Source organism: Oryctolagus cuniculus, chromosome 18 (assembly GCF_051225735.1).
Source record: "Oryctolagus cuniculus isolate XC-2025 breed Fujian yellow rabbit chromosome 18, ASM5122573v1, whole genome shotgun sequence".
NCBI lineage: Eukaryota > Metazoa > Chordata > Mammalia > Lagomorpha > Leporidae > Oryctolagus > Oryctolagus cuniculus.
The window spans coordinates 35,978,975-36,051,063 of NC_142884.1; positions in this window are offsets into that span (position 1 = coordinate 35,978,975).

Consider the following 72,089-nt stretch of genomic DNA (forward strand, 5'->3'; position numbering starts at 1 on the left):
AAATCCTGTAAGCTGCTTCTCTTTTACTCAGACTACTGAAAACCCACAGAGTGTGAAAGACTACTCCCAAGCTACAGAACTCCCGTAAAGTGTTTCCTACACTCAGGATGCAGAACTCCTGTAAACTGACTCTCACTACTTCCAATGTATAGAAATCCTGTAAGCTGCTTCTCTTTTACTCAGACTACTGATAACCCGCATAGTGCGTAAGACTACTCCCATGCCACAGAACTCCCGTAAAGTGTTTCCTACACTCAGGATGCAGAACTCCTGTAAACTGCCTCTCACTACTTCCAATGTACAGAAATCCTGTAAGCTGCTTCTCTTTTACTCAGAGTACTGAAAACCCGCATAGTGCTTAAGACTACTCCATGCTACAGAACTCCCGTAAAGTGTTTGCTACACTCAGGATGCAGGACTCCTGTAAACTGCTTCTCACTACTACCAATGTACAGAAATCCTGTAAACTGCTTCTCTTTTACTCAGAATACTGAAAACCCGCATAGTGTGAAAGACAACTCCCAAGCTACAGAACTCCTGTAAAGTGTTTCCTACACACAGGATGAAGAACTCCTGTAAACTGTCCCTCTCTACTTCCAATGTACAGAAATCCTGTAGCTGCTTCTCTTTTACTCAGACTACTGAAAACCCGCATAGTGCGTAAGACTACTCCCATGCTACAGAACTGCGGTAATGTATTTCCTACACTCAAGATGCAGAACTCCTGTAAACTGCCTCTCACTACTTCCAATGTACAGAAATCCTGTAAGCTGCTTCTCTTTTACTCAGAATACTGAAAACCTGCATAGTGTGTAAGACTACTCCCATGCTACAGAACTGCGGTAAAGTGTTTCCTACACTCAGGATGCAGAACTCCTGTAAACTGTCCCTCTCTACTTCCAATGTACAGAAATCCTGTAAGCTGCTTCTCTTTTACTCAGACTACTGAAAACACGCAGAGTAGTTAAGACATCTCCCATGCCACAGAACTCCCGTGTAGTGTTTCCTACACTCAGGATGCAGAACTCCTGTAAACTGCCTCTCACTACTTCCAATGTACAGAAATCCTGTAAGCTGCTTCTCTTTTACTCAGACTACTGAAAACCCGCATAGTGCGTAAGACTACTCCCATGCTACAGAACTCCCGTAAAGTATTTCCTATACTCAGGATGCAGAACTCCTGTAAACTGTCCCGCTCTATTTCAAATGTCCCGAAATCCTGTAGCTGCTTCTCTTTTACTCAGACTACTGAAAACACGCAGAGTAGTTAAGACATCTCCCATGCTACGGTACTCCCGTGTAGTGTTTTCTAGACTCAGGATGCAGAACTCCTGTAAACTGCCTCTCACTACTTCCAATGTACAGAAATCCTGTAAGCTGCTTCTCTTTTACTTAGTCTACTGAAAACCTGCATAGTTGCGTAAGACTAATCCCATGCTACAGAACTCCCGTAAAGTGTTTCCTACACTCAGGATGCAGAATTCCTGTAAACTGCCTCTCACTACTTCCAATGTACAGAAATCCTGTAAGCTGCTTCTCTTTTACTCAGACTACTGAAAACCCGCATAGTGTGAAAGACTACTCCCAAGCTACAGAACTCCCATAAAGTGTTTCCTACACTGAGGCTGCAGAACTCCAGTAAACTGCTTCGCTCTACATCCAGCTTACAGAAATCCTGTAAGCTGCATCACCTACACACAGGCTAAAGAAAGACTGCATACTATGTATGGCTAGAGCCATGTTCCAGAACTCCGATACACTGTCTGCTACACTAAGGATGCAGAACTCCTGTAAACTGCCTCTCACTACTTCCAATGTACAGAAATCCTGTAAGCTGCTTCTCTTTTACTCAGACTACTGAAAACCCGCATAGTGCGTAAGACTACTCCCATGCTACAGAACTCCCGTAAAGTGTTTCCTACACTCAGGATGCAGAATTCCTGTAAACTGCCTCTCACTACTTCCAATGTACAGAAATCCTGTAAGCTGCTTCTCTTTTACTCAGACTACTGAAAACCCGCATAGTGCGTAAGACTACTCCCAAGCTACAGAACTGCGGTAAAGTGTTTCCTACACTCAGGATGCAGAACTCCTGTAAACTGCCTCTCACTACTTCCAATGTACAGAAATCCTGTAAGCTGCTTCTCTTTTACTCAGACTACTGAAAACCCACATAGTGCGAAAGAGTACTCCCCAGCTACAGAACTCCCATAAAGTGTTTCATACACTCAGGCTGCAGAACTCCTGTAAACTGCCTCTCACTACTTCCAGTGTACAGAAATCCTGTGAGCTGCTTCTCTTTTACTCAGACTACTGAAAACCCTCATAGTGCGTAAGACTACTCCCACGCTACAGAACTGCGGTAAAGTGTTTCCTACACTCAGGCTGCAGAACTCCAGTAAACTGCTTCGCTCTCCTTCCAGCTTACAGAAATCCAGTAAGCTGCATCTCCTACACACAGGCTAAAGAAAGACTGCATACTGTGTATGGCTAGAGCCATGTTCCAGAACTCCCATACACTGTCTCCTACACTAAGGATGCAGAATTCCAGTAAACTGCCTCTCACTACTTCCAATGTACAGAAATCCTGTAAGCTGCTTCTCTTTTACTCAGAATACTGAAAACACGCAGAGTAGTTAAGACATCTCCCATGCTACAGAACTCCCGTGTAGTGTTTGCTACACTCAGGATGCAGAACTCCTGTAAACTGCCTCTCACTACTTCCAATGTACAGAAATCCTCTAAACTGCTTCTGTTTTACTCAGAATACTGAAAACCCGCATAGTGTGAAAGACAACTCCCAAGCTACAGAACTCCTGTAAAGTGTTTCCTACACTCAGGATGCAGAACTCCTGTAAACTGTCCCTCTCTACTTCCAATGTACAGAAATCCTGAATATGCTTCTCTTTTACTCAGACTACTGAAAATACGCAGAGTAGTTAAGACATCTCACATGCTACAGTACTCCCGTGTAGTGTTTCCTACATTCAGGATGCAGAACTCTTGTAAACTGCCTCTCACTACTTCCAATGTACAGAAATCCTGTAAGCTGCTTCTCTTTTACTCAGACTACTGAAAACCCGCATAGTGCGTAAGACTACTCCATGATACAGAACTCCCGTAAAGTGTTTCCTACACTCAGGATGCAGAACTCCTGTAAACTGCCTCTCATTACTTCCAATTTACAGAAATCCTGTAAGCTGCTTCTCTTTTACTCAGACTACTGAAAACCCGCATAGTGCGTAAGACTACTCCCATGCCACAGAACTCCCGTAAAGTGTTTCCTACACTCAGGATGCTAAACTCCTGTAAACTGCCTCTCACTACTTCCAATGTACAGAAATCCTGTAAGCTGCTTCTCTTTTACTCAGAGTACTGAAAACCCGCATAGTGCTTAAGACTACTCCATGCTACAGAACTCCCATGTAGTGTTTGCTACACTCAGGATGCAGGACTCCTGTAAACTGCTTCTCACTACTACCAATGTACAGAAATCCTGTAAACTGCTTCTCTTTTACTCAGAATACTGAAAACCCGCATAGTGTGAAAGACAACTCCCAAGCTACAGAACTCCTGTAAAGTGTTTCCTACACTCAGGATGAAGAACTCCTGTAAACTGTCCCTCTCTACTTCCAATGTACAGAAATCCTGTAGCTGCTTCTCTTTTACTCAGACTACTGAAAACCCGCATAGTGCGTAAGACTACTCCCATGCTACAGAACTGCGGTAAAGTATTTCCTACACTCAAGATGCAGAACTCCTGTAAACTGCCTCTCACTACTTCCAATGTACAGAAATCCTGTAAGCTGCTTCTCTTTTACTCAGAATACTGAAAACCTGCATAGTGCGTAAGACTACTCCCATGCTACAGAACTGCGGTAAAGTGTTTCCTACACTCAGGATGCAGAACTCCTGTAAACTGTCCCTCTCTACTTCCAATGTACAGAAATCCTGTAAGCTGCTTCTCTTTTACTCAGACTACTGAAAACACGCAGAGTAGTTAAGACATCTCCCATGCCACAGAACTCCCGTGTAGTGTTTCCTACACTCAGGATGCAGAACTCCTGTAAACTGCCTCTCACTACTTCCAATGTACAGAAATCCTGTAAGCTGCTTCTCTTTTACTCAGACTACTGAAAACCCGCATAGTGCGTAAGACTACTCCCATGCTACAGAACTCCCGTAAAGTATTTCCTATACTCAGGATGCAGAACTCCTGTAAACTGTCCTGCTCTATTTCAAATGTACCGAAATCCTGTAGCTGCTTCTCTTTTACTCAGACTACTGAAAACACGCAGAGTAGTTAAGACATCTCCCATGCTACGGTACTCCCGTGTAGTGTTTTCTAGACTCAGGATGCAGAACTCCTGTAAACTGCCTCTCACTACTTCCAATGTACAGAAATCCTGTAAGCTGCTTCTCTTTTACTTAGTCTACTGAAAACCCGCATAGTTGCGTAAGACTAATCCCATGCTACAGAACTCCCGTAAAGTGTTTCCTACACTCAGGATGCAGAACTCCTGTAAACTGCCTCTCACTACTTCCAATGTACAGAAATCCTGTAAGCTGCTTCTCTTTTACTCAGACTACTGAAAACCCGCATAGTGTGAAAGACTACTCCCAAGCTACAGAACTCCCATAAAGTGTTTCCTACACTGAGGCTGCAGAACTCCAGTAAACTGCTTCGCTCTACATCCAGCTTACAGAAATCCTGTAAGCTGCATCTCCTACACACAGGCTAAAGAAAGACTGCATACTATGTATGGCTAGAGCCATGTTCCAGAACTCCGATACACTGTCTGCTACACTAAGGATGCAGAACTCCTGTAAACTGCCTCTCACTACTTCCAATGTACAGAAATCCTGTAAGCTGCTTCTCTTTTACTCAGACTACTGAAAACCCGCATAGTGCGTAAGACTACTCCCATGCTACAGAACTCCCGTAAAGTGATTCCTACACTCAGGATGCAGAACTCCTGTAAACTGCCTCTCACTACTTCCAATGTACAGAAATCCTGTAAGCTGCTTCTCTTTTACTCAGACTACTGAAAACCCGCATAGTGCGTAAGACTACTCCCAAGCTACAGAACTGTGGTAAAGTGTTTCCTACACTCAGGATGCAGAACTCCTGTAAACTGCCTCTCACTACTTCCAATGTACAGAAATCCTGTAAGCTGCTTCTCTTTTACTCAGACTACTGAAAACCCGCATAGTGCGAAAGACTACTCCCCAGCTACAGAACTCCCATAAAGTGTTTCATACACTCAGGCTGCAGAACTCCTGTAAACTGCCTCTCACTACTTCCAGTGTACAGAAATCCTGTGAGCTGCTTCTCTTTTACTCAGACTACTGAAAACCCTCATAGTGCGTAAGACTACTCCCACGCTACAGAACTGCGGTAAAGTGTTTCCTACACTCAGGCTGCAGAACTCCAGTAAACTGCTTCGCTCTCCTTCCAGCTTACAGAAATCCAGTAAGCTGCATCTCCTACACACAGGCTAAAGAAAGACTGCATACTGTGTATGGCTAGAGCCATGTTCCAGAACTCCCATACACTGTCTCCTACACTAAGGATGCAGAATTCCAGTAAACTGCCTCTCACTACTTCCAATGTACAGAAATCCTGTAAGCTGCTTCTCTTTTACTCAGAATACTGAAAACACTCAGAGTAGTTAAGACATCTCCCATGCTACAGAACTCCCGTGTAGTGTTTGCTACACTCAGGATGCAGAACTCCTGTAAACTGCCTCTCACTACTTCCAATGTACAGAAATCCTCTAAACTGCTTCTGTTTTACTCAGAATACTGAAAACCCGCATAGTGTGAAAGACAACTCCCAAGCTACAGAACTCCTGTAAAGTGTTTCCTACACTCAGGATGCAGAACTCCTGTAAACTGTCCCTCTCTACTTCCAATGTACAGAAATCCTGAATATGCTTCTCTTTTACTCAGACTACTGAAAATACGCAGAGTAGTTAAGACATCTCACATGCTACAGTACTCCCGTGTAGTGTTTCCTACATTCAGGATGCAGAACTCTTGTAAACTGCCTCTCACTACTTCCAATGTACAGAAATCCTGTAAGCTGCTTCTCTTTTACTCAGACTACTGAAAACCCGCATAGTGCGTAAGACTACTCCATGATACAGAACTCCCGTAAAGTGTTTCCTACACTCAGGATGCAGAACTCCTGTAAACTGCCTCTCATTACTTCCAATTTACAGAAATCCTGTAAGCTGCTTCTCTTTTACTCAGACTACTGAAAACCCGCATAGTGCGTAAGACTACTCCCATGCCACAGAACTCCCGTAAAGTGTTTCCTACACTCAGGATGCTAAACTCCTGTAAACTGCCTCTCACTACTTCCAATGTACAGAAATCCTGTAAGCTGCTTCTCTTTTACTCAGAGTACTGAAAACCCGCATAGTGCTTAAGACTACTCCATGCTACAGAACTCCCATGTAGTGTTTGCTACACTCAGGATGCAGGACTCCTGTAAACTGCTTCTCACTACTACCAATGTACAGAAATCCTGTAAACTGCTTCTCTTTTACTCAGAATACTGAAAACCCGCATAGTGTGAAAGACAACTCCCAAGCTACAGAACTCCTGTAAAGTGTTTCCTACACTCAGGATGAAGAACTCCTGTAAACTGTCCCTCTCTACTTCCAATGTACAGAAATCCTGTAGCTGCTTCTCTTTTACTCAGACTACTGAAAACCCGCATAGTGCGTAAGACTACTCCCATGCTACAGAACTGCGGTAAAGTATTTCCTACACTCAAGATGCAGAACTCCTGTAAACTGCCTCTCACTACTTCCAATGTACAGAAATCCTGTAAGCTGCTTCTCTTTTACTCAGAATACTGAAAACCTGCATAGTGCGTAAGACTACTCCCATGCTACAGAACTGCGGTAAAGTGTTTCCTACACTCAGGATGCAGAACTCCTGTAAACTGTCCCTCTCTACTTCCAATGTACAGAAATCCTGTAAGCTGCTTCTCTTTTACTCAGACTACTGAAAACACGCAGAGTAGTTAAGACATCTCCCATGCCACAGAACTCCCGTGTAGTGTTTCCTACACTCAGGATGCAGAACTCCTGTAAACTGCCTCTCACTACTTCCAATGTACAGAAATCCTGTAAGCTGCTTCTCTTTTACTCAGACTACTGAAAACCCGCATAGTGCGTAAGACTACTCCCATGCTACAGAACTCCCGTAAAGTATTTCCTATACTCAGGATGCAGAACTCCTGTAAACTGTCCTGCTCTATTTCAAATGTACCGAAATCCTGTAGCTGCTTCTCTTTTACTCAGACTACTGAAAACACGCAGAGTAGTTAAGACATCTCCCATGCTACGGTACTCCCGTGTAGTGTTTTCTAGACTCAGGATGCAGAACTCCTGTAAACTGCCTCTCACTACTTCCAATGTACAGAAATCCTGTAAGCTGCTTCTCTTTTACTTAGTCTACTGAAAACCCGCATAGTTGCGTAAGACTAATCCCATGCTACAGAACTCCCGTAAAGTGTTTCCTACACTCAGGATGCAGAACTCCTGTAAACTGCCTCTCACTACTTCCAATGTACAGAAATCCTGTAAGCTGCTTCTCTTTTACTCAGACTACTGAAAACCCGCATAGTGTGAAAGACTACTCCCAAGCTACAGAACTCCCATAAAGTGTTTCCTACACTGAGGCTGCAGAACTCCAGTAAACTGCTTCGCTCTACATCCAGCTTACAGAAATCCTGTAAGCTGCATCTCCTACACACAGGCTAAAGAAAGACTGCATACTATGTATGGCTAGAGCCATGTTCCAGAACTCCGATACACTGTCTGCTACACTAAGGATGCAGAACTCCTGTAAACTGCCTCTCACTACTTCCAATGTACAGAAATCCTGTAAGCTGCTTCTCTTTTACTCAGACTACTGAAAACCCGCATAGTGCGTAAGACTACTCCCATGCTACAGAACTCCCGTAAAGTGATTCCTACACTCAGGATGCAGAACTCCTGTAAACTGCCTCTCACTACTTCCAATGTACAGAAATCCTGTAAGCTGCTTCTCTTTTACTCAGACTACTGAAAACCCGCATAGTGCGTAAGACTACTCCCAAGCTACAGAACTGTGGTAAAGTGTTTCCTACACTCAGGATGCAGAACTCCTGTAAACTGCCTCTCACTACTTCCAATGTACAGAAATCCTGTAAGCTGCTTCTCTTTTACTCAGACTACTGAAAACCCGCATAGTGCGAAAGACTACTCCCCAGCTACAGAACTCCCATAAAGTGTTTCATACACTCAGGCTGCAGAACTCCTGTAAACTGCCTCTCACTACTTCCAGTGTACAGAAATCCTGTGAGCTGCTTCTCTTTTACTCAGACTACTGAAAACCCTCATAGTGCGTAAGACTACTCCCACGCTACAGAACTGCGGTAAAGTGTTTCCTACACTCAGGCTGCAGAACTCCAGTAAACTGCTTCGCTCTCCTTCCAGCTTACAGAAATCCAGTAAGCTGCATCTCCTACACACAGGCTAAAGAAAGACTGCATACTGTGTATGGCTAGAGCCATGTTCCAGAACTCCCATACACTGTCTCCTACACTAAGGATGCAGAATTCCAGTAAACTGCCTCTCACTACTTCCAATGTACAGAAATCCTGTAAGCTGCTTCTCTTTTACTCAGACTACTGAAAACCCGCATAGTGCGAAAGACTACTCCCAAGCTACAGAACTCCCGTAAAGTGTTTCCTACACTCAGGATGCAGAACTCCTGTAAACTGACTCTCACTACTTCCAATGTATAGAAATCCTGTAAGCTGCTTCTCTTTTACTCAGAATACTGAAAACCCGCATAGTGCGTAAGACTACTCCCATGCTACAGAACTGCGGTAATGTGTTTCCTACACTCAGGATGCAGAACTCCTGTAAACTGTCCCTCTCTACTTCCAATGTACAGAAATCCTGTAAGCTGCTTCTCTTTTACTCAGACTACTGAAAATACGCAGAGTTGTTAAGACATCTCCCATGCCACAGAACTCCCGTGTAGTGTTTCCTACACTCAGGATGCAGAACTCCTGTAAACTGCCTCTCACTACTTCCAATGTACAGAAATCCTGTAAGCTGCTTCTCTTTTACTCAGACTACTGAAAACCCGCATAGTGCGTAAGACTACTCCATGATACAGAACTCCCGTAAAGTGTTTCCTACACTCAGGATGCAGAACTCCTGTAAACTGCCACTCATTACTTCCAATTTACAGAAATCCTGTAAGCTGCTTCTCTTTTACTCAGACTACTGAAAACCCGCATAGTGCGTAAGACTACTCCCATGCCACAGAACTCCCGTAAAGTGTTTCCTACACTCAGGATGCAGAACTCCTGTAAACTGCCTCTCACTACTTCCAATGTACAGAAATCCTGTAAGCTGCTTCTCTTTTACTCAGAGTACTGAAAACCCGCATAGTGCTTAAGACTACTCCATGCTACAGAACTCCCATGTAGTGTTTGCTACACTCAGGATGCAGGACTCCTGTAAACTGCTTCTCACTACTACCAATGTACAGAAATCCTGTAAACTGCTTCTCTTTTACTCAGAATACTGAAAACCCGCATAGTGTGAAAGACAACTCCCAAGCTACAGAACTCCTGTAAAGTGTTTCCTACACTCAGGATGAAGAACTCCTGTAAACTGTCCCTCTCTACTTCCAATGTACAGAAATCCTGTAGCTGCTTCTCTTTTACTCAGACTACTGAAAACCCGCATAGTGCGTAAGACTACTCCCATGCTACAGAACTGCGGTAAAGTATTTCCTACACTCAAGATGCAGAACTCCTGTAAACTGCCTCTCACTACTTCCAATGTACAGAAATCCTGTAAGCTGCTTCTCTTTTACTCAGAATACTGAAAACCTGCATAGTGCGTAAGACTACTCCCATGCTACAGAACTGCGGTAAAGTGTTTCCTACACTCAGGATGCAGAACTCCTGTAAACTGTCCCTCTCTACTTCCAATGTACAGAAATCCTGTAAGCTGCTTCTCTTTTACTCAGACTACTGAAAACACGCAGAGTAGTTAAGACATCTCCCATGCCACAGAACTCCCGTGTAGTGTTTCCTACACTCAGGATGCAGAACTCCTGTAAACTGCCTCTCACTACTTCCAATGTACAGAAATCCTGTAAGCTGCTTCTCTTTTACTCAGACTACTGAAAACCCGCATAGTGCGTAAGACTACTCCCATGCTACAGAACTCCCGTAAAGTATTTCCTATACTCAGGATGCAGAACTCCTGTAAACTGTCCCGCTCTATTTCAAATGTACCGAAATCCTGTAGCTGCTTCTCTTTTACTCAGACTACTGAAAACACGCAGAGTAGTTAAGACATCTCCCATGCTATGGTACTCCCGTGTAGTGTTTTCTAGACTCAGGATGCAGAACTCCTGTAAACTGCCTCTCACTACTTCCAATGTACAGAAATCCTGTAAGCTGCTTCTCTTTTACTTAGTGTACTGAAAACCCGCATAGTTGCGTAAGACTAATCCCATGCTACAGAACTCCCGTAAAGTGTTTCCTACACTCAGGATGCAGAACTCCTGTAAACTGCCTCTCACTACTTCCAATGTACAGAAATCCTGTAAGCTGCTTCTCTTTTACTCAGACTACTGAAAACCCGCATAGTGTGAAAGACTACTCCCAAGCTACAGAACTCCCATAAAGTGTTTCCTACACTCAGGCTGCAGAACTCCAGTAAACTGCTTCGCTCTACATCCAGCTTACAGAAATCCTGTAAGCTGCATCTCCTACACACAGGCTAAAGAAAGACTGCATACTATGTATGGCTAGAGCCATGTTCCAGAACTCCGATACACTGTCTGCTACACTAAGGATGCAGAACTCCTGTAAACTGCCTCTCACTACTTCCAATGTACAGAAATCCTGTAAGCTGCTTCTCTTTTACTCAGACTACTGAAAACCCGCATAGTGCGTAAGACTACTCCCATGCTACAGAACTCCCGTAAAGTGATTCCTACACTCAGGATGCAGAACTCCTGTAAACTGCCTCTCACTACTTCCAATGTACAGAAATCCTGTAAGCTGCTTCTCTTTTACTCAGACTACTGAAAACCCGCATAGTGCGTAAGACTACTCCCAAGCTACAGAACTGTGGTAAAGTGTTTCCTACACTCAGGATGCAGAACTCCTGTAAACTGCCTCTCACTACTTCCAATGTACAGAAATCCTGTAAGCTGCTTCTCTTTTACTCAGACTACTGAAAACCCGCATAGTTCGAAAGACTACTCCCCAGCTACAGAACTCCCATAAAGTGTTTCATACACTCAGGCTGCAGAACTCCTGTAAACTGCCTCTCACTACTTCCAGTGTACAGAAATCCTGTGAGCTGCTTCTCTTTTACTCAGACTACTGAAAACCCTCATAGTGCGTAAGACTACTCCCATGCTACAGAACTGCGGTAAAGTGTTTCCTACACTCAGGCTGCAGAACTCCAGTAAACTGCTTCGCTCTCCTTCCAGCTTACAGAAATCCAGTAAGCTGCATCTCCTACACACAGGCTAAAGAAAGACTGCATACTGTGTATGGCTAGAGCCATGTTCCAGAACTCCCATACACTGTCTCCTACAATAAGGATGCAGAATTCCAGTAAACTGCCTCTCACTACTTCCAATGTACAGAAATCCTGTAAGCTGCTTCTCTTTTACTCAGACTACTGAAAACCCGCATAGTGCGAAAGACTACTCCCAAGCTACAGAACTCCCGTAAAGTGTTTCCTACACTCAGGATGCAGAACTCCTGTAAACTGACTCTCACTACTTCCAATGTATAGAAATCCTGTAAGCTGCTTCGCTTTTACTCAGAATACTGAAAACCCGCATAGTGCGTAAGACTACTCCCATGCTACAGAACTGCGGTAATGTGTTTCCTACACTCAGGATGCAGAACTCCTGTAAACTGTCCCTCTCTACTTCCAATGTACAGAAATCCTGTAAGCTGCTTCTCTTTTACTCAGACTACTGAAAATACGCAGAGTTGTTAAGACATCTCCCATGCCACAGAACTCCCGTGTAGTGTTTCCTACACTCAGGATGCAGAACTCCTGTAAACTGCCTCTCACTACTTCCAATGTACAGAAATCCTGTAAGCTGCTTCTCTTTTACTCAGACTACTGAAAACACGCGTAGTGCGTAAGACTACTCCCATGCTACAGAACGCCCGTAAAGTGTTTCCTACACTCAGGATGCAGAACTCCTGTAAACTGCCTCTCACTACTTCCAATGTACAGAAATCCTGTAAGCTGCTTCTCTTTTACTCAGAATACTGAAAACCCGCAGAGTGCGAAAGACAACTCCCAAGCTACAGAACTCCCGAAAAATGTTTCCTACACTCAGGATGCAGAACTCCTGTAAACTGTCCCTATCTACTTCCAAATTACAGAAATCCTGTTGCTGCTTCTCTTTGACGCAGACTACTGAAAACCCGCATAGTGCGAAAGACAACTCCCAAGCTACAGAATTCTCGTAAAGTGTTTCGTACACTCAGGATGCTGAACTCCTGTAAACTGCCTCTCACTACTTCCAATGTACAGAAATCCTGTAAGCTGCTTCTCTTTTACTCAGACTACTGAAAACCCGCAGAGTAGTTAAGAAATCTCCCATGCTACAGAACTCCCGTATAGTGTTTGCTACACTCAGGATGCAGAACTCCTGTAAACTGCCTCTCACTACTTCCAATGTACAGAAATCCTGTAAGCTGCTTCTCTTTTACTCAGTCTACTGAAAACCCGCATATTGCGTAAGACTACTCCATGCTACAGAACTGCGGTAAAGTGTTTCCTACACTCAGGATGTAGAACTCCTGTAAACTGCCTCTCACTACTTCCAATGTACACAAATCCTGTAAGCTGCTTCTCTTTTACTCAGACTACTGACAACACGCATAGTGCGAAAGACAAATCCCAAGCTACAGAACTCCCGTAAAGTGTTTCCTACACTCTGGATGCAGAACTCCTGTAAACTGTCCCTATCTACTTCCAATGTACAGAAATCCTGTAGCTGCTTCTCTTTTACTCAGACTACTGAAAACCCGCATAGTGCCTAAGACTACTCCCATGCTACAGAACTGCGGTAAAGTGTTTCCTACACTCAGGATGCAGAACTCCTGTAAACTGCCTCTCACTACTTCCAATGTACACAAATCCTGTAAGCTGCTTCTCTTTTACTCAGACTACTGAAAACCAGCATAGTGCGTAAGACTACTCCCATGCTACAGAACTCCCGTAAAGTGTTTCCTACACTCAGGATGCAGAACTCCTGTAAACTGCCTCTCACTACTTCCAATGTACAGAAATCCTGTAAGCTGCTTCTCTATGACGCAGACTACTGAAAACGCGCATAGTGTGTAAGACTACTCGCATGCTACAGAACTCCAGTAAAGTATTTCCTACACTCAGGATGCAGAACTCCTGTAAACTGTCCCTCTCTACTTCCAATGTACAGAAATCCTGTAGCTGCTTCTCTTTTACTCAGACTACTGAAAACCCGCATAGTGCGTAAGACTACTCCCATGCTACAGAACTCCCGCAAAATGTTTCCTACACTCAGGATGCAGAACTCCTGTAAACTGCCTCTCACTACTTCCAATGTACACAAATCCTGTAAGCTGCTTCTCTTTTACTCAGACTACTGAAAACCCGCATAGTGCGAAAGACTACTCCCCAGCTACAGAACTCCCATAAAGTGTTTCATACACTCAGGCTGCAGAACTCCTGTAAACTGCCTCTCACTACTTCCAGTGTACAGAAATCCTGTGAGCTGCTTCTCTTTTACTCAGACTACTGAAAACCCTCATAGTGCGTAAGACTACTCCCACGCTACAGAACTGCGGTAAAGTGTTTCCTACACTCAGGCTGCAGAACTCCAGTAAACTGCTTCGCTCTCCTTCCAGCTTACAGAAATCCAGTAAGCTGCATCTCCTACACACAGGCTAAAGAAAGACTGCATACTGTGTATGGCTAGAGCCATGTTCCAGAACTCCCATACACTGTCTCCTACACTAAGGATGCAGAATTCCAGTAAACTGCCTCTCACTACTTCCAATGTACAGAAATCCTGTAAGCTGCTTCTCTTTTACTCAGACTACTGAAAACCCGCATAGTGCGAAAGACTACTCCCAAGCTACAGAACTCCCGTAAAGTGTTTCCTACACTCAGGATGCAGAACTCCTGTAAACTGACTCTCACTACTTCCAATGTATAGAAATCCTGTAAGCTGCTTCTCTTTTACTCAGAATACTGAAAACCCGCATAGTGCGTAAGACTACTCCCATGCTACAGAACTGCGGTAATGTGTTTCCTACACTCAGGATGCAGAACTCCTGTAAACTGTCCCTCTCTACTTCCAATGTACAGAAATCCTGTAAGCTGCTTCTCTTTTACTCAGACTACTGAAAATACGCAGAGTTGTTAAGACATCTCCCATGCCACAGAACTCCCGTGTACTGTTTCCTACACTCAGGATGCAGAACTCCTGTAAACTGCCTCTCACTACTTCCAATGTACAGAAATCCTGTAAGCTGCTTCTCTTTTACTCAGACTACTGAAAACCCGCATAGTGCGTAAGACTACTCCATGATACAGAACTCCCGTAAAGTGTTTCCTACACTCAGGATGCAGAACTCCTGTAAACTGCCTCTCATTACTTCCAATTTACAGAAATCCTGTAAGCTGCTTCTCTTTTACTCAGACTACTGAAAACCCGCATAGTGCGTAAGACTACTCCCATGCCACAGAACTCCCGTAAAGTGTTTCCTACACTCAGGATGCAGAACTCCTGTAAACTGCCTCTCACTACTTCCAATGTACAGAAATCCTGTAAGCTGCTTCTCTTTTACTCAGAGTACTGAAAACCCGCATAGTGCTTAAGACTACTCCATGCTACAGAACTCCCATGTAGTGTTTGCTACACTCAGGATGCAGGACTCCTGTAAACTGCTTCTCACTACTACCAATGTACAGAAATCCTGTAAACTGCTTCTCTTTTACTCAGAATACTGAAAACCCGCATAGTGTGAAAGACAACTCCCAAGCTACAGAACTCCTGTAAAGTGTTTCCTACACTCAGGATGAAGAACTCCTGTAAACTGTCCCTCTCTACTTCCAATGTACAGAAATCCTGTAGCTGCTTCTCTTTTACTCAGACTACTGAAAACCCGCATAGTGCGTAAGACTACTCCCATGCTACAGAACTGCGGTAAAGTATTTCCTACACTCAAGATGCAGAACTCCTGTAAACTGCCTCTCACTACTTCCAATGTACAGAAATCCTGTAAGCTGCTTCTCTTTTACTCAGAATACTGAAAACCTGCATAGTGCGTAAGACTACTCCCATGCTACAGAACTGCGGTAAAGTGTTTCCTACACTCAGGATGCAGAACTCCTGTAAACTGTCCCTCTCTACTTCCAATGTACAGAAATCCTGTAAGCTGCTTCTCTTTTACTCAGACTACTGAAAACACGCAGAGTAGTTAAGACATCTCCCATGCCACAGAACTCCCGTGTAGTGTTTCCTACACTCAGGATGCAGAACTCCTGTAAACTGCCTCTCACTACTTCCAATGTACAGAAATCCTGTAAGCTGCTTCTCTTTTACTCAGACTACTGAAAACCCGCATAGTGCGTAAGACTACTCCCATGCTACAGAACTCCCGTAAAGTATTTCCTATACTCAGGATGCAGAACTCCTGTAAACTGTCCCGCTCTATTTCAAATGTACCGAAATCCTGTAGCTGCTTCTCTTTTACTCAGACTACTGAAAACACGCAGAGTAGTTAAGACATCTCCCATGCTATGGTACTCCCGTGTAGTGTTTTCTAGACTCAGGATGCAGAACTCCTGTAAACTGCCTCTCACTACTTCCAATGTACAGAAATCCTGTAAGCTGCTTCTCTTTTACTTAGTGTACTGAAAACCCGCATAGTTGCGTAAGACTAATCCCATGCTACAGAACTCCCGTAAAGTGTTTCCTACACTCAGGATGCAGAACTCCTGTAAACTGCCTCTCACTACTTCCAATGTACAGAAATCCTGTAAGCTGCTTCTCTTTTACTCAGACTACTGAAAACCCGCATAGTGTGAAAGACTACTCCCAAGCTACAGAACTCCCATAAAGTGTTTCCTACACTCAGGCTGCAGAACTCCAGTAAACTGCTTCGCTCTACATCCAGCTTACAGAAATCCTGTAAGCTGCATCTCCTACACACAGGCTAAAGAAAGACTGCATACTATGTATGGCTAGAGCCATGTTCCAGAACTCCGATACACTGTCTGCTACACTAAGGATGCAGAACTCCTGTAAACTGCCTCTCACTACTTCCAATGTACAGAAATCCTGTAAGCTGCTTCTCTTTTACTCAGACTACTGAAAACCCGCATAGTGCGTAAGACTACTCCCATGCTACAGAACTCCCGTAAAGTGATTCCTACACTCAGGATGCAGAACTCCTGTAAACTGCCTCTCACTACTTCCAATGTACAGAAATCCTGTAAGCTGCTTCTCTTTTACTCAGACTACTGAAAACCCGCATAGTGCGTAAGACTACTCCCAAGCTACAGAACTGTGGTAAAGTGTTTCCTACACTCAGGATGCAGAACTCCTGTAAACTGCCTCTCACTACTTCCAATGTACAGAAATCCTGTAAGCTGCTTCTCTTTTACTCAGACTACTGAAAACCCGCATAGTTCGAAAGACTACTCCCCAGCTACAGAACTCCCATAAAGTGTTTCATACACTCAGGCTGCAGAACTCCTGTAAACTGCCTCTCACTACTTCCAGTGTACAGAAATCCTGTGAGCTGCTTCTCTTTTACTCAGACTACTGAAAACCCTCATAGTGCGTAAGACTACTCCCATGCTACAGAACTGCGGTAAAGTGTTTCCTACACTCAGGCTGCAGAACTCCAGTAAACTGCTTCGCTCTCCTTCCAGCTTACAGAAATCCAGTAAGCTGCATCTCCTACACACAGGCTAAAGAAAGACTGCATACTGTGTATGGCTAGAGCCATGTTCCAGAACTCCCATACACTGTCTCCTACAATAAGGATGCAGAATTCCAGTAAACTGCCTCTCACTACTTCCAATGTACAGAAATCCTGTAAGCTGCTTCTCTTTTACTCAGAATACTGAAAACACGCGTAGTGCGTAAGACTACTCCCATGCTACAGAACTGCGGTAATGTGTTTCCTACACTCAGGATGCAGAACTCCTGTAAACTGTCCCTCTCTACTTCCAATGTACAGAAATCCTGTAAGCTGCTTCTCTTTTACTCAGACTACTGAAAATACGCAGAGTTGTTAAGACATCTCCCATGCCACAGAACTCCCGTGTAGTGTTTCCTACACTCAGGATGCAGAACTCCTGTAAACTGCCTCTCACTACTTCCAATGTACAGAAATCCTGTAAGCTGCTTCTCTTTTACTCAGACTACTGAAAACACGCGTAGTGCGTAAGACTACTCCCATGCTACAGAACGCCCGTAAAGTGTTTCCTACACTCAGGATGCAGAACTCCTGTAAACTGCCTCTCACTACTTCCAATGTACAGAAATCCTGTAAGCTGCTTCTCTTTTACTCAGAATACTGAAAACCCGCAGAGTGCGAAAGACAACTCCCAAGCTACAGAACTCCCGAAAAATGTTTCCTACACTCAGGATGCAGAACTCCTGTAAACTGTCCCTATCTACTTCCAAATTACAGAAATCCTGTTGCTGCTTCTCTTTGACGCAGACTACTGAAAACCCGCATAGTGCGAAAGACAACTCCCAAGCTACAGAATTCTCGTAAAGTGTTTCGTACACTCAGGATGCTGAACTCCTGTAAACTGCCTCTCACTACTTCCAATGTACAGAAATCCTGTAAGCTGCTTCTCTTTTACTCAGACTACTGAAAACCCGCAGAGTAGTTAAGAAATCTCCCATGCTACAGAACTCCCGTATAGTGTTTGCTACACTCAGGATGCAGAACTCCTGTAAACTGCCTCTCACTACTTCCAATGTACAGAAATCCTGTAAGCTGCTTCTCTTTTACTCAGTCTACTGAAAACCCGCATATTGCGTAAGACTACTCCATGCTACAGAACTGCGGTAAAGTGTTTCCTACACTCAGGATGTAGAACTCCTGTAAACTGCCTCTCACTACTTCCAATGTACACAAATCCTGTAAGCTGCTTCTCTTTTACTCAGACTACTGACAACACGCATAGTGCGAAAGACAAATCCCAAGCTACAGAACTCCCGTAAAGTGTTTCCTACACTCTGGATGCAGAACTCCTGTAAACTGTCCCTATCTACTTCCAATGTACAGAAATCCTGTAGCTGCTTCTCTTTTACGCAGACTACTGAAAACCCGCATAGTGCCTAAGACTACTCCCATGCTACAGAACTGCGGTAAAGTGTTTCCTACACTCAGGATGCAGAACTCCTGTAAACTGCCTCTCACTACTTCCAATGTACACAAATCCTGTAAGCTGCTTCTCTTTTACTCAGACTACTGAAAACCAGCATAGTGCGTAAGACTACTCCCATGCTACAGAACTCCCGTAAAGTGTTTCCTACACTCAGGATGCAGAACTCCTGTAAACTGCCTCTCACTACTTCCAATGTACAGAAATCCTGTAAGCTGCTTCTCTATGACGCAGACTACTGAAAACGCGCATAGTGTGTAAGGCTACTTCCATGCTACAGAACTCCAGTAAAGTATTTCCTACACTCAGGATGCAGAACTCCTGTAAACTGTCCCTCTCTACTTCCAATGTACAGAAATCCTGTAGCTGCTTCTCTTTTACTCAGACTACTGAAAACCCGCATAGTGCGTAAGACTACTCCCATGCTACAGAACTCCCGCAAAATGTTTCCTACACTCAGGATGCAGAACTCCTGTAAACTGCCTCTCACTACTTCCAATGTACACAAATCCTGTAAGCTGCTTCTCTTTTACTCAGACTACTGAAAACCCGCATAGTGCGTAAAACTACTCCCATGCTACAGAACTCCCGTAAAGTGTTTCCTACACTCAGGATGCAGAACTCCTGTAAACTGCCTCTCACTACTTCCAATGTACAGAAATCCTGTAGCTGCTTCTCTTTGACGCAGACTACTGAAAACCCGCATAGTGCGTAAGACTACTAGCATGCTACAGAACTCCCGTGAAGTATTTCCTACACTCAGGATGCAGAACTCCTGTAAACTGTCCCTCTCTACTTCCAATGTACAGAAATCCTGTAGCTGCTTCTCTTTTACTCAGACTACTGAAAACCCGCATAGTGCGAAAGACAAATCCCAAGCTACAGAACTCCCGTAAAGTGTTTCCTACAGTCAGGATGCAGAACTCCTGTAAACTGCCTCTCACTACTTCCAACGTACAGAAATCCTGTAGCTGCTTCTCTTTTACTCAGACTACTGAAAACCCGCATAGTGCGTAAGGCTACTTCCATGCTACAGAACTCCCGTGTAGTGTTTCCTACACTCAGGATGCAGAATTCCTGTAAACTGCCTCTCACTACTTCCAATGTACAGAAATCCTGTAAGCTGCTTCTCTTTTACTCAGACTACTGAAAACACGCAGAGTAGTTAAGACATCTCACATGCTACAGAACTCCCGTGTAGTGTTTGCTACACTCAGGATGCAGAACTCCTGTAAACTGCCTCTCACTACTTCCAATGTACAGAAATCCTGTAGCTGCTTCTCTTTTACTCAGTCTACTGAAAACCCGCATAGTTACGTAAGACTACTCCATGCTACAGAACTCCCATAAAGTGTTTCCTACATTCAGGATGCAGAACTCCTGTAAACTGCCTCTCAATACTTCCAATGTACAGAAATCCTGTAAGCTGCTTCTCTTTTACTCAGACTACTGAAAACCCGCATAGTGCGTAAGACTACTCCCATGCTACAGAACTGCGGTAAAGTGCTTCCTACACTCAGGCTGCAGAACTCCAGTAAACTGCTTTGCTCTACTTCCAGCTTACACAAATCCAGCAAGCTGCATCTCCTACACACAGGCTAAAGAAAGACTGCATACTGTGTATGGCTAGAGCCATGTTCCAGAACTCCCATACACTGTCTCCTACACTAAGGATGCAGAATTCCAGTAAACTGCCTCTCACTACTTCCAATGTACAGAAATCCTGTAAGCTGCTTCTCTTTTACTCAGACTACTGAAAACCCACATAGTGCGAAAGACTACTCCCAAGCTACAGAACTCCCGTAAAGTGTTTCCTACACTCAGGATGCAGAACTCCTGTAAACTGACTCTCACTACTTCCAATGTATAGAAATCCTGTAAGCTGCTTCTCTTTTACTCAGAATACTGAAAACCCGCATAGTGCGTAAGACTACTCCCATGCTACAGAACTGCGGTAATGTGTTTCCTACACTCAGGATGCAGAACTCCTGTAAACTGTCCCTCTCTACTTCCAATGTACAGAAATCCTGTAGCTGCTTCTCTTTTACTCATACTACTGAAAATACGCAGAGTTGTTAAGACATCTCCCATGCCACAGAACTCCCGTGTAGTGTTTCCTACACTCAGGATGCAGAACTCCTGTAAACTGCCTCTCACTACTTCCAATGTACAGAAATCCTGTAAGCTGCTTCTCTTTTACTCAGACTACTGAAAACACGCATAGTGCGTAAGACTACTCCCATGCTACAGAACTCCCGTAAAGTGTTTCCTACACTCAGGATGCAGAACTCCTGTAAACTGCCTCTCACTACTTCCAATGTACAGAAATCCTGTAAGCTGCTTCTCTTTTACTCAGAATACTGAAAACCCGCATAGTGCGTAAGACTACTCCCATGCTACAGAACTCCCGAAAAATGTTTCCTACACTCAGGATGCAGAACTCCTGTAATCTGCCTCTCACTACTTCCAAAGTACACAAATCCTGTAAGCTGCTTCTCTTTGACGCAGACTACTGAAAACCCGCATAGTGCGTAAGACTACTCCATGCTACAGAACTCCCGTAAAGTGTTTCCTACACTCAGGATGCAGAACTCCTGTAAACTGCCTCTCACTACTTCCATTGTACAGAAATCCTGTAGCTGCTTCTCTTTGACGCAGACTACTGAAAACCCGCATAGTGCGAAAGACAACTCCCAAGCTACAGAATTCTCGTAAAGTGTTTCGTACACTCAGGATGCAGAACTCATGTAAACTGTCCCTATCTACTTCCAATGTACAGAAATCCTGTAAGCTGCTTCTCTTTTACTCAGACTACTGAAAACCCGCATAGTGCGTAAGAATACTTCCATGCTACAGAACTCCCGTGTAGTGTTTCCTACACTCAGGATGCAGAACTCCTGTAAACTGCCTCTCACTACTTCCAATGTACAGAAATCCTGTAAGCTGCTTCTCTTTTACTCAGACTACTGAAAACACGCAGAGTAGTTAAGAAATCTCCCATGCTACAGAACTCCCGTGTAGTGTTTGCTACACTCAGGATGCAGACCTCCTGTAAACTGCCTCTCACTACTTCCAATGTGCAGAAATCCTGTAAGCTGCTTCTCTTTTACTCAGTCTACTGAAAACCCGCATATTGCGTAAGACTACTCCATGCTACAGAACTGCAGTAAAGTGTTTCCTACACTCAGGATGTAGAACTCCTGTAAACTGCCTCTCACTACTTCCAATGTACAGAAATCCTGTAAGCTGCTTCTCTTTTACTCAGACTACTGACAACACGCATAGTGCGAAAGACAAATCCCAAGCTACAGAACTCCAGTAAAGTGTTTCCTACACTCAGGATGCAGAACTCCTGTAAACTGCCTCTCACTACTTCCAATGTACAGAAATCCTGTAGCTGCTTCTCTTTTACTCAGACTACTTAAAACCCGCATAGTGCCTAAGACTACTCCCATGCTACAGAACTGCGGTAAAGTGTTTCCTACACTCAGGATGCAGAACTCCTGTAAACTGCCTCTCACTACTTCCAATGTACAGAAATCCTGTAAGCTGCTTCTCTTTTACTCAGACTACTGAAAACCCGCATAGTGCGTAAGACTACTCCCATGCTACAGAACTCCCGTAAAGTGTTTCCTACACTCAGGATGCAGAACTCCTGTAAACTGCCTCTCACTACTTCCAATGTACAGAAATCCTGTAAGCTGCTTCTCTTTGACGCAGACTACTGAAAACCCGCATAGTGCGTAAGACTACTCGCATGCTACAGAACTCCAGTAAAGTATTTCCTACACTCAGGATGCAGAACTCCTGTAAACTGTCCCTCTCTACTTCCAATGTACAGAAATCCTGTAGCTGCTTCTCTTTTACTCAGACTACTGAAAACCCGCATAGTGCGAAAGACTACTCCCATGCTACAGAACTCCCGCAAAATGTTTCCTACACTCAGGATGCAGAACTCCTGTAAACTGCCTCTCACTACTTCCAATGTACACAAATCCTGTAAGCTGCTTCTCTTTTACTCAGACTACTGAAAACCCGCATAGTGCGTAAAACTACTCCCATGCTACAGAACTCCCGTAAAGTGTTTCCTACACTCAGGATGCAGAACTCCTGTAAACTGCCTCTCACTACTTCCAATGTACAGAAATCCTGTAAGCTGCTTCTCTTTTACTCAGACTACTGAAAACACGCAGAGTAGTTAAGAAATCTCCCATGCTACAGAACTCCCGTGTAGTGTTTGCTACACTCAGGATGCAGACCTCCTGTAAACTGCCTCTCACTACTTCCAATGTGCAGAAATCCTGTAAGCTGCTTCTCTTTTACTCAGTCTACTGAAAACCCGCATATTGCGTAAGACTACTCCATGCTACAGAACTGCAGTAAAGTGTTTCCTACACTCAGGATGTAGAACTCCTGTAAACTGCCTCTCACTACTTCCAATGTACACAAATCCTGTAAGCTGCTTCTCTTTTACTCAGACTACTGACAACACGCATAGTGCGAAAGACAAATCCCAAGCTACAGAACTCCAGTAAAGTGTTTCCTACACTCAGGATGCAGAACTCCTGTAAACTGCCTCTCACTACTTCCAATGTACAGAAATCCTGTAGCTGCTTCTCTTTTACTCAGACTACTTAAAACCCGCATAGTGCCTAAGACTACTCCCATGCTACAGAACTGCGGTAAAGTGTTTCCTACACTCAGGATGCAGAACTCCTGTAAACTGCCTCTCACTACTTCCAATGTACAGAAATCCTGTAAGCTGCTTCTCTTTTACTCAGACTACTGAAAACCCGCATAGTGCGTAAGACTACTCCCATGCTACAGAACTCCCGTAAAGTGTTTCCTACACTCAGGATGCAGAACTCCTGTAAACTGCCTCTCACTACTTCCAATGTACAGAAATCCTGTAAGCTGCTTCTCTTTGACGCAGACTACTGAAAACGCGCATAGTGCGTAAGACTACTCGCATGCTACAGAACTCCAGTAAAGTATTTCCTACACTCAGGATGCAGAACTCCTGTAAACTGTCCCTCTCTACTTCCAATGTACAGAAATCCTGTAGCTGCTTCTCTTTTACTCAGACTACTGAAAACCCGCATAGTGCGAAAGACTACTCCCATGCTACAGAACTCCCGCAAAATGTTTCCTACACTCAGGATGCAGAACTCCTGTAAACTGCCTCTCACTACTTCCAATGTACACAAATCCTGTAAGCTGCTTCTCTTTTACTCAGACTACTGAAAACCCGCATAGTGCGTAAAACTACTCCCATGCTACAGAACTCCCGTAAAGTGTTTCCTACACTCAGGATGCAGAACTCCTGTAAACTGCCTCTCACTACTTCCAATGTACAGAAATACTGTAGCTGCTTCTCTTTTACTCAGACTACTGAAAACCCGCATAGTGCGTAAGACTACTTCCATGCTACAGAACTCCCGTGTAGTGTTTCCTACACTCAGGATGCAGAACTCCTGTAAACTGCCTCTCACTACTTCCAATGTACAGAAATCCTGTAAGCTGCTTCTCTTTTACTCAGACTACTGAAAACACGCAGAGTAGTTAAGACATCTCCCATGCTACAGAACTCCCGTGTAGTGTTTGCTACACTCAGGATGCAGAACTCCTGTAAACTGCCTCTCACTACTTCCAATGTACAGAAATCCTGTAAGCTGCTTCTCTTTTACTCAGTCTACTTAAAACCCGCATAGTTATGTAAGACTACTCCATGCTACAGAACTCCCATAAAGTGTTTCCTACACTCAGGATGCAGAACTCCTGTAAACTGTCCCGCTCTATTTCCAATGTACCGAAATCCTGTAGCTGCTTCTCTTTACTCAGACTACTGAAAACCCGCATAGTGCGTAAGACTACTCCCATACTACAGAACTGCGGTAAAGTGTTTCCTACACTCAGGATGCAGAACTCCTGTAAACTGCCTCTCACTACTTCCAATGTACAGAAATCCTGTAAGCTGCTTCTGTTTACTCAGACTACTGAAAACCCGCATAGTGCGAAAGACTACTCCCAAGCTACATAACTCCCGTAAAGTGTTTCCTACACTCAGGATGCAGAACTCCTGTAAACTGTCCCTCTCTACTTCCAATGTACAGAAATCCTGTAAATCCTGTAAGCTGCTTCTCTTTTACTCAGAATACTGAAAACACGCAGAGTAGTTAAGACATCTCCCATGCTACAGAACTCCCGTGTAGTGTTTGCTACACTCAGGATGCAGAACTCCTGTAAACTGCCTCTCACTACTTCCAATGTATAGAAATCCTGTAAGCTGCTTCTCTTTGACGCAGACTACTGAAAACCCGCATAGTGCGTAAGACTACTCCCATGCTACAGAACTGCGGTAAAGTGTTTCCTACACTCAGGCTGCAGAACTCCAGTAAACTGCTTCGCTCTACTTCCAGCTTACACAAATCCAGCAAGCTGCATCTCCTACACACAGGCTAAAGAAAGACTGCATACTGTGTATGGCTAGAGCCATGTTCCAGAACTCCCATACACTGTCTCCTAAACTAAGGATGCAGAATTCCAGTAAACTGCCTCTCACTACTTCCAATGTACAGAAATCCTGTAAGCTGCTTCTCTTTTACTCAGACTACTGAAAACACGCAGAGTAGTTAAGACATCTCCCATGCTACAGAACTCCCGTGTAATGTTTCCTACACTCAGGATGCAGAACTCCTGTAAACTGCCTCTCACTACTTCCAATGTACAGAAATCCTGTAAGCTGCTTCTCTTTGACGCAGACTACGGAAAACCCGCATAGTGCGTAAGACTACTCGCATGCTACAGAACTGCGGTAAAGTGTTTCCTACACTCAGGATGCAGAACTCCTGTAAACTGTCCCGCTGTACTTCCAATGTACAGAAATCCTGTAGCTGCTTCTCTTTTACTCAGACTACTGAAAACACGCAGAGTAGTTAAGACATCTCCCATGCTACAGTACTCCCGTGTAGTGTTTCCTACACTCAGGATGCAGAACTCCTGTAAACTGCCTCTCAATACTTCCAATGTACAGAAATCCTGTAAGCTGCTTCTCTTTTACTCAGACTACTGAAAACCCGCATAGTTGCGTAAGACTACTCCCATGCTACAGAACTCCCGTGTAGTGTTTCCTACACTCAGGATGCAGAACTCCTGTAAACTGCCTCTCACTACTTCCAATGTACAGAAATCCTGTAAGCTGCTTCTCTTTTACTCAGACTACTGAAAACCCGCATAGTGCGAAAGACTACTCCCAAGGTACAGAACTCCCGTAAAGTGTTTCCTACACTCAGGCTGCAGAACTCCTGTAAACTGCCTCTCACTACTTCCAATGTACAGAAATCCTGTAAGCTGCTTCTCTTTTACTCAGACTACTGAAAACCCGCATAGTGCGTAAGACTACTCCCATGCTACAGAATTGCGGTAAAGTGTTTCCTACACTCAGGCTGCAGAACTAAAGTAAACTGCTTCGCTGTACTTCCAGCTTACAGAAATCCAGTAAGCTGCATCTCCTACACACAGGCTAAAGAAGGACTGCATACTGTGTATGGCTAGAGCCATGTTCCAGAACACCCATACACTGTCTCCTACACTAAGGATGCAGAATTCCAGTAAACTGCCTCTCACTACTTCCAATGTACAGAAATCCTGTAAGCTGCTTCTCTTTTACTCAGACTACTGAAAACCCGCATAGTGCGTAAGACTACTCCATGCTAAAGAACTCCCATAAAGTGTTTCCTACACTCAGGATGCAGAACTCCTGTAAACTGCCTCTCACTACTTCCAATGTACAGAAATCCTGTAAGCTGCTTCTTTTTTACTCAGAATACTCTAAACCCGCATAGTGCAAAAGACAACTCCCAAGCTACAGAACTCCCGTAAAGTGTTTCCTACACTCAGGATGCAGAACTCCTGTAAACTGTCCCGCTCTACTTCCAATGTACCGAAATCCTGTAGCTGCTTCTCTTTTACTCAGACTACTGAAAACACGCAGAGTAGTTAAGACATCTCCCATGCTACAGTACTCCCGGGTAGTGTTTTCTACACTCAGGATGCAGAACTCCTATAAACTGCCTCTCACTACTTCCAATGTACAGAAATCCTGCAAGCTGCTTCTCTTTTACTCAGACTACTGAAAACCCGCATAGTGCCTAAGACTACTCCCAAGCTACAGAACTCCCGTAAAGTGTTTCCTACACTCAGGATGCAGAACTCCTTTAAACTGCCTCTCACTACTTCCAATGTACAGAAATCCTGTAAGCTGCTTCTCTTTGACGCAGACTACTGAAAACGCGCATAGTGCGTAAGACTACTCGCATGCTACAGAACTCCAGTAAAATATTTCCTACACTCAGGATGCAGAACTACTGTAAACTGTCCCTCTCTACTTCCAATGTACAGAAATCCTGTAGCTGCTTCTCTTTTACTCAGACTACTGAAAACCCGCATAGTGCGTAAGACTACTCCCATGCTACAGAACTCTCGCAAAATGTTTACTACACTCAGGATGCAGAACTCCTGTAATCTGCCTCTCACTACTTCCAAAGTACACAAATCCTGTAAGCTGCTTCTCTTTTACTCAGACTACTGAAAACCCGCAAAGTGCGAAAGACTACTCCCATGCTACAGAACTCCCGTAAAGTGTTTCCTACACTCAGGATGCAGAACTCCTGTAAACTGCCTCTCACTACTTCCAATGTACAGAAATCCTGAGAGCTGCTTCTCTTTTACGCAGACTACTGAAAACCCGCATAGTGCGTAAGACTACTTCCATGCTACAGAACTCCCGTGTAGTGTTTGCTACACTCAGGATGCAGAACTCCTGTAAACTGCCTCTCACTACTTCCAATGTACAGAAATCCTGTAGCTGCTTCTCTTTTACTCAGACTACTGAAAACCCACAGAGTGTGAAAGACTACTCGCAAGCTACAGAACTCCCGTAAAGTGTTTCCTACACTCAGGATTAAGAACTCCTGTAAACTGCCTCTCACTACTTCCAATGTACAGAAATCCTGTAAGCTGCTTCTCTTTTACTCAGAATACTGAAAACCCTTATAGTGCGTAAGACTACTCCCATGCTACAGAACTGCGGTAAAGTGTTTCCTACACTCAGGATGCAGAATTCCTGTAAACTGTCCCTCTCTACTTCCAATGTACAGAAATCCTGTAAGCTGCTTCTCTTTTACTCAGACTAATGAAAACACGCAGAGTAGTTAAGACATCTCCCATGCTACAGAACTCCCGTGTAGTTTTTCCTACACTCAGGATGCAGAACTGCTGTAAACTGCCTCTCACTACTTCCAATGTACAGAAATCCTGTAAGCTGCTTCTCTTTGACGCAGACTACTGAAAACACGCATAGTGCGTAAGACTACTCGCATGCTACAGAACTCCAGTAAAATATTTCCTACACTCAGGATGCAGAACTCCTGTAAACTGTCCCTCTCTACTTCCAATATACAGAAATCCTGTAGCTGCTTCACTTTTACTCAGACGACTGAAAACCCGCATAGTGTGTAAGACTACTCCCATGCTACAGAACTCCCGCAAAATGTTTGCTACACTCAGGATGCAGAATTCCTGTAAACTGCCTCTCACTACTTCCAATGTACAGAAATCCTGTAGCTGCTTCTCTTTTCCTCAGACTACTGAAAACCCGCATAGTGCGAAAGAGAACTCCCAAGCTACAGAACTCCCGTAAAGTGTTTCCTACACTCAGGATGCAGAACTCCTCTAAACTGTCCCGCTCTACTTCCAATGTACAGAAATCCTGTAGCTGCTTCTCTTTTACTCAGACTACTGAAAACACGCAGAGTAGTTAAGACATCTCCCATGCTACAGTACTCCCGTGTAGTGTTTCCTACACTCAGGATGCAGAACTCCTGTAAACTGCCTCTCACTACTTCCAATGTACAGAAATCCTGTAAGCTGCTTCTCTTTTACTTAGTCTACTGAAAACCCGCATAGTTGCGCAAGACTACTCCCATGCTACAGAACTCCCGTGTATTGTTTCCCGCACTCAGGATGCAGAACTCCTGTAAACTGCCTCTCACTACTTCCAATGTACACAAATCCTGTAAGCTGCTTCTCTTTTACTCAGACTACTGAAAATCCGCATAGTGCGTAAGACTACTCCCAAGCTACAGAACTCCCATAAAGTGTTTCCTACCCTCAGAATGAAGAACTCCTTCAAACTGCCTCTCACTACTTCCAGTGTACAGAAATCCTGTGAGCTGCTTCTCTTTTACTCAGACTACTGAAAACCCGCATAGTTGCGTAAGACTACTCCCATGCTACAGAACTGCGGTAAAGTGTTTCCTACACTCAGGATGCAGAACTCCTGGAAACTGCCTCTCACTACTTCCAATGTACAGAAATCCTGTAAGCTGCTTCTCTTTTACTCAGACTACTGAAAACCCGCATAGTGCGAAAGACTACTCCCAAACTACAGAACACCCATAAAGTGTTTCCTACACTCAGGCTGCAGAACTCCAGTAAACTGCTTCGCTCTGCATCCAGCTTACAGAAATCCTGTAAGCTGAATCTCCCACACACAGGCTAAAGAAAGACTGCATACTGTGTATGGCTAGAGCCATGTTCCAGAATACCCATACACTGTCTCCTACACTAAGAATGCAGAATTCCAGTAAACTGCCTCTCACTACTTCCAATGTACAGAAATCTGTAAACTGCTTCTCTTTACTCAGACTACTTAAAACCCGCATAGTGCGTAAGACTACTCCCATGCTACAGAACTCCCGTAAAGTGTTTCCTACACTCAGGATGCAGAACTCCTGTAAACTGCCTCTCACTACTTCCAATGTACAGAAATCCTGTAAGCTGCTTCACTTTTACTCAGACTACTGAAAATCCGCATAGTGCGTAAGACTACTCCCATGATACAGAACTGCGGTAAAGTGTTTCCTACACTCAGGATGCAGAACTCCTGTAAACTGCCTCTCACTACTTCCAATGTACAGAAATCCTGTAAGCTGCTTCTCTTTTACTCAGACTACTGAAAACCCGCATAGTGCGTAAGACTACTCCCATGCTACAGAACTGCGGTAAAGTGTTTCCTACACTCAGGATGCAGAACTCCTGTAAACTGCCTCTCACTACTTCCAATGTACAGAAATCCTGTAAGCTGCTTCTCTTTGACCCAGACTACTGAAAACGCGCATAGTGCGTAAGACTACTCGCATGCTACAGAACTGCGGTAAAGTATTTCCTACACTCAGGATGCAGAACTCCTGTAAATTGTCCCTCTCTACTTCCAATGTACAGAAATCCTGTAGCAGCTGCTCCTTTACTCAGACTACTGAAAACCCGCATAGTGCGTAAGACTACTCCCATGCTACAGAACTCCCGCAAAATGTTTCCTACACTCAGGATGCAGAACTCCTGGAAACTGCCTCTCACTACTTCCAATGTACAGAAATCCTGTAAGCTGCTTCTCTTTTACTCAGACTACTGAAAACCCGCATAGTGCGTAAGACTACTCCCATGCTGCAGAACTCCCGTAAAGTGTTTCCTACACTCAGGATGCAGAACTCCTGTAAACTGCCTCTCACTACTTCCAATGTACAGAAATCATGTAGCTGCTTCTCTTTGTCGCAGACTACTGAAAACCCGCATAGTGCGTAAGACTACTCGCATGCTACAGAACTCCCGTAAAGTATTTCCTACACTCATGCTGCAGAACTCCTCTAAACTGTCCCTCTCTACTTCCAATGTAGAAATCCTGTAGCTGCTTCTCTTTTACTCAGACTACTGAAAACCCGCATAGTGCGTAAGACTACTCCCATGCTACAGAACTGCGGTAATGTTTTTCCTACACTCAGGGTGCAGAACTCCAGTAAACTGCTTCGCTCTGCTTCCAGCTTACAGAAATCAAGTAAGCTGCATCTCCTACACACAGGCTAAAGAATGATTGCATACTGTGTATAACTAGAGCCATGTTCCAGAACTCCCATACACTGTCTCCTACACTAAAGATGCAGAATTCCAGTAAACTGCCTCACACTACTTCCAATGTACACAAATCCTGTAAGCTGCATCTCCTACACACAGGCTAAAGAATGACTGCATACTGTGTATGGCTAGAGCCATGTTCCAGAACTCCCATACACTGTCTCCTACACTCAGGATGCAGAACTCCTGTAAACTGCCTCTCACTACTTCCAATGTACAGAAATCCTGTAAGCTGCTTCTCTTTTACTCAGAATACTGAAAACCCGCATAGTGCGTAAGACTACTCCCATGCTACAGAACTCCCGTAAAGTGTTTCCTACCCTGAGGATGAAGAACTCCTGTAAACTGCCTCTCACTACTTCCAATGTACAGAAATCCTGTAGCTGCTTCTCTTTTACTCAGAATACTGTAAACCCGCATTGTGCGTAAGACTACTCCCATGCTACAGAACTCCCGTAAAGTGTTTCCTACACTCAGGATGCAGAACTCCTGTAAACTGCCACTCACTACTTCCAATGTACAGAAATCCTGTAAGCTGCTTCTCTTTTACTCAGACTACTGAAAACAGGCAGAGTAGTTAAGACATCTCCCATGCTACAGAACTCCCGTGTACTGTTTCCTACACTCAGGATGCAGAACTCCTGTAAACTCTCCATCTCTACTTCCAATGTACAGAAATCCTGTAAGCTGCTTCTCTTTGACGCAGACTACTGAAAACCCGCATAGTGCATAAGACTACTCCCATGCTACAGAACTCCCGTAAAGTATTTCCTACACTCAGGATGCAGAACTCCTCTAAACTGTCCCGCTATACTTCCAATGTACAGAAATCCTGTAGCTGCTTCTCTTTTACTCAGACTACTGAAAACACGCAGAGTAGTTAAGACATCTCCCATGCTACAGTACTCCCGTGTAGTGTTTCCTACACTCAGGATGCAGAACTCCTGTAAACTGCCTCTCACTACTTCCAATGTACAGAAATCCTGTAAGCTGCTTCTCTTTCACTCAGACTACTGAAAACCCGCATAGTGCGTAAGACTACTCCCATGCTACAGAACTGCGGTAATGTTTTTCCTACACTCAGGATGCAGAACTCCAGTAAACTGCTTCGCTCTACTTCCAGCTTACAGAAATCCAGTAAGCTGCATCTCCTACACACAGGCTAAAGAATGATTGCATACTGTGTATAACTAGAGCCATGTTCCAGAACTCCCATACACTGTCTCCTACACTAAGGATGCAGAATTCCAGTAAACTGCCTCACACTACTTCCAATGTACACAAATCCTGTAAGCTGCATCTCCTACACACAGGCTAAAGAATGACTGCATACTGTGTATGGCTAGAGCCATGTTCCAGAACTCCCATACACTGTCTCCTACACTCAGGATGCAGAACTCCTGTAAACTGCCTCTCACTACTTCCAATGTACAGAAATCCTGTAAGCTGCTTCTCTTTTACTCAGAATACTGAAAACCCGCATAGTGCGAAAGACAACTCCCAAGCTACAGAACTCCCGTAAAGTGTTTCCTTCACTCAGGATGTAGAACTCCTGTAAACTGTCCCTATCTACTTCTAATGTACAGAAATCCTGTAGCTGCTTCTCTTTTACTCAGACTACTGAAAACTCGCATAGTGCGTAAGACTACTTCCATGCTACAGAACTCCCGTGTAGTGTTTCCTACACTCAGGATGCTGAACTCCTGTAAACTGCCTCTCACTACTTCCAATGTACAGAAATCCTGTAAGCTGCTTCTCTTTTATGCAGGCTACTGAAAACCCGCATAGTGCCTAAGACTACTCCCATGCTACCGAACTGCGGTAAAGTGTTTCCTACACTCAGGCTGCAGAACTCCTGTAAACTGCTTTGCTAAACATCCAGCTTACAGAAATCCTGTAAGCTGCATCTCCTACACAAAGGCTAAAGAAATACTGCATACTGTGTATGCCTAGAGCCATGTTCCAGAACTCCCATACACTGTGTCCTACACTCAGGATGCAGAATTCAAGTAAGCTACCTCTCCCTATTTCCAATGTACAGAAATCCTGTAAGCTGCTTCTATTTTACTCAGACTACTGAAAACACGCATAGTGCGTAAGACTACTCCCATGCTAGAGAACTCCCGTAAGGTCCTACACTCAGGATGCAGAACTCCTGTAAACTGCCTCTCACTACTTCCAATGTACAGAAATCCTGTAAGCTGCTTCTCTTTTACTCAGACTACTGAAAACCCGCATAGTGCGTAAGACTACTCCCATGCTACCGAACTGCGGTAAAGTATTTCCTACACTCAGGATGGAGAACTCCTGTAAACTGCCTCTCACTACTTCCAATGTACAGAAATCCTGTAAGCTGCTTCTCTTTTATGCAGGCTACTGAAAACCCGCATAGTGCGTAAGACTACTCCCATGCTACAGAACTCCCGTAAAGAGTTTCCTACACTCAGGATGGAGAACTCCTGTAAACTTCCTCTCACTACTTCCAATGTACAGAAATCCTGTAAGCTGCTTCTCTTTTACTCAGACTACTGAAAACCCGCATAGTGCGTAAGACTACTCCCATGCTACAGAACTGTGGTAAAGTGTTTCCTACACTCAGGATGCAGAACTCCTGTAAACTGCCTCTCACTACTTCCAATGTACAGAAATCCTGTAAGCTGCTTCTCTTTTATGCAGGCTACTGAAAACCTGCATAGTGCGTAAGACTACTCCCATGCTACAGAACTGCGGTAAAGTGTTTCCTACACTCAGGATGCAGAACTCCTGTAAACTGCCTCTCACTACTTCAATGTACAGAAATCCTGTAAACCGCTTCTCTTTTACTCAGACTGCTGAAAACACGCAGAGTAGTTAAGACATCTCCCATGCTACAGAACTCCTGTGTAGTGTTTCCTACACTCAGGATGCAGAACTCCTGTAAACTGCCTCTCACTACTTCCAATGTACAGAAATCCTGTAAGCTGCTTCTCTTTTACTCAGACTACTGAATACCCGCATAGTGTGTAAGACTATCCCATGCTACAGAACTCCCGCAAAATGTTTCCTACACTCAGGATGCAGAACTCCTGTAAACTGCCTCCCACTACTTCCAATGTACACAAAGTCTGTAAGCTGCTTCTCTTTTACTCAGACTACTGAAAACACGCAGAGTAGTTAAGACATCTCCCATGCTTCAGTACTCGCGGGTAGTGTTTTCTACACTCAGGATGCAGAACTCCTGTAAACTACCTCTCACTACTTCCAATGTACACAAATCCTGTAGCTGCTTCTCTTTTACTCAGACTACTGAAAACCCGCATAGTGCGTAAGACTACTCCCAAGCTACAGAACTGCGGTAAAGTGTTTCCTACACGCAGGATGCAGAACTCCTGTAAACTGCCTCTCACTACTTCCAATGTACACAAATCCTGTAAGCTGCTTCTCTTTTACTCAGACTCCTGAAAACCCGCATAGTGCGTAAGACTACTCCCATGCTACAGAACTCCCGTAAAGTGTTTCCTACACTCAGGATGCAGAACTCCTGTAAACTGCCTCTCACTACTTCCAATGTACAGAAATCCTGTAAGCTGCTTCTCTTTGACGCAGACTACTGAAAACCCGCATAGTGCGTAAGACTAATCGCATGCTGCAGAACTCCCGTAAAGTATTTCCTACACTGAGGATGCAGAACTCCTGTAAACTGTCCCTCTCTAATTCCAATGTACAGAAATCCTGTAGCTGCTTCTCTTTTACTCAGACTACTGAAAAGCCGCATAGTGCGAAAGACAACTCCCAAGCTACAGAACTCCCGTAAAGTGTTTCCTTCACTCAGTATGCAGAACTCCTGTAAACTGTCCCTATCTACTTTCAATGTACAGAAATCCTGTAGTTGCTTCTCTTTTACTCAGACTACTGAAAACCCGCATAGTGCGTAAGACTCCTTCCATGCTACAGAACTCCCGTGTATTGTTTCCTACACTCAGGATGCAGAACTCCTGTAAACTGCCTCTCACTACTTCCAATGTACAGAAATCCTGTAAGCTGCTTCTCTTTTATGCAGACTACTGAAAACCCGCATAGTGCGTAAGACTACTCCCATGCTACAGAACTGCGGTAAAGTGTTTCCTACACTCAGGATGCAGAACTCCTGTAAACTGCGTCTCACTACTTCCAATGTACAGAAATCCTGTAGCTGGTTCTCTTTTACTCAGACTACTGAAAACCCGCATAGTGCGAAAGACTACTCCGAAGCTACAGAACTCCCGTAAAGTGTTTTCTACACTCAGGATGCAGAACTCCTGTAAACTGCCTCTCACTACTTCCAATGTACAGAAATCCTGAAGGTGCTTCTTTTTTACTCAGACTACTGAAAACCCGCATAGTGCGTAAGACTACTCCCATGCTAGAGAACTCGTGTAAAGTATTTCCTACACTCAGGATGCAGAACTCCTGTATACTGCCTCTCACTACTTCCAATGTACAGAAATCCTGTAAGCTGCTTCTCTTTTACGCAGACTACTGAAAACCCGCATAGTGTGTAAGACTACTCCCATGCTATAGAACTCTTGTAAAGTGTTTCCTACCCTCAGGATGCAGGACTCCTTTAAACTGCCTCTCACTACTTCCAATGTACAGAAATCCTGTAAGCTGCTTCACTTTTACTCAGACTACTGAAAACCTGCATAGTGCGTAAGAATACTCCCATGCTGAAGAACTCCCATAAAAGGTTTCCTACACTCAGGATGCAGAACTCCTGCAAACTGCCTTTCACTACTTCCAATGTACAGAAATCATGTAAGCTGCTTCTCTTTTACTCAGACTACTGAAAACCCGCATAGTGCGTAAGACTACTCCCATGCTACAGAACTGCGGTAAAGTGTTTCCTACACTCAGGATGCAGAACTCCTGTAAACTGCCTCTCACTACTTCCAATGTACAGAAATCCTGTAAGCTGCTTCTCTTTTACTCAGACTACTGAAAACCCGCATAGTGCGAAAGACTACTCCGAAGCTACAGAACTCCAGTAATGTGTTTCCTACACTCAGGCTGCAGAACTCCAGTAAACTGCTTTGCTAAACATGCAGCTTACAGAAATCCTGTAAGCTGCATCTCCTACACAAAGGCTAAAGAAATACGGCATACTGTGTATGCCTATAGACATGTTCCAGAACTCCCATACACTGTCTCCTACACTCAGGATGCAGAATTCAAGTAAACTACCTCGCACTATTTCCAATGTACAGAAATCCTGTAAGCTGCTTCTCTTTTACTCAGAATACTGAAAACCCGCATAGTGCCTAAGACTACTCCCATGCTACAGAACTCCCGTAAAGTGTTTCCTACACTCAGGATGGAGAACTCCTGTAAACTGCCTCTCACTACTTCCAATGTACAGAAATCCTGTAAGCTGCTTCTCTTTTACTCAGACTGCTGAAAACCCGCATAGTGCCTAAGACTACTCCCATGCTACCGAACTGCGGTAAAGTGTTTCCTACACTCTGGATGCAGAACTCCTGTAAACTGCTTCTCACTACTTCCAATGTACAGAAATCCTGTAAGCTGCTTCTCTTTTACTCAGACTACTGAAAACCCGCATAGTGCCTAAGACTACTCCCATGCTACAGAACTCCGTAATGTATTTCCTACACTCTGGGTGCAGAACTCCTGTAAACTGTCCCTATCTACTTCCAAAGTACAGAAATCATGTAAGCTGCTTCTCTTTTACGCAGACTACTGAAAACCCGCATAGTGCGTAAGACTACTCCCATGCTACAGAACTCCCGTAAAGTGTTTCCTAACCTCAGGATGCAGAACTCCTGTAAACTATCCCTCTCTACTTCCAATGTACAGAAATCCTGTAGCTGCTTCTCTTTTACTCAGACTACTGAAAACCCGCATAGTGCGTAAGACTACTCGCATGCTACAGAACTCCCGCAAAATGTTTCCTACACTCAGGATGCAGAACTCCTGTAAACTGCCTCTCACTACTTCCAATGTACAGAAATCCTGTAGCTGCTTCTCTTTAACTCAGACTACTGAAAACCCGCATAGTGCGTAAGACTACTCCCATGCTACCAAACTCCCGTTAAGTGTTTCCTACACTCAGGATGCAGAACTCCTGTAAACTGCCTCTCACTACTTCCAATGTACAGAAATCCTGTAAGCTGCTTCTCTTTTACGCAGACTACTGAAAACCCGCATAGTGCGTAAGACTACTCCCATGCTACAGAACTCGAGTAAAGTGTTTCCTACACTCAGGATGCAGAACTCCTGTAAACTGCATCTCACTACTTCCAAAGTACAGAAATCATGTAAGCTGCTTCTCTTTTACTCAGACTACTGAAAACACGCAGAGTAGTTAAGACATCTCCCATGCTACAGAACTCCCGTAAGTGTTTCCTACACTCAGGATGCAGAACTCCTGTAAACTGCCTCTCTCTACTTCCAATGTACAGAAATCCTGTAAGCTGCTTCACTTTTACTCAGTCTACTGAAAGCCCGCATAGTTGCGTAAGAATAATCCCATGCTACAGAACTCCCGTAAAGTGTTTCCTACACTCAGGCTGCAGAACTCCTGTAAACTGTCCCTCTCTACTTCCAATGTACAGAAATCCTGTAAGCTGCTTCTCTTTGACGCAGACTACTGAAAACCCGCATAGTGCGTAAGACTACTCGCATGCTACAGAACTCCCGTAAAGAATTTCCAACACTCAGGATGCAGAATTCCTTTAAACTGTCCCTCTCTACTTCCAATGTACAGAAATCCTGTAGCTGCTTCTCTTTTACTCAGACTACTGAAAACCCGCATAGTGCGTAAGACTACTCCCATGCTACAGAACTCCCGTAAAGTGTTTCCTACACTCAGGATGCAGAACTCCTGTAAACTGCCTCTCACTACTTCCAATGTACAGAAATCCTGTAAGCTGCTTCTCTTTTACTCAGACTACTGAAAACCCGCATAGTGCGAAAGACTACTCCCAAGCTACAGAACTCCCGTAAAGTGTTTCCTACACTCAGGCTGCAGAACTCCAGTAAACTGCTTCGCTCTACATCCAGCTTATAGAAATCCAGTAAGCTGCATCTCCTATACACAGGCTAAAGAAAGACTGCATACTGTGTATAGCTAGAGCCATGTTCCAGAACTCCCATACACTGTCTCCTACACTCAGGATGCAGAAATCCAGTAAACTGCCTGTCAATACTTCCAATGTACAGAAATCCTGTAAGCTGCTTCTCTTTTACTCAGACTACTGAAAACCCGCATAGTGCGTGAGACTATTCCCATGCTACCAAACTCCCGTTAAGTATTTCCTACACTCAGGCTGCAGAACTCCTGTAAACTGCCTCTCACTACTTCCAATGTACAGAAATCCTGTAAGCTGCTTCTCTTTTACTCAGACTACTGAAAACACGCAGAGTAGTTAAAACATCTCCCATGCTACAGAACTCCCGTGTAGTGTTTCCTATACTCAGGATGCGGAACTCCTGTAAACTGCCTCTCACTACTTCCAATGTACAGAAATCCTGTAAGCTCCTTCTCTTTTACTCAGTCTACTGAAAACCCGCATCGTTGCGTATGACTACTCCCATGCTACAGATCTTCCATAAAGTGTTTCCTACACTCAGGATGCAGAACTCCTGTAAACTGCCTCTCACTACTTCCAATGTACAGAAATCCTGTAGCTGCTTCTCTTTTATTCAGACTACTGAAAACCCGCATAGTGCAAAAGACTACTCCCAAGCTACAGAACTCCCGTAAAATGTTTCCTACACTCAGGCTGCAGAACTCCAGTAAACTGCTTCGCTCTACATCCAGCTTACAGAAATCCAGTAAGCTGCATCTCCTACACACAGGCTAAAGAAAGACTGCATAATGTGTATGGCTAGAGCCATGTTCCAGAACTCCCATACACTGTCTCCTACACTAAGGATGCAGAATTCCAGTAAACTGCCTCTCACTACTTCCAATGTACAGAAATCCTGTAAGATGCTTCTCTTTTACGCAGATTACTGAAAACCCGCATAGTGCGTAACACTACTTCCTTGCTACAGAACTCCTGTAAAATGTTTCCTACACTCAGGATGCAGAACTCCTCTAAACTGCCTCTCACTACTTCCAATGTACAGAAATCCTGTAAGCTGCTTCTCTTTTACGCAGACTACTGAAAACCCGCATAGTGCGTAAGACCACTCCCATGCTACAGAACTCCGTAATGTATTTCCTACACTCTGGGTGCAGAACTCCTGTAAACTGCCCTATCTATTTCCAATGTACAGAAATCCTGTAAGCTGCTTCTCTTTTACTCAGACTACTGAAAACCCGCATAGTGCGTAAGACTACTCCCATGCTACAGAACTCCCGTAAAGTGTTTCCTACCCTCAGGATGCAGAACTCCTGTAAACTGCCTCTCACTACTTCCAATGTACAGAAATCCTGTAAGCTGCTTCTCTTTGACGCAGACTACTGAAAACCCGCATAGTGCGTAAGACTACTCGCATGCTACAGAACTCCAGTAAAGTGTTTCCTACACTCAGGATGCAGAACTCCTGTAAACTGCCTCTCACTACTTCCAATGTACAGAAATACTGTAGCTGCTTCTCTTTTACTCAGACTACTGAAAACCCGCATAGTGCGTAAGACTACTCCCATGCTACCAAACTCCCGTTAAGTGTTTCCTACACTCAGGATGCAGAACTCCTGTAAACTGCCTCTCACTACTTCCAATGTACAGAAATCCTGTAAGCTGCTTCTCTTTTACGCAGACTACTGAAAACCCGCATAGTGCGTAAGACTACTCCCATGCTACAGAACTCCCGTAAAGTGTTTCCTACAATCAGGATGCAGAACTCCTGTAAACTGCCTCTCACTACTTCCAAAGTACAGAAATCCTGTAAGCTGCTTCTCTTTTACTCATACTACTGAAAACACGCAGAGTAGTTAAGACATCTCCCATGCTACAGAACTCCCGTAAGTGTTTCCTACTCTCAGGATGCAGAACTCCTGTAAACTGCCTCTCTCTACTTCCAATGTACAGAAATCCTGTAAGCTCCTTCACTTTTACTCAGTCTACTGAAAGCCCGCATAGTTGCGTAAGACTACTCCCATGCTACAGAACTCCCGTAAAGTGTTTCCTACACTCAGGATGCAGAACTCCTGTAAACTGTCCCGCTCTACTTCCAATGTACAGAAATACTGTAGCTGCTTCTCTTTTACTCAGACTACTGAAAACCCGCATAGTGCGTAAGACTACTCGCATGCTACAGAACTCCCGTAAAGTATTTCCAACACTCAGGATGCAGAATTCCTGTAAACTGTCCCTCTCTACTTGCAATGTACGGAAATCCTATAGCTGCTTTTCTTTTACTCAGACTACTGAAAACACGCATAGTGCGTAAGACTACTCGCATGCTACAGAACTCCCCTAAAGTGTTTCCTACATTCAGGATGCAGAACTCCTGTAAACTGCCTCTCACTACTTCCAATGTACAGAAATCCTGTAAGCTGCTTCTCTTTTACTCAGACTACTGAAAACCCGCATAGTGCGAAAGACTACTCCCAAGCTACAGAACTCCCATAAAGTGTTTCCTACACTCAGGCTGCAGAACTCCAGTAAACTGCTTGCTCTACATCCAGCTTACAGAAATCCAGTAAGCTGCATCACCTACACACAGGCTAAAGAAAGACTGCATACTGTGTATAGCTAGAGCCATGTTCCAGAACTCCCATACACTGTCTCCTACACTCAGGATGCAGAAATCCAGTAAACTGCCTCTCAATACTTCCAATGTACAGAAATCCTGTAAGCTGCTTCTCTTTTACTCAGACTACTGAAAACCCGCATAGTGCGTAAGACTACTCCCATGCTACAGAACTCCCGTAAAGTGTTTCCTACACTCAGGATGCAAAACTCCTGTAAACTGCCTCTCACTACTTCCAATGTACAGAAATCCTGTAGCTGCTTCTCTTTTACTCAGACTACTGAAAACCCGCATAGTGCGTAAGACTATTCCCATGCTACCAAACTCCCGTTAAGTATTTCCTACACTCAGGATGCAGAACTCCTGTAAACTGCCTCTCACTACTTCCAATTTACAGAAATCCTGTAAGCTGCTTCTCTTTTACTCAGACTACTGAAAACACGCAGAATAGTTAAAACATCTCCCATGCTACAGAACTCCCGTAAAGTGTTTCCTACACTCAGGATGCAGAACTCCTGTAAACTGCCTCTCACTACTTCCAATGTACAGAAATTCTGTAAGCTGCTTCTCTTTTACTCAGTCTACTGAAAACCCGCATAGTGCGTAAGACTACTCCCATGCTACAGAACTCCCGTAAAGTGTTTCCTCCCCTCAGGATGCAGAACTCCTGTAAACTGCCTCTCACTACTTCCAATGTACAGAAATCCTGTAAGCTGCTTCTCTTTGACGCAGACTACTGAAAACCCGCATAGTGCGTAAGACTAATCCCATGCTACAGAACTCCAGTAAAGTATTTCCTACACTCAGGATGCAGAACTCCTGTAAACTGCCTCTCACTACTTCCAATGTACAGAAATCCTGTAAGCTGCTTCTCTTTTACTCAGACTACTGAAAACACGCAGAATAGTTAAAACATCTCCCATGCTACAGAACTCCCGTAAAGTGTTTCCTACACTCAGGATGCAGAACTCCTGTAAACTGCCTCTCACTACTTCCAATGTACAGAAATTCTGTAAGCTGCTTCTCTTTTACTCAGTCTACTGAAAACCCGCATAGTTGCGTAAGACTACTCCCATGCTACAGAACTCCCGTAAAGTGTTTCCTACACTCAGGATGCAGAACTCCTGCAAACTGCCTCTCACTACTTCCAATGTACAGAAATCCTGTAGCTGCTTCTCTTTAACTCAGGCTATTGAAAACCCGCATAGTGCTAAAGACTACTCCCAAGCTACAGAACTCCCATAAAGTGTTTCCTACACTCAGGCTGCAGAACTCCAGTAAACTGCTTCGCTCTACATCCAGCTTACAGAAATCCAGTTAGCTGCATCTCCTACACACAGGCTAAAGAAAGACTGCATAATGTGTATGGCTAGAGCCATGTTCCAGAACTCCCATACAGTGTCTCCTACACTCAGGATGCAGAATTCCAGTAAACTGCCTCTCACTACTTCCAATGTACAGAAATCTTGTAAGCTGCTTCTCTTTTACTCAGACTACTGAAAACCCGCATAGTGCGTAAAACTACTCCCAAGCTACCGAACACCGTAATGTATTTCCTACACTCTGGGTGCAGAACTCCTGTAAACTGTCCCTATCTACTTCCAATGTACAGAAATCCTGTAGCTGCTTCTCTTTTACTCAGACTACTGAAAACCCGCATAGTGCGTAAGACTACTCCCATGCTACAGAACTCCCGTAAAGTGTTTCCTACTCTCAGGATGCAGAACTCCTGTAAACTGCCTCTCACTACTTCCAATGTACAGAAATCCTGTAGCTGCTTCTCTTTTACTCAGACTACTGAAAACCCGCATAGTGCGTAAGACTATTCCCATGCTACCAAACTCCCGTTAAGTATTTCCTACACTCAGGATGCAGAACTCCTGTAAACTGCCTCTCACTACTTCCAATTTACAGAAATCCTGTAAGCTGCTTCTCTTTTACTCAGACTACTGAAAACACGCAGAATAGTTAAAACATCTCCCATGCTACAGAACTCCCGTAAAGTGTTTCCTACACTCAGGATGCAGAACTCCTGTAAACTGCCTCTCACTACTTCCAATGTACAGAAATTCTGTAAGCTGCTTCTCTTTTACTCAGTCTACTGAAAACCCGCATAGTGCGTAAGACTACTCCCATGCTACAGAACTCACGTAAAGTGTTTGCTACACTCAGGATGCAGAACTCCTGTAAACTGCCTCTCACTACTTCCAATGTACAGAAATCCTGTAAGCTGCTTCTCTTTGACACAGACTACTGAAAACCCGCATAGTGCGTAAGACTAATCCCATGCTACAGAACTCCAGTAAAGTATTTCCTACACTCAGGATGCAGAACTCCTGTAAACTGCCTCTCACTACTTCCAATGTACAGAAATCCTGTAAGCTGCTTCTCTTTTACTCAGACTACTGAAAACACGCAGAATAGTTAAAACATCTCCCATGCTACAGAACTCCCGTAAAGTGTTTCCTACACTCAGGATGCAGAACTCCTGTAAACTGCCTCTCACTACTTCCAATGTACAGAAATTCTGTAAGCTGCTTCTCTTTTACTCAGTCTACTGAAAACCCGCATAGTTGCGTAAGACTACTCCCATGCTACAGAACTCCCGTAAAGTGTTTCCTACACTCAGGATGCAGAACTCCTGCAAACTGCCTCTCACTACTTCCAATGTACAGAAATCCTGTAGCTGCTTCTCTTTAACTCAGGCTATTGAAAACCCGCATAGTGCTAAAGACTACTCCCAAGCTACAGAACTCCCATAAAGTGTTTCCTACACTCAGGCTGCAGAACTCCAGTAAACTGCTTCGCTCTACATCCAGCTTACAGAAATCCAGTTAGCTGCATCTCCTACACACAGGCTAAAGAAAGACTGCATAATGTGTATGGCTAGAGCCATGTTCCAGAACTCCCATACAGTGTCTCCTACACTCAGGATGCAGAATTCCAGTAAACTGCCTCTCACTACTTCCAATGTACAGAAATCTTGTAAGCTGCTTCTCTTTTACTCAGACTACTGAAAACCCGCATAGTGCGTAAAACTACTCCCAAGCTACCGAACACCGTAATGTATTTCCTACACTCTGGGTGCAGAACTCCTGTAAACTGTCCCTATCTACTTCCAATGTACAGAAATCCTGTAGCTGCTTCTCTTTTACTCAGACTACTGAAAACCCGCATAGTGCGTAAGACTACTCCCATGCTACAGAACTCCCGTAAAGTGTTTCCTACTCTCAGGATGCAGAACTCCTGTAAACTGCCTCTCACTACTTCCAATGTACAGAAATCCTGTAAGCTGCTTCTCTTTGACTCAGACTACTGAAAACCCGCATAGTGCGTAAGACTACTCGCATGCTACAGAACTCCAGTAAGGTATTTCCTACACTCAGGATGCAGAACCCCTGTAAACTATCCTTCTATACTTCCAATGTACAGAAATCCTGTAGCTGCTTCTCTTTTACTCAGACTACTGAAAACCCGCATAGTGCGTAAGACTACTCCCATGCTACAGAACTCCCGCAAAATGTTTCCTACACTCAGGATGCAGAACTCCTGTAAACTGCCTCTCACTACTTCCAATGTACAGAAATCCTGTAAGCTGCTTCTCTTTGACGCAGACTACTGAAAACCCGCATTGTGCGTAAGACTACTCCCATGCTACAGAACTCCCGTAAAGTGTTTCCTACACTCAGGATGCAGAACTCCTGTAAACTGCCTCTCACTACTTCCAATGTACAGAAATCCTGTAGCTGCTTCTCTTTTACTCAGACTACTGAAAACACGCAGAGTAGTTAAGACATCTCCCATGCTACAGAACTCCCGTAAAGTGTTTCCTACACTCAGGATGCAGAACTCCTGTAAACTGCCTCTCACTACTTCCAATGTACAGAAATCCTGTAAGCTGCTTCACTTTTACTCAGTCTACTGAAAGCCCGCATAGTTGCGTAAGACTACTCCCATGCTACAGAACTCCCGTAAAGTGTTTCCTACACTCAGGATGCAGAACTCCTGTAAACTGTCCCTCTCTACTTCCAATGTACAGAAATCCTGTAAGCTGCTTCTCTTTTACGCAGAATACTGAAAACCCGCATAGTGCGTAAGACTACTCGCATGCTACAGAACTCCCGTAAAGTATTTCCAACACTCAGGATGCAGAATTCCTGTAAATTGCCCCTCTCTACTTCCAATGTACAGCAATCCTGTAGCTGCTTCTCTTTTACTCAGACTACTGAAAACCCGCATAGTGCGTAAGACTACTCCCATGCTACAGAACTCCCGTAAAGTGTTTCCTACACTCAGGATGCAGAACTCCTGTAAACTGCCTCTCACTACTTCCAATGTACAGAAATCCTGTAAGCTGCTTCTCTTTGACGCAGACTACTGAAAACACGCATAGTGCGTAAGACTACTCCCATGCTACAGAACTCCCGTAAAGTGTTTCCTACACTCAGGCTGCAGAACTCCAGTAAAGTGCTTCGCTCTACATCCAGCTTACAGAAATTCAGTAAGCTGCATCTCCTACACACAGGCTAAAGAAAGACTGCATAATGTGTATGGCTAGAGCCATGTTCCAGAACTCCCATACACTGTCTCCTACACTGAGGATGCAGAAATCCAGTAAACTGCCTCTCAATACTTCCATTGTACAGAAATCCTGTAAGCTGTTTCTCTTTTACTCAGACTACAGAAAACCCGCATAGTGCGTAAGATTACTCCCATGCTACAGAACTCCCGTAAAGTGTTTCCTACACTCAGGATGCAGAACTCCTGTAAACTGCCTCTCACTACTTCCAATGTACAGAAATCCTGTAGCTGCTTCTCTTTTACTCAGACTACTGAAAACACGCATAGTGCGTAAGACTACTCGCATGCTACAGAACCCCAGTAAGATATTTCCTACACTCAGGATGCAGAACCCCTGTAAACTGCCTCTCACTACTTCCAATGTACAGAAATCCTGTAGCTGCTTCTCTTTTACTCAGACTACTGAAAACCCGCATAGTGCGTAAGACTACTCCCATGCTACAGAACTCCCGCAAAATGTTTCCTACACTCAGGATTCAGAACTCCTGTAAACTGCCTCACACTACTTCCAATGTACAGAAATCCTGTAGTTGCTTCTCTTTTACTCAGACTACTGAAAACCCGCATAGTGCGTAAGACTACTCCCATGCTTCCAAACTCCCGTTAAGTGTTTCCTACACTCAGGATGCAGAACTCCTGTAAACTGCCTCTCACTACTTCCAATGTACAGAAATCCTGTAAGCTGCTTCTCTTTGACGCAGACTACTGAAAACCCGCATAGTGCGTAAGACTACTCCCATGCTACAGAACTCCCGTAAAGTGTTTCCTACAATCAGGATGCAGAACTCCTGTAAACTGCCTCTCACTACTTCCAATGTACAGAAATCCTGTAGCTGCTTCTCTTTTACTCAGACTACTGAAAACACGCAGAGTAGTTAAGACATCTCCCATGCTACAGAACTCCCGTAAAGTGTTTCCTACACTCAGGCTGCAGAACTCCAGTAAAGTGCTTCGCTCTACATCCAGCTTACAGAAATTCAGTAAGCTGCATCTCCTACACACAGGCTAAAGAAAGACTACATAATGTGTATGGCTAGAGCCATGTTCCAGATCTCCCATACACTGTCTCCTACACTCAGGATGCAGAAATCCAGTAAAATGCCTCTCAATACTTCCATTGTACAGAAATCCTGTAAGCTGTTTCTCTTTTACTCAGACTACTGAAAACCCGCATAGTGCGTAAGACTACTCCCATGCTACAGAACTCCCGTAAAGTGTTTCCTACACTCAGGATGCAGAACTCCTGTAAACTGCCTCTCACTACTTCCAATGTACAGAAATCCTGTAGCTGCTTCTCTTTTACTCAGACTACTGAAAACCCGCATAGTTCATAAGACTACTCCCATGCTACCAAACTCCCGTTAAGTATTTCCTACACTAAGGATGCAGAACTCCTGTAAACTGCCTCTCACTGCTTCCAATGTACAGAAATCCTGTAAGCTGCTTCTCTTTTACTCAGACTACTGAAATCCCGCATAGTGCAAAAGACTACTCCCAAGCTACAGAACTCCCGTAAGGTGTTTCCTACACTCTGGCTGCAGAACTCCAGTAAACTGCTTCGCTCTGCATCCAGCTTACAGAAATCCTGTAAGCTGCATCTGCTACACACAGGCTAAAGAAAGACTGCATACTGTGTATGGCTAGAGCCATGTTCAAGAACTCCCATACACTGTCTCCTACACTCAGGATGCAGAATTCCAGTAAACTGCCTCTCAATACTTCCAATGTACAGAAATCCTGTAAGCTGCTTCTCTTTTACTCAGACTACTAAAAACCCGCATAGTGCGTAAGACTACTCCCATGCTACAGAACTCCCGTAAAGTGTTTCCTACACTCAGGATGCAGAACTCCTGTAAACTGCCTCTCACTACTTCCAATGTACAGAAATCCTGTAGCTGCTTCTCTTTTACTCAGACTACTGAAAACCCGCATAGTTCATAAGACTACTCCCATGCTACCAAACTCCCGTTAAGTATTTCCTACACTAAGGATGCAGAACTCCTGTAAACTGCCTCTCACTGCTTCCAATGTACAGAAATCCTGTAAGCTGCTTCTCTTTTACTCAGACTACTGAAATCCCGCATAGTGCAAAAGACTACTCCCAAGCTACAGAACTCCCGTAAGGTGTTTCCTACACTCTGGCTGCAGAACTCCAGTAAACTGCTTCGCTCTGCATCCAGCTTACAGAAATCCTGTAAGCTGCATCTGCTACACACAGGCTAAAGAAAGACTGCATACTGTGTATGGCTAGAGCCATGTTCAAGAACTCCCATACACTGTCTCCTACACTCAGGATGCAGAATTCCAGTAAACTGCCTCTCAATACTTCCAATGTACAGAAATCCTGTAAGCTGCTTCTCTTTTACTCAGACTACTAAAAACCCGCATAGTGCGTAAGACTACTCCCATGCTACAGAACTCCCGTAAAGTGTTTCCTACACTCAGGATGCAGAACTCCTGTAAACTGCCTCTCACTACTTCCAATGTACAGAAATCCTGTAGCTGCTTCTCTTTTACTCAGACTACTGAAAACCCGCATAGTTCATAAGACTACTCCCATGCTACCAAACTCCCGTTAAGTATTTCCTACACTAAGGATGCAGAACTCCTGTAAACTGCCTCTCACTGCTTCCAATGTACAGAAATCCTGTAAGCTGCTTCTCTTTTACTCAGACTACTGAAATCCCGCATAGTGCAAAAGACTACTCCCAAGCTACAGAACTCCCGTAAGGTGTTTCCTACACTCTGGCTGCAGAACTCCAGTAAACTGCTTCGCTCTGCATCCAGCTTACAGAAATCCTGTAAGCTGCATCTGCTACACACAGGCTAAAGAAAGACTGCATACTGTGTATGGCTAGAGCCATGTTCAAGAACTCCCATACACTGTCTCCTACACTCAGGATGCAGAATTCCAGTAAACTGCCTCTCAATACTTCCAATGTACAGAAATCCTGTAAGCTGCTTCTCTTTTACTCAGACTACTAAAAACCCGCATAGTGCGTAAGACTACTCCCATGCTACAGAACTCCCGTAAAGTGTTTCCTACACTCAGGATGCAGAACTCCTGTAAACTGCCTCTCACTACTTCCAATGTACAGAAATCCTGTAAGCTGCTTCTCTTTGACGCAGACTACTGAAAACCCGCATAGTGCGTAAGACTACTCCCATGCTACAGAACTCCCGTAAAGTGTTTCCTACAATCAGGATGCAGAACTCCTGTAAACTCCCTCTCACTACTTCCAATGTACAGAAATCCTGTAGCTGCTTCTCTTTTACTCAGACTACTGAAAACACGCAGAGTAGTTAAGACATCTCCCATGCTACAGAACTCCCGTAAAGTGTTTCCTACACTCAGGCTGCAGAACTCCAGTAAAGTGCTTCGCTCTACATCCAGCTTACAGATATTCAGTAAGCTGCATCTCCTACACACAGGCTAAAGAAAGACTACATAATGTGTATGGCTAGAGCCATGTTCCAGATCTCCCATACACTGTCTCCTACACTCAGGATGCAGAAATCCAGTAAAATGCCTCTCAATACTTCCATTGTACAGAAATCCTATAAGGTGTTTCTCTTTTACTCAGACTACTGAAAACCCGCATAGTGCGTAAGACTACTCCCATGCTACAGAACTCCCGTAAAGTGTTTCCTACACTCAGGATGCAGAACTCCTGTAAACTGCCTCTCACTACTTCCAATGTACAGAAATCCTGTAGCTGCTTCTCTTTTACGCAGACTACTGAAAACCCGCATAGTTCATAAGACTACTCCCATGCTACCAAACTCCCGTTAAGTATTTCCTACACTAAGGATGCAGAACTCCTGTAAACTGCCTCTCACTGCTTCCAATGTACAGAAATCCTGTAAGCTGCTTCTCTTTTACTCAGACTACTGAAATCCCGCATAGTGCAAAAGACTACTCCCAAGCTACAGAACTCCCGTAAGGTGTTTCCTACACTCTGGCTGCAGAACTCCAGTAAACTGCTTCGCTCTGCATCCAGCTTACAGAAATCCTGTAAGCTGCATCTGCTACACACAGGCTAAAGAAAGACTGCATACTGTGTATGGCTAGAGCCATGTTCAAGAACTCCCATACACTGTCTCCTACACTCAGGATGCAGAATTCCAGTAAACTGCCTCTCAATACTTCCAATGTACAGAAATCCTGTAAGCTGCTTCTCTTTTACTCAGACTACTAAAAACCCGCATAGTGCGTAAGACTACTCCCATGCTACAGAACTCCCGTAAAGTGTTTCCTACACTCAGGATGCAGAACTCCTGTAAACTGACTCTCAATACTTCCAATGTACAGAAATCCTGTAAGCTGCTTCTCTTTGACTCAGACTACTGAAAACCCGCATAGTGCGTAAGACTACTCCCATGCTACAGAACTCCGTAATGTATTTCCTACACTCTGGGTGTAGAACTCCTGTAAACTGTCACTATCTACTTCCAATGTACAGAAATCCTGTAGATGCTTCTCTTTTACTCAGACTACTGAAAACCCGCATAGTGCGTAAGACTACTCCCATGCTATAGAACTCCCGTAAAGTGTTTCCTACACTCAGGATGCAGAACTCCTGTAAACTGCCTCTCACTACTTCCAATGTACAGAAATCCTGTAAGCTGCTTCTCTTTTACTAAGACTACTGAAAACACGCAGAGTAGTTAAGACATCTCCCATGCTACAGAACTCCCGTGTAGTGTTTCCTACACTCAGGATGCAGAACTCCTGTAAACTGCCTCTCACTACTTCCAATGTACAGAAATCCTGTAAGCTGCTTCTCTTTTACTCAGACTACTGAAAACCCGCATAGTGCGTAAGACTACTACCATGCTACAGAACTCCGTAATGTATTTCCTACACTCTGGGTGCTGAACTCCTGTAAACTGTCACTATCTACTTCCAATGTACAGAAATCCTGTAGCTGCTTCTCTTTTACTCAGACTACTGAAAACCCGCATAGTGCGTAAGACTACTCCCATGCTACAGAACTCCCGTAAAGTGTTTCCTACACTCAGGATGCAGAACTCCTGTAAACTGCCTCTCACTACTTCCAATGTACAGAAATCCTGTAAGCTGCTTCTCTTTGACGCAGACTACTGAAAACCCGCATAGTTGCGTAAGACTACTCCCATGCTACAGAACTCCCATAAAGTGTTTCCTACACTCAGGATGCAGAACCCCTGTAAACTGCCTCTCACTACTTCCAATGTACAGAAATCCTGTAGCTGCTTCTCTTTTACTCAGACTACTGAAAACCCGCATAGTGCAAAAGACTACTCCCAAGCTACAGAACTCCCGTAAAGTGTTTCCTACACTCAGGCTGCAGAACTCCAGTAAACTGCTTCGCTCTACATCAAGCTTAGAGAAATCCAGTAAGCTGCATCTCCTACACACAGGCTAAAGAAAGACTGCATAATGTGTATGGCTAGAGCCATGTTCCAGAACTCCCATACACTGTCTCCTACACTAAGGATGCAGAATTCCAGTAAACTGCCTCTCACTACTTCCAATGTACAGAAATCCTGTAGCTGCTTCTCTTTTACTCAGACTACTGAAAACCCGCATAGTGCGTAAGACTACTCCCATGCTACAGAACTCCCGTAAAGTGTTTCCTACACTCAGGATGCAGAACTCCTGTAAACTGCCTCTCACTACTTCCAATGTATAGAAATCCTGTAAGCTGCTTCTCTTTTACTCAGACTACTGAAAACCTGCATAGTGCGAAAGACTACTCCCAAGCTACAGAACTCCCGTAAAGTGTTTCCTACACTCATGCTGCAGAACTCCAGTAAACTGCTTCGCTCTACATCCAGCTTACAGAAATCCAGTAAGCTGCATCTCCTACACACAGGCTAAAGAAAGACTGCATACTGTGTATAGGTAGAGCCATGTTCCAGAACTCCCATACACTGTCTCCTACACTCAGGATGCAGAAATCCAGCAAACTGCCTCTCAATACTTCCAATGTACAGAAATCCTGTAAGCTGCTTCTCTTTTACTAAGACTACTGAAAACCCGCATAGTGCGTAAGACTATTCCCATGCTACCAAACTCCCGTTAAGTATTTCCTACACTCAGGATGCAGAACTCCTGTAAACTGCCTCTCACTACTTCCAATGTACAGAAATCCTGTAAGCTGCTTCTCTTTTACTCAGACTACTGAAAACCCGCATAGTGCGTAAGACTACTTCCTTGTTACAGAACTCCTGTAAAGTGTTTCCTACACTCAGGATGCAGAACTCCTGTAAACTGCCTCTCACTACTTCCAATGTACAGAAATCCTGTAAGCTGCTTCTATTTTACGCAGACTACTGAAAACCCGCATAGTGCGTAAGACTACTCCCATGCTACAGAACTCCGTATTGTATTTCCTACACTCTGGGTGCAGAACTCCAGTAAACTGTCCCTATCTACTTCCAATGTACAGAAATCCTGTAGCTGCTTCTCTTTTACTCAGACTACTGAAAAGCCGCATAGTGCGTAAGACTACTCCCATGCTGCAGAACTCCCGTAAAGTGTTTCCTGCACTCAGGATGCAGAAGTCCTGTAAACTGCCTCTCACTACTTCCAATGTACAGAAATCCTGTAAGCCGCTTCTCTTTGACGCAGACTACTGAAAACCCGCCTAGTGCGTAAGACTACTCGCATGCTACAGAACTGCAGTAAAGTATTTCCTACACTCAGGATGCAGAACTCCTGTAAACTGTCCCTCTCTACTTCCAATGTACAGAAATCCTGTAGCTGCTTCTCTTTTACTCAGACTACTGAAAACCCGCATAGTGCGTAAGACAACTCCCATGCTACAGAACTCCCGCAAAATGTTTACTACACTCAGGATGCAGAACTCCTGTAAACTGCCTCTCACTACTTCCAATGTACAGAAATCCTGTAGTTGCTTCTCTTTTACTCAGACTGCTGAAAACCCGAATATTGCGTAAGACTACTCCCATGCTACCAAACTCCCGTTAAGTGTTTCCTACACTCAGGATGCAGAACTCCTGTAAACTGCCTCTCACTACTTCCAATGTACAGAAATCCTGTAAGCTGCTTCTCTTTTACGCAGACTACTGAAAACCCGCATAGTGCGTAAGACTACTCCCATGCTACAGAACTCCCGTAAAGTGTTTCCTACAATCAGGATGCAGAACTCCTGTAAACTGCCTCTCACTACTTCCAAAGTACAGAAATCCTGTAAGCTGCTTCTCTTTACTCAGACTGCTGAAAACACGCAGAGTAGTTAAGACATCTCCCATGCTACAGAACTCCCGTAAAGTGTTTCCTACAGTCAGGATGCAGAACTCCTGTAAACTGCCTCTCACTACTTCCAATGTACAGAAATCCTGTAAGCTGCTTCACTTTTACTCAGTCTACTGAAAGCCCGCATAGTTGCGTAAGACTACTCCCATGCTACCAAACTCCCGTACAGTGTTTCCTACACTCAGGATGCAGAACTCCTGTAAACTGTCCCTCTCTACTTCCAATGTACAGAAATCCTGTAAGCTGCTTCTCTTTGACGCAGACTACTGAAATCCCGCATAGTGCGTAAGACTACTCGCATGCTACAGAACTCCCGTAAAGTATTTCCAACACTCAGGATGCAGAATTCCTGTAAACTGTCCCTCTCTACTTCCAATGTACAGAAATCCTGTAGCTGCTTCTCTTTTACTCAGACTACTGAAAACCCGCATAGTGCGAAAAACTACTCCCATGCTACAGAACTCCCGTAAAGTGTTTCCTACACTCATGCTGCAGAACTCCAGTAAACTGCTTCGCTCTACATCCAGCTTACAGAAATCCAGTAAGCTGCATCTCCTACACACAGGCTAAAGAAAGACTGCATACTGTGTATAGCTAGAGCCGTGTTCCAGAACTCCCATACACTGTCTCCTACACTCAGGATGCAGAACTCTTGTAAACTGCCTCTCACTACTTCCAATGTACAAAAATACTGTAAGCTGCTTCTCTTTTACTCAGACTACTGAAAACCCGCATAGTGCGTAAGACTACTCCCATGCTACAGAACTCCCGCAAAATGTTTCGTACACTCAGGATGCAGAACTCCTGTAAACTGCTTCTCACTACTTCCAATGTACAGAAATCCTGTAGCTGCTTCTCTTTTACTCAGACTACTGAAAACCCGCATAGTGCGTAAGACTACTCCCAGGCTACCAAACTCCCGTTAAGTATTTCCTACACTCAGGATGCAGAACTCCTGTAAACTGCCTCTCACTACTTCCAATGTACAGAAATCCTGTAAGCTGCTTCTCTTTTTCTCAGACTACTGAAAACACGCAGAGTAGTTAAGACATCTCCCATGCTGCAGAACTCCTGTGTAGTGTTTCCTACACTCAGGATGCAGAACTCCTGTAAACTGCCTCTCACTACTTCCAATGTACAGAAATTCTGTAAGCTCCTTCTCTTTTACTCAGTCTACTGAAAACCCACATAGTGCCTAAGACTACTCCCATGCTACAGAAGTTCCGTAAAGTGTTTCCTGCACTCAGGATGCAGAACTCCTGTAAACTGCCTCTCACTACTTCCAATGTATAGAAATCCTGTAGCTGCTTCTCTTTTACTCAGACTACTGAAAACCCGGATAGTGCAAAAGACTACTCCCAAGCTACAGAACTCCCGTAAAGTGTTTCCTACACTCAGGCTGCAGAACTCCAGTAAACTGCTTGCCTCTACATCCAGCTTACAGAAGTCCAGTAAGCTGCATCTCCTACACACAGGCTAAAGAAAGACTGCAAACTGTGTATGGCTAGAGCCATGTTCCAGAACTCCCATACACTGTCTCCTACACTAAGGATGCAGAATTCCAGTAAACTGCCTCTCACTACTTCCAAAGTACAGAAATCCTGTAAGCTGCTTCTCTTTTACGCTGACTACTGAAAACCCGCATAGTTCGTAAGACTACTACCATGCTACAGAACTCCGTAATGTATTTCCTACACTCTGGGTACAGAACTCCTGTAAACTGTCCCTATCTACTTCCAATGTACAGAAATCCTGTAGCTGCTTCTCTTTTACTCAGACTACTGAAAACCCGCATAGTGCGTAAGACTACTCCCATGCTACAGAACTCCCGTAAAGTGTTTCCTACACTCAGGATGCAGAACTCCTGTAAACTGCAACTCACTACTTCCAATGTACAGAAATCCTGTAAGCTGCTTCTCTTTTACGCAGACTACTGAAAACCCGCATAGTGCGTAAGACTACTCCCATGCTACAGAACTCCCGTAATGTATTTCCTACAATCAGGATGCAGAACTCCTGTAAACTGCCTCTCACTACTTCCAAAGTACAGAAATCCTGTAAGCTGCTTCTCTTTTACTCAGACTACTGAAAACACGCAGAGTAGTTAAGACATCGCCCATGCTACAGAACTCCCGTAAAGTGTTTCCTACACTCAGGATTCAGAACTCCTGTAAACTGCCTCTCACTACTTCCAATGTACAGAAATCCTGTAAGCTGCTTCTCTTTTACGCAGAATACTGAAAGCCCGCATAGTTGCGTAAGACTACTCCCATGCTACAGAACTCCCGTAAAGTGTTTCCATCACTCAGGATGCAGAACTCCTGTAAACTGTCCCGCTCTACTTCCAATGTACAGAAATCCTGTAAGCTGCTTCTCTTTTACGCAAACTACTGAAAACCCGCATAGTGTGTAAGACTACTCGCATGCTACAGAACACCCGTAAAGTATTTCCTACACTCAGGATGCAGAACTCCTGTAAACTGCCTCTCACTACTTCCAATGTACAGAAATCCTGTAAGCTGCTTCTCTTTTACTCAGACTACTGAAAACCCGCATAGTGCGAAAGACTACTCCCAAGCTACAGAACTCCCGTAAAGTGTTTCCTGCACTCATGCTGCAGAACTCCAGTAAACTACTTCGCTCTACATCCAGCTTACAGAAATCCAGTAAGCTGCATCTCCTACACACAGGCTAAAGGAAGACTGCATACTGTGTATAGCTAGAGCCATGTTCCAGAACTCCCATACACTGTCTCCTACACTCAGGATGCAGAAATCCAGTAAACTGCCTGTCAATACTTCCAATGTACAGAAATCCTGTAAGCTGCTTCTCTTTTACTCAGACTACTGAAAACCGGCATAGTGCGTAAGACTAATCCCATGCTACAGAACTCCCGTAAAGTGTTTGCTACACTCAGGATGCAGAACTCCTGTAAACTGCCTCTCACTACTTCCAATGTACAGAAATCCTGTAAGCTGCTTCTCTTTTACTCAGACTACTGAAAACCCGCATAGTGCGTAAGACTACTCGCATGCTACAGAACTCCCGTAAAGTGTTTGCTACACTCAGGATGCAGAACTCCTGTAAACTGCCTCTCACTACTTCCAATGTACAGAAATCCTGTAAGCTGCTTCTCTTTTACTCAGACTACTGAAAACCCGCATAGTGCGTAAGACTTCTCCCATGCTACACAACTCCCGTAAATTGTTTCCTACACTCAGGATGCAGAATTCCTGTAAACTGCCTCTCACTACTTCCAATGTACAGAAATCCTGTAAGCTGCTTCTCTTTTACTCTGACTACTGAAAACCCGCATAGTGCGTAAGACTACTCCCATGCTACAGAACTCCCGTAAAGTGTTTCCTACACTCAGGCTGCAGAACTCCTGTAAACTGCCTCTCACTACTTCCAATGTACAGAAATCCTGTAAGCTGCTTCTCTTTTACTCAGACTACTGAAAACCCGCATAGTGCGTAAGACTACTGCCATGCTACAGAACTCCCATAAAGTGTTTCCTACACTCAGGATGCAGAACTCCTGTAAAGTGTCCCTCTCTACTTCCAATGTACAGAAATCCTGTAGCTGCTTCTCTTTTATTCAGACTACTGAAAACACGCAGAGTAGTTAAGACATCTCCCATGCTACAGAACTCCCGTGTAGTGTTTCCTACACTCAGGATGCAGAACTCCTGTAAACTGTCTCTCACTACTTCCAATGTACAGAAATCCTGTAAGCTGCTTCTCTTTTACTCAGACTACTGAAAACAGGCATAGTGCGTAAGACTACTCCCATGCTACACAACTCCCATAAAGTGTTTCCTACACTCAGGATGCAGAACTCCTGTAAACTGCCTCTCACTACTTCCAATGTACAGAAATCCTGTAAGCTGCTTCTCTTTTACTCAGACTACTGAAAACCCGCATAGTGCAAAAGACTTCTCCCAAGCTACAGAATTCCCGTAAAGTGTTTCCTACACTCAGGCTGCAGAACTCCTGTAAACTGCCTCTCACTACTTCCAATGTACAGAAATTCTGTAAGCTGCTACTCTTTTACTCAGACTACTGAAAACACGCATAGTGCAAAAGACTACTCCCAAGCTACAGAATTCCCGTAAAGTGTTTCCTACACTCAGGCTGCAGAATTCCAGTAAACTGCTTCGCTCTACATCCAGCATACAGAAATCCAGTAAGCTGCATCTCCTACACACAGGCTAAAGAAAGACTGCATACTGTGTATAGCTAGAGCCATGCTACAGAACTCCCGTAAAGTGTTTCCTACACTCAGGATGCAGAATTCCAGTAAACTGCCTCTCAATACTTCCAATGTACAGAAATCCTGTAAGCTGCTTCTCTTTTACTCAGACTACTGAAAACCCGCATAGTGCGTAAGACTACTCCCAATCTACAGAACTCTCGTAAAGTGTTTCCTACATTCAGGGTGCAGAACTCTTGTAAACTGCCTCTCACTACTTCCAATGTACAGAAATCCTGTAAGCTGCTTTTCTTTTACTCAGACTACTGAAAAACCGCATTGTGCGTAAGACTACTCCCAAGCAACAGAACTCCCGTAAAGTGTTTCCTACACTCAGGCTGCAGAACTCCAGTAAACTGCTTCGCTCTACATCCAGCTTACAGAAATCCTGTAAGCTGCATCTCCTACACACAGGCTAAAGAAAGACTGCAAACTGTGTATGGCTAGAGCCATGTTCCAGAACTCCCATACACTGTCTCCTACACTAAGGATGCAGAATTCCAGTAAACTGCCTCTCAATACTTCCAATGTACAGAAATCCTGTAAGCTGCTTCTCTTTTACTCAGACTACTGAAAACCCGCATAGTGCGTAAGACTACTCCCATGCTACAGAACTCTCGTAAATTGTTTCCTACACTCAGGATGCAGAATTCCTGTAAACTGCCTCTCACTACTTCCAATGTACAGAAATCCTGTAAGCTGCTTCTCTTTTACTCAGACTACTGAAAACCCGCATAGTGCGTAAGACTACTCCCATGCTACAGAACTCCCGTAAAGTGTTTCCTACACTCAGGATGCAGAACTCCTGTAAACTGCCTCTCACTACTTCCAATGTACAGAAATCCTGTAAGCTGCTTCTCTTTTACTCAGACTACAGAAAAGCCGCATAGTGCGTAAGACTACTCCCATGCTACAGAACTCCCATAAAGTGTTTCCTACACTCAGGATGCAGAACTCCTGTAAACTGTCCCTCTCTACTTCCAATGTACAGAAATCCTGTAGCTGCTTCTCTTTTATTCAGACTAATGAAAACACGCAGAATAGTTAAGACATCTCCCATGCTACAGAACTCCCGTGTAGTGTTTCCTACACTCAGGATGCAGAACTCCTGTAAACTGCCTCTCACTACTTCCAATGTACAGAAATCCTGTAAGCTGCTTCTCTTTTACTCAACTACTGAAAACCCACATAGTGGGAAAAACTACTCCCAAGCTACAGAACTCCCGTAAAGTGTTTCCTACACTCAGGCTGCAGAACTCCAGTAAACTGCTTCGCTCTACATCCAGCTTACAGAAATCCTGAAAGCTGCATCTCCTACACACAGGCTAAAGAAAGACTACATACTGTGTATGGCTAGAGCCATGTTCCAGAACTCCCATACACTGTCTCCTTCACTCAGGATGCAGAATTCCAGTAAACTGCCTCTCAATACTTCCAATGTACAGAAATCCTGTAAGCTGCTTCTCTTTTACTCAGACTACTGAAAACCCGCATAGTGCGTAAGACTACTCCCATGCTACAGAACTCCCATAAAGTGTTTCCTACACTCAGGATGCAGAACTCCTGTAAACTGCCTCTCACTACTTCCAATGTACAGAAATCCTGTAAGCTGCTTCTCTTTTACTCAGACTACTGAAAACCCGCATAGTGCATAAGACTACTCCCATGCTTCAGAACTGCGGTAAAGTGTTTCCTACACCAGGATGCAGAACTCCTGTAAACTGCCTCTCACTACTTCCAATGTACAGAAATCCTGTAAGCTGCTTCTCTTTTACTCAGACTACTGAAAACACGCAGTGTAGTTAAGAGATCTCCCATGCTACAGAATTCCTGTGTAGTTTTTCCTACACTCAGGATGCAGAACTCCTGTAAACTGCCTCTCACTACTTCCAATGTACAGAAATCCTGTAAGCTGCTTCTCTTTTACTCAGACTACTGAAATCCCGCATAGTGCGTAAGACTACTCCCATGCTACAGAACTGTGGTAAAGTGTTTCCTACACTCAGGATGCAGAACTCCTGTAAACTGCCTCTCACTACTTCCAATGTACAGAAATCCTGTAAGCTGCTTCTCTTTTACGCAGACTACTGAAAACACGCATAGTGCGTAAGACTACTCCCATGCTACAGAAATCCGTAATGTATTTCCTACACTCTGGGTGCAGAACTCCTGTAAACTGTCCCTATCAACTTCCAATGTACAGAAATCCTGTAGCTGCTTCTCTTTTACTCAGACTACTGAAAACCCGCATAGTGCGTAAGACTACTCCCATGCTACAGAACTCCCGTAAAGTGTTTCCTACACTCAGGATGCAGAACTCCTGTAAACTGCCTCTCACTACTTCCAATGTACAGAAATCCTGTAAGCTGCTTCTCTTTGACGCAGACTACTGAAAACCCGCATAGTGCGTAAGACTACTCACATGCTACAGAAATCCAGTAAAGTATTTCCAACACTCAGGATACAGAACTCCTGTAAACTGCCTCTCACTACTTCCAATGTACAGAAATCGTGTAAGCTGCTTCTCTTTTAATCAGACTACTGAAAACACGCAGTGTAGTTAAGACATCTCCCATGCTACAGAATTCCTGTGTAGTTTTTCCTACACTCAGGATGCAGAACTCCTGTAAACTGCCTCTCACTACTTCCAATGTACAGAAATCCTGTAAGCTGCTTCTCTTTTACTCAGACTACTGAAAACCCGCAATATGCATAAGACTACTCCCATGCTACCAAACTCCCGTTAAGTGTTTCCTACACTCAGGCTGCAGAACTCCTGTAAACTGCCTCTCACTACTTCCAATGTACAGAAATCCTGTAAGCTGCTTCTATTTTACGCAGACTACTGAAAACCCGCATAGTGCGTAATACTACTCCCATGCTACAGAACTCCCGTAAAGTATTGCCTACAGTCAGGATGCAGAACTCCTGTAAACTGCCTCTCACTACTTCCAATGTACAGAAATCCTGTAAGCTGCTTCTCTTTTGCGCAGACTACTGAAAACCCGCATAGTGCGTAAGACTACTCCCATGCTACAGAACTCCCGTAAAGTATTGCTTACACTCAGGATGCAGAACTCCTGTAAACTGCCTCTCACTACTTCCAATGTACAGAAATCCTGTAAGCTGCTTCTCTTTTACTCAGACTACTGAAAACCCGCATAGTGCGAAAGACTACTCCCAAGCTACAGAACTCCCGTAAAGTATTGCCTACACTCAGGATGCAGAACTCCTGTAAACTGCCTCTCACTACTTCCAATGTACAGAAATCCTGTAAGCTGCTTCTCTTTTACTCAGACTACTGAAAACCCGCATAGTGCGTAAGACTACTCCCATGCTTCAGAACTGCGGTAAAGTGTTTCCTACACTCAGGATGCAGAACTCCTGTAAACTGCCTCTCACTACTTCCAATGTACAGAAATCCTGTAAGCTGCTTCTCTTTGACGCAGACTACTGAAAACCCGCATAGTGCGTAAGACTACTTGCATGCTACAGAACTCCAGTAAAGTATTTCCTACACTCAGGATGCAGAACTCCTGTAAACTGTCCCTCTCTACTTCCAATGTACAGAAATCCTGTAGCTGCTTCTCTTTTACTCAGACTACTGAAAACCCGCATAGTGCGTAAGACTACTCCCATGCTACAGAACTCCCGCAAAATGTTTCCTACACTCAGGATGCAGAACTCCTGTAAACTGCCTCTCACTACTTCCAATGTACAGAAATCCTGTAGCTGCTTCTCTTTTACTCAGACTACTGAAAACCCGCAATATGCATAAGACTACTCCCATGCTACCAAACTCCCGTTAAGTGTTTCCTACACTCAGGATGCAGAACTCCTGTAAACTGCCTCTCACTACTTCCAATGTACAGAAATCCTGTAAGCTGCTTCTCTTTTACGCAGACTACTGAAAACCCGCATAGTGCGTAAGACTACTCCCATGCTACAGAACTCCCATAAAGTATTGCCTACACTCAGGATGCAGAACTCCTGTAAACTGCCTCTCACTACTTCCAATGTACAGAAATCCTGTAAGCTGCTTCTCTTTTACTCAGACTACTGAAAACCCGCATAGTGCGAAAGACTACTCCCAAGCTACAGAACTCCCGTAAAGTGTTTCCTACACTCAGGCTGCAGAACTCCAGTAAACTGCTTCGCTCTACATCCAGCTTACAGAAATCCTGTAAGCTGCATCTCCTACACACAGGCTAAAGAAAGACTGCATACTGTGTATGGCTAGAGCCATGTTCCAGAACTCCCATACACTGTCTCCTACACTCAGGATGCAGAATTCCAGTAAACTGCCTCTCAATACTTCCAATGTACAGAAATCCTGTAAGCTGCTTCTCTTTTACTCAGACTACTGAAAACCCGCATAGTGCGTAAGACTACTCCCATGCTACAGAACTCCCGTAAAGTGTTTCCTACACTCAGGATGCAGAACTCCTGTAAACTGCCTCTCACTACTTCCAATGTACAGAAATCCTGTAAGCTGCTTCTCTTTTACTAAGACTACTGAAAACCCGCATAGTGCGTAAGACTACTCCCATGCTTCAGAACTGCGGTAAAGTGTTTCCTACACTCAGGATGCAGAACTCCTGTAAACTGCCTCTCACTACTTCCAATGTACAGAAATCCTGTAAGCTGCTTCTCTTTTACTCAGACTACTGAAAACACGCAGAGTAGTTAAGACATCTCCCATGCTACAGAACTCCCATAAAATTTTTCCTACACTCAGGATGCAGAACTCCTTTAAACTGCCTCTCACTACTTCCAATGTACAGAAATCCTGTAAGCTGCTTCTCTTTTACTCAGATTATTGAAAACCCGCATAGTGGGAAAGACTGCTCCCAAGCTACAGAACTCCCGTAAAGTGTTTCCTACACTCAGGCTGCAGAACTCCAGTAAACTGCTTGGCTCTACATCCAGCTTACAGAAATCCTGTAAGCTGCATCTCCTACACACAGGCTAAAGAAAGACTGCATACTGTGTATGGCTAGAGCCATGTTCCAGAACTCCCATACACTGTCTCCTACACTCAGGATGCAGAATTCCAGTAAACTGCCTCTCAATACTTCCAATGTACAGAAATCCTGTAAGCTGCTTCTCTTTTACTCAGACTACTGAAAACCCGCATAGTGCGTAAGACTACTCCCATGCTACAGAACTCCCGTAAAGTGTTTCCTACACTCAGGATGCAGAACTCCTGTAAACTGCCTCTCACTACTTCCAACGTACAGAAATCCTGTAAGCTGCTTCTCTTTTACTCAGACTACTGAAAACCCGCATAGTGCGTAAGACTACTCCCATGCTACAGAACTCCTGTAAAGTGTTTCCTACACTCAGGATGCAGAACTCCTGTAAATTGCCTCTCACTACTTCCAATGTACAGAAATCCTGTAAGCTGCTTCTCGTTTACGCAGACTACTGAAAACCCGCATAGTGCGTAAGACTACTCCCATGCTACAGAACTCCCTTAAACATCATGCTGAGTGAAATAAGCCAGTCCCAAAGGGACAAATACCATATGTTCTCCCTGATCGGTGACGACTGACTGAACACCAAGAGGGAAACCTGTTGGAGTGAGGTGGACACTATGGGAAATGGTGGCTTGATCAGCATAGCCCTGACTGTTAATGAACAACTTAATACATTATCCCTCTTAGTAGTTCTTTTTTATCTGTTCTTCTTTTTTTTTTATCTTTTATTTAATGAATATAAATTTCCAAAGTACGACTCATGTGTTACAATGGCTTCCCCCCCCCATACCGTCCCTCCCACCCACAACCCCCCCTTCCCACTCCCTCTCTCCCTCCATTCACGTCAAGATTCATTTTCGATTATCTTAATATACAGAAGATCAGCCTAGCATACCTTAAGTAAGTATTTCAACAGTTTGCTCCCACACAGAAACATAAAGTGAAAAATAATAAATGATTTTTTTTAAATGATGATGAAATCAGATCAGACCTATTGTCATGTTTAATCCCAGTGAGAGTCAAGTTGGGAATTGATAATTTTTTTTTTTTACAGAAGATCAGTTTAGTGTACATTAAGTAAAGATTTCAATCGTTTGCACCCCCATAGAAACACAAAGTGAAATATACTGTTTGAGTACTCGTTATAGCATTAAGCCTCAGTGTACAGCACGTTAAGGACAGAGATCCTGCATGAGGAGTAAGTGCACAGTGACTCCTGCCGTTGACTTCACAAATTGACACTCCTGTTTATGGCGTCAGCAATCTCCCTATGCACCAGTTATGAGTTTCCAAGGCTATGGAAGCCCCCTGAGTTCTCCGACTCTTATCTTGTTTGGACACGGTCATAGTCAAAGTGGAGGTTCTCTCCTCCCTTCAGAGAAAGGCACCTCCCTCTTTGAAGACCTGTTCTTTCCACTGGGATCTCACTCACAGAGATCTTTTTGCCAGAGTGTCTTGGCTTTCCATGCCTGAAATACTCTCATGGGCTTTTCAGCCAGATCCGAGTGCCTTCAGGGCTGATTCTGAGGCCAGAGTGCTATTTAGGACATCCGCCATTCTATGAGTCTGCTGAGCATCTCACTTCCCATGCTGGACCACTCTCCCCTTTATCCATTCTATCGGTTGGTGTCAGCAGATACTAGACTTGCCCATGTGCTCCCCTTGACTCTCAGTCCTTTCATTATGATCAATTGTGAACTGAAATTGATCACCTGGAATAGCGAGATGGCATTGGCACATGCCACCTTGATGGGATTGAATTGGAATCCCCTGGTATGTTTCCAACTCTACCAATTGGGGCAAGTCAGCCCGAGCATGCCCCAAATTATACATCTCTTCCCTCTCTTATTCCCACTCTTACATTCAACAGGGATCACATTTCAGTTAATTTTCAACACTCAAGAATAACTGTGTGATAATTACAGAATTAAACCAGTCATATCAAGTAGAACAGACAAAAAAAATGCTATGAGGGATAATGTATTAAGTTGTCCATCAGCAGTCAGGGATATGCTGATCAAGTCACCATTTCTCATAGTGTCCACTTCACTTCAGGAGGTTTCCCCTTTGGTGTTCAGTCAGTTGTCACCGATCAGGGAGAACATATGGTATTTGTCCCTTTGGGACTGGCTTACTTCACTCAGCATGATGTGTTCCAGATTCCTCCATTTTGTTGCAAATGACTGGATTTCATTGTTTCTTACTGCGGTATAGTACTCTAAAGAATACATATCCCATAATTTCTTTATCCAGTCTACCGTTGATGGGCATTTAGGTTGGTTCCAGGTCTTGGCTATTGTGAATTGTGCTGCAATAAACATTAGGGTGCAGACCGCTTTTTTGTTTATCAATTTAAACTCCTTTGGGTAAATTCCAAGGAGTGGGATGGCTGGGTCGAACGGTAGGGTTATATTCAGGTTTCTGAGGAATCTCCAGACTGATTTCCATAGTGGCTTGACCAGTTTGCATTCCCACCAACAGTGGGTTAGTGTCCCTTTTTCCCCACATCCTCGCCAGCATCTGTTGTTGGTAGATTTCTGTATGTGAGCCATTCTAACCGGGGTGAGGTGAAACCTCATTGTGCTTTTGATTTGCATTTCCCTGATTGCTAGTGATCTTGAACATTTTTTCATGTGCCTGTTGGCCATTTGGATTTCCTCTTTTGAAAAATGTCTATTGAAGTCCTTGGCCCATCTCTTAAGTGGGTTGTTGGTTTTGTTTTTGTGGAGTTTCTTGATCTCTTTGTAGATTCTGGTTATTAACCCTTTATCTGTTGCATAGTTTGCAAATATTTTTTCCCATTCTGTCGGTTGTCTCTTCACTCTCCTGACTGTTTCTTTTGCAGTACAGAAACTTCTCAATTTGATGCAATCCCAATAGTTGATTTTGGCTTTGACTGTCTGTGCCTCCCGGGTCTTTTCCAGAAATTCTTTGCCTGTGCCAATATCTTGAAGGGTTTCTCCAATGTTCTCTAATAACTTCATGGTGTCAGGACGTAGATTTAGGTCTTTAATCCACGTTGAGTGGATTTTTGTGTAAGGTGTAAGGTAGGGGTCTTGCTTCATGCTTCTGCACGTGGAAATCCAGTTTTCCCAGCACCATTTATTGAATAGACTGTCCTTGCTCCAGGAATTAGTTTTAGATCCTTGATCAAATATAAGTTGGCTGTAGATGTTTGGATTGATTTCTGGTGTTTCAATTCTGTTCCATTGGTCTATCCATCTGTTTCTGTACCAGTACCATGCTGTTTTGATTACAACTGCCCTGTAGTATGTCCTGAAGTCTGGTATTGTGATGCCTCCGGCTTTGTTTTTATTGTACAAGATTGCTTTAGCTATTCGAGGTCTCTTGTGCCTCCATATGAATTTCAGCATCATTTTTTCTAGATCTGCAAAGAATGTCTTTGGTATCTTGATTGGGATTGCATTGAATCTATAAATTGCTTTTGGGAGAATGGACATTTTGATGATGTTGATTCTTCCAATCCATGAGCATGGAAGATTTTTCCATTTTTTGGTATCCTCTTCTATTTCTTTCTTTAAGGTTTTGTAATTTTCATCGTGGAGATCTTTAACGTCCTTGGTTAAGTTTATTCCAAGGTATTTGATTGTTTTTGTAGCTATTGTGAATGGGATTGATCTTAGCAGTTCTTTCTCAGTCATGGCATTGCTTGTGTATACAAAGGCTGTTGATTTTTGTGCATTGATTTTATATCCTGCCACTTTGCCAAACTCCTCTATGAGTTCCAATAGTCTCTTAGTAGAGTTCTTTGGATCCTCTAAGTACAGAATCATATCGTCTGCAAAGAGGGATAGTTTGACTTCTTCCTTCTTGATTTGTATTCCTTTGATTTCTTTTTCTTGTCTGATGGCTCTGGCTAAAACTTCCAGAACTATGTTAAATAGCAGTGGTGAGAGTGGGCATCCCTGCCTGGTGCCAGATTTCAGTGGAAATGCTTCCAACTTTTCCCCATTCAATAGGATGCTGGCTGTGGGTTTTTTATAAATTGCTTTGATTATATTGAGGAATGTTCCTTCTATACCCAATTTGCTTAGAGTTTTCATCATGAAAGGGTGTTGAATTTTATCAAATGCTTTCTCTGCATCAATTGAGATAACCATATGGTTTTTCTTCTGCAGTCTGTTAATGTGGTGAATCACATTGATTGATTTGCGAATGTTGAACCATCCCTGCATACCAGGGATAAATCCCACTTGGTCTGGGTGGATGATTTTCCTGATGTGTTGTTGTATTCTATTGGCCAGAATGTTATTGAGGATTTTTGCGTCTATGTTCATCAGGGATATTGGTCTGTAATTTTCTTTCAGTGCTGCATCTTTCTCTGGCTTAGGGATTAAGGTGATGCTGGCTTCATAGAAAGAATTTGGGAGGATTCCCTCTTTTTCGATTGTTCTGAATAGTTTGAGAAGAAATGGGATTAGTTCTTCTTTAAATGTCTGGTAGAATTCAACAGTGAATCCATCTGGTCCTGGGCTTTTCTTTGTTGGGAGGGCCTTTATTACTGTTTCAATTTCTGTTTCAGTTATGGGTCTATTTAGGTTTTCGATGTCTTCATGGTTCAATTTTGGTAGATTGCATGTGTCCAGGAATCTATCCATTTCTGATAGGTTTTCCTGTTTGCTGGCATACAGGTCCTTGTAGTAATTTCTGATGATTCTTTTTATTTCTGTGGTGTCTGTTGTTACGTTTCCTTTTTCATCTCTGATTTTATTGATTTGGGTCTTTTCTCTTCTTTTTTTAGTTAGTTGGGCCAATGGGGTGTCAATTTTGTTTATTTTTTCAGAAAACCAGCTTCTCGCTTGGCTGATTTTTTGTAATGTTTTTTTGGATTCAATCCTGTTAATTTCTTCTCTGGTTTTAATTATTTCTCTTCTACTAGATTTGGGTTTGGTTTGCTGCAGTTTTTCTAGGTCCTTGAGGTGCGCTGAAAGCTCATTATTTGGTACCTTTCCAATTTCTTGGTATAGGCACCTATTGCTGTAAATTTGCCTCTCAATACTGCTTTTGCTGTATCCCATAAGTTTTGATATGTTGTGTTGTTGTCTTCATTTACTTCCAGAAATTTTTTGATTTCTCTTTTGATTTCTTGAATGACCCAGTGTTCATTCAGGAGCATGTTGTTCAGTCTACATGTGTTTGCATACTTTCTGGGGTTTCCTGAGTTGCTAATTTCCAGCTTCATCCCGCTGTGGTCTGAGAAGCTGCATGGTATGATTCTAATTCTTTTAAATTTGCTGAGACTTGCTTTATGGCCTAGTATGTGATCAATCCTAGAGAAGGTTCCATGCGCTGCCGAGAAGAATGTGAAGTCTATAGATGTAGGGTTGAAAGTTCTGTAGATATCTCTTAGATCCATTTGGGCAATAGTGTCAATTAAATCTGCTGTTTCCTTGTTGATCTTCTGTCCGGATGATCTGTCTATTTCTGAGAGTGGAGTATTGAAGTCCCCCAGTACGATTGTATTGGAATCTAAATCTCCCTTTAAGTCCCTTAGCATATCTTTTAAATAGACCGGTGCCCTGTAATTAGGTGCATATACATTTATAATAGTTACATCTTCCTGTTGAATTGAACCCTTAATCATTATATAGTGTCCCTCTTTGTCTCTCTTAACAGTTTTTGTATTAAAGTTTATTTTGTCTGATATTAATATGGCTACACCTGCTTTTTTTTGGTTTCTGTTGGCATGGAATATCTTTTTCCAACCTTTCACTTTCAGTCTGCATGCCTCTTTGTTGGAGAGATGTGTTTCTTGTAGGCAAAAAATAGTTGGGTTGTGTGCGTAAGACTTCTCCCATTCTACAGAACTCCTGTAAACTGCCTCTCACTACTTCCAATGTACAGAAATCCTGTAAGCTGCTTCTCTTTTACTCAGACTACTGAAAACCCGCATAGTGCGTAAGACTACTCCCATGCTACAGAACTCCCGTAAAGTGTTTCCTACACTCAGGATGCAGGACTCCTTTAAACTGCCTCTCACTACTTCCAATGTACAGGAATCCTGTAAGCTGCTTCTCTTTGACTCAGACTACTGAAAACCCACATAGTGCATAAGACTACCCCATGCTACAGAACTCCCGTACAGTGTTTCCTACCCTCAGGATGCAGAACTCCTGTAAACTGCCTCTCACTACTTCCAATGTACAGAATTCCTGTAAGCTGCTTCTCTTTTACTAAGACTACTGAAAACCTACATAGTGCGTAAGACTACTCCCATGCTACAGAACTCCCGTAAAGTGTTCCCTACTCTCAGGATGCAGAACTCCTGTAAACTGCCTCTCACTACTTGAAATGTACAGAAATCCTGTAAGCTGCTTCTCTTTTACTCAGACTACTGAAAACACACATAGTGCGTAAGACTTCTCCCATGCTACCGAACTCCCGTAAAGTGTTTCCAACACTGGATGCAGAACTCCAGTAAACTGCCTCTCACTACTTCCAAAGTACAGAAATCCTGTAAGCTGCTTCTCTTTTACTCAGACTACTGAAAACCCGCATACTGCGTAAGACTACCCCCATGCTGCAGAACTCCTGTAAAGTGTTTCCTACACTCAGGATGCAGAACTCCTGTAAACTGCCTCTCACTACTTCCAATGTACAGAAATCCTGTAAGCTGCGTCTCTTTTACTCAGACTACTGAAAACCCGCATAGTGCGTAAGACTACTCCCATGCTACAGAACTCCCGTAAAGTGTTTCCTACACTCAGGATGCAGGACTCCTCTAAACTGCCTCTCACTACTTCCAATGTACAGGAATCCTGTAAGCTGCTTCTCTTTGACTCAGACTACTGAAAACCCACATAGTGCATAAGACTACCCCATGCTACAGAACTCCCGTACAGTGTTTCCTACCCTCAGGATGCAGAACTCCTGTAAACTGCCTCTCACTACTTCTAATGTACAGAAATCCTGTAAGCTGCTTTTCTTTTACTCAGATTATTGAAAACCCGCATAGTGCGTAAGACTACTCCCATGCTACAGAAACTCCCAAAAAGTGTTTCCTACACTCAGGATGTAGAACTCCTGTAAACGTCCTCTAACTACTTCCAATGTACAGAAATCCAATAAGCAGCTTCTCTTTCACTCAGACTACTGAAAACTCGCATAGTGCGTAAGACTACTCCCTTGCTACAGAACTCCCATAAAGTGTTTCCTACACTGGATGCAGAACACCTGTAAACTGCCTCTCACTACTTAAAATGTACAGAAATCCTGTAAGCTGCTTCTCTTTTACTCAGACTACTGAAAACCCGCATAGTGCGTAAGACTACTCCCATGCTACAGAACTCCCGTAAAGTGTTTCCTACACTCAGGATGCAGGACACCTTTAAACTGCCTCTCAATACTTCCAATGTACAGGAATCCTGTAAGATGCTTCTCTTTTACTCAGACTACTGAAAACCCACATACTGCGTAAGACTATTCCCATGGTACAGAACTCCCGTAAAGTGTAACCTACACTCAGAATGCAGACTCCTGTAAACTGCCTCTCACTACTTCCAATGTACAGAAATCCTGTAAGCTGCTTCTCTTTTACTCAGACTACTGAAAACCCGCATAGTGCGTAAGACTACTCGCATGGTACAGAACTCCCGTAAAGTGTTTCCTACACTCAGGATGCAGAACTCTTGTAAACTGCCTCTCACGACTTCCAATGTACAGAAATCCTGTAAGCTGCTTCTCTTTTACTCAGACTACTGAAAACCCGCATAGTGCGTAAGACTACTCGCATGCTACAGAACTCCCGTAAAGTGTTTCCTACACTCAGGATGCAGAACTCTTGTAAACTGCCTCTCATTACTTCCAATGTACAGAAATCCTCTAAGCTACTTCTCTTTTACTCAGACTACTGAAAACCCGCATCGAGCGTAAGACTTCTCCCATGCTACAGAACTCCCATAAAGTGTTTCCTACCCTCAGGATGCAGAACTCCTGTAAACTTCATCTCACTATTTCCAATGTACAGAAATCCTGTAAGCTGCTTCTCCTTTACTAATACTACTGAAAACACGCAATGTATGTAAGACTACTCCCATGCTACAGAACTCCCATAAAGTGTTTCCTTCACTGGATGCAGAACTCCTATAAACTGCCTCTCAGTACTTCCAATGTACAGAAATCCTGTAAGCTGATTCCCTTTTACTCACAGTACTGAAAACCCACATATCGCGTAAGACTTCTCCCCTGCTACACAACTCCCGTAAAGTGTTTCCTACACTCAGGATGCAGAACTCCTGTAAACTGCCTCTCACTACTTGAAATGTACAGAAATCCTGTAAGCTGCTTCTCATTTACTCAGACTACTGAAAACACACATAGTGCGTAAGACTTCTCCCATGCTACCGAACTCACGTAAAGTGTTTCCAACACTGGATGCAGAACTCCAGTAAACTGCCTCTCACTACTTCCAAAGTACAGAAATCCTGTAAGCTGCTTCTCTTTTACTCAGACTACTGAAAACCCGCATAGTGCGTAAGACTACCCCCATGCTGCAGAACTCCTGTAAAGTGTTTCCTACACTCAGGATGCAGAACTCCTGTAAACTGCCTCTCACTACTTCCAATGTACAGAAATCCTGTAAGCTGCGTCTCTTTTACTCAGACTACTGAAAACCCGCATAGTGCGTAAGACTACTCCCATGCTACAGAACTCCCGTAAAGTGTTTCCTACACTCAGGATGCAGGACTCCTTTAAACTGCCTCTCACTACTTCCAATGTACAGGAATCCTGTAAGCTGCTTCTCTTTGACTCAGACTACTGAAAACCCACATAGTGCATAAGACTACCCCATGCTACAGAACTCCCGTACAGTGTTTCCTACCCTCAGGATGCAGAACTCCTGTAAACTGCCTCTCACTACTTCCAATGTACAGAAATCCTGTAAGCTGCTTCTCTTTTACTCAGATTATTGAAAACCCGCATAGTGCGTAAGACTACTCCCATGCTACAGAACTCCCGTAAAGTGTTTCCTACACTCAGGATGCAGAACTCTTGTAAACTGCCTCTCATTATTTCCAATGTACAGAAATCCTGTAAGCTGCTTCTCTTTTACTCAGACTACTGAAAACCCGCATCGAGCGTAAGACTTCTCCCATGCTACAGAACTCCCATAAAGTGTTTCCTACCCTCAGGATGCAGAACTCCTGTAAACTTCATCTCACTATTTCCAATGTACAGAAATCCTGTAAGATGCTTCTCTTTTACGCAGACTACTGAAAACCCGCATTGTATGTAAGACTACTCCCATGCTACAGAACTCCCATAAAGTGTTTCCTTCACTGGATGCAGAACTCCTATAAACTGCCTCTCAGTACTTCCAATGTACAGAAATCCTGTAAGCTGATTCTCTTTTACTCACAGTACTGAAAACCCACATATCGCGTAAGACTTCTCCCCTGCTACACAACTCCAGTAAAGTGTTTCCTACACTCAGGATGCAGAATTCCTGTAAACTTCATCTCACTATTTCCAATGTACAGAAATCCTGTAAGCTGCTTCTCTTTTACTAAGACTACTGAAAACCCGCATTGTATGTAAGACTACTCCCATGCTACAGAACTCCCATAAAGTGTTTCCTTCACTGGATGCAGAACTCCTATAAACAGCCTCTCAGTACTTCCAAAGTACAGAAATCCTGTAAGCTGCTTCTCTTTTACTCAGACTACTGAAAACCCGCACAGTGCGTAAGACTACTCCCATGCTACACAACTCCTGTAAAGTCTTTCCTACACTCAGGATGCAGAACTCCTGTAAACTGCCTCTCACTACTTCCAATGTACAGAAATCCTGTAAGCTGCTTCTCTTTTACTCAGACTACTGAAAACCCGCATATTGCGTAAGACTACTCCCATGCTACAGAACTCCCGTAAAGTGTTTCCTACACTCAGGATGCAGGACTCCTTTAAACTGCCTCTCACTACTTCCAATGTACAGGAATCCTGTAAGCTGCTTCTCTTTGACTCAGACTACTGAAAACCCACATAGGGCGTAAGTCTACTCCCATGCAACAGAACTCCTGTAAAGTGTTTCCTACACTCAGGATGCAGAACTCCTGTAAACTGCCTCTCACTACTTCCAATGTACAGAAATCCTGTAAGCTGCTTCTCTTTTACTGAGACTACTGAAAACCCGCATAGTGCGTAAGAATTCTCCCATGCTACAGAACTCCCGTAAAGTGTTTTCTACACTCAGGATGCAGAAGTCGTTTAAACTGCCTCTCACTACTTCCAATGTACAGAATTCCTGTAAGCTGCTTCTCTTTTACTCAGAATACTGAAAACCCGCATAGTGCGTAAGACTTCTCCCATGCTACAGAACTCCCGTAAAGTGTTTTCTACACTCAGGATGCAGAAGTCGTTTAAACTGCCTCTCACTACTTCCAATGTACAGAATTCCTGTAAGCTGCTTCTCTTTTACGCAGACCACTGAAAACCCTCATAGGGCGTAAGTCTACTCCCATGCAACAGAACTCCTGTAAAGTGTTTCCTACACTCAGGATGCAGAACTCCTGTAAACTGCCTCTCACTACTTCCAAAGTACAGAAATCCTGTAAGCTGCTTCTCTTTTACTGAGACTACTGAAAACCCGCATAGTGCGTAAGACTACTCCCATGCTACAGAAGTCCCATAAAGTGTATCCTGCACTCAGGATGCAGAACTCCTGTAAACTGCCTCTCACTATTTCCAATGCACAGAAATCCTGTAAGTTGCTTGTCTTTTGCTCAGACTACTGAAAACCCGCATAGTGCGTAAGACTACACTCATGCTGCAGTACTCCTCTGAAGTGTTTCCAACCTTGGATGCAGAACACCTTTAAACTGCATGTCACTACTTCCAATGTACAGAAATCCTGTAAGCTGCTTCTCTTTTACTCAGA